Source organism: Phycomyces blakesleeanus (assembly GCF_001638985.1).
Source record: "Phycomyces blakesleeanus NRRL 1555(-) unplaced genomic scaffold PHYBLscaffold_10, whole genome shotgun sequence".
Classification (NCBI taxonomy): Eukaryota; Fungi; Mucoromycota; class Mucoromycetes; order Mucorales; family Phycomycetaceae; genus Phycomyces; species Phycomyces blakesleeanus.
This window is the reverse complement of record NW_017265143.1, coordinates 289,607-359,648: the sequence shown is the minus strand read 5'-3', so window position 1 is coordinate 359,648 and position 70,042 is coordinate 289,607. Positions and strand designations below refer to the sequence as shown.

At 34.4% G+C, this 70,042-nt stretch overlaps 14 protein-coding genes across 14 annotated transcripts in view; 7 read left to right on the top strand and 7 right to left on the bottom strand.

Moving 5' to 3' along the window:
- Window positions 1-1,028, bottom strand: part of PHYBLDRAFT_77787 (hypothetical protein) — a 2,359-nt gene extending 1,331 nt beyond the window's left edge. The window contains exon 1 of the mRNA XM_018443297.1: window positions 1-1,028. This exon is cut by the window's left edge and continues 1,331 nt beyond it. Coding sequence (XP_018291721.1) covers window positions 1-999 — 999 coding nt within the window. The 5' untranslated portion in view covers window positions 1,000-1,028.
- A 3,877-nt stretch (window positions 1,029-4,905) lies between these two features.
- Window positions 4,906-8,825, bottom strand: PHYBLDRAFT_186881 (hypothetical protein; the record flags this gene model as incomplete). Its single annotated transcript, XM_018439296.1, has 13 exons — window positions 8,706-8,825; window positions 8,514-8,607; window positions 8,324-8,444; window positions 8,106-8,228; window positions 7,953-8,014; window positions 7,706-7,878; window positions 7,573-7,636; window positions 7,173-7,488; window positions 7,025-7,105; window positions 6,545-6,571; window positions 5,841-5,913; window positions 5,426-5,717; window positions 4,906-5,098 (listed from the first exon to the last, which is right to left on the bottom strand). Exons 2-13 carry the CDS (start codon window positions 8,591-8,593, stop codon window positions 4,906-4,908), a joined length of 1,605 nt encoding a protein of 534 aa, XP_018291720.1. The 5' UTR covers window positions 8,594-8,607; window positions 8,706-8,825.
- A 3,591-nt stretch (window positions 8,826-12,416) lies between these two features.
- PHYBLDRAFT_181313 (hypothetical protein) lies at window positions 12,417-14,188 on the bottom strand. The gene is made up of 2 exons (XM_018438451.1): window positions 13,525-14,188; window positions 12,417-13,352 (listed from the first exon to the last, which is right to left on the bottom strand). Exons 1-2 carry the CDS (start codon window positions 14,074-14,076, stop codon window positions 12,609-12,611), a joined length of 1,296 nt encoding a protein of 431 aa, XP_018291719.1. The 5' UTR covers window positions 14,077-14,188; the 3' UTR covers window positions 12,417-12,608.
- A 274-nt stretch (window positions 14,189-14,462) lies between these two features.
- Window positions 14,463-15,444, bottom strand: PHYBLDRAFT_124709 (hypothetical protein). The gene is made up of 2 exons (XM_018429004.1): window positions 14,987-15,444; window positions 14,463-14,892 (listed from the first exon to the last, which is right to left on the bottom strand). Exons 1-2 carry the CDS (start codon window positions 15,419-15,421, stop codon window positions 14,665-14,667), a joined length of 663 nt encoding a protein of 220 aa, XP_018291718.1. The 5' UTR covers window positions 15,422-15,444; the 3' UTR covers window positions 14,463-14,664.
- A 240-nt stretch (window positions 15,445-15,684) lies between these two features.
- PHYBLDRAFT_168113 (glycosyltransferase family 39 protein) lies at window positions 15,685-19,610 on the bottom strand (the record flags this gene model as incomplete). The annotated part of the gene is made up of 12 exons (XM_018435801.1): window positions 15,685-16,550; window positions 16,638-17,021; window positions 17,111-17,379; window positions 17,486-17,693; window positions 17,786-17,881; window positions 18,028-18,211; window positions 18,325-18,418; window positions 18,513-18,578; window positions 18,655-18,763; window positions 18,876-19,021; window positions 19,130-19,282; window positions 19,357-19,610. 12 exons carry the CDS (start codon window positions 19,608-19,610, stop codon window positions 15,685-15,687), a joined length of 2,829 nt encoding a protein of 942 aa, XP_018291717.1.
- A 2,888-nt stretch (window positions 19,611-22,498) lies between these two features.
- Window positions 22,499-23,779, top strand: PHYBLDRAFT_112383 (hypothetical protein; the record flags this gene model as incomplete). The annotated part of the gene is made up of 3 exons (XM_018428276.1): window positions 22,499-22,705; window positions 22,834-23,080; window positions 23,238-23,779. The coding sequence occupies 3 exons, from the start codon at window positions 22,499-22,501 to the stop codon at window positions 23,777-23,779; spliced, it is 996 nt and encodes a 331-aa protein (XP_018291716.1).
- A 1,716-nt stretch (window positions 23,780-25,495) lies between these two features.
- On the top strand, window positions 25,496-29,155 carry PHYBLDRAFT_112226 (hypothetical protein; the record flags this gene model as incomplete). The annotated part of the gene is made up of 11 exons (XM_018428268.1): window positions 25,496-25,842; window positions 26,375-26,517; window positions 26,990-27,195; window positions 27,477-27,550; window positions 27,660-27,727; window positions 27,799-27,968; window positions 28,200-28,252; window positions 28,309-28,393; window positions 28,493-28,563; window positions 28,643-28,752; window positions 29,031-29,155. The coding sequence occupies 11 exons, from the start codon at window positions 25,496-25,498 to the stop codon at window positions 29,153-29,155; spliced, it is 1,452 nt and encodes a 483-aa protein (XP_018291715.1).
- A 3,458-nt stretch (window positions 29,156-32,613) lies between these two features.
- On the top strand, window positions 32,614-32,967 carry PHYBLDRAFT_112151 (Homeodomain-like DNA binding domain-containing transcription factor; the record flags this gene model as incomplete). The annotated part of the gene is made up of 1 exon (XM_018428264.1): window positions 32,614-32,967. A coding segment is annotated over one exon (354 nt), but the record flags the coding sequence as incomplete, so codon positions are not given.
- Window positions 32,968-35,478: 2,511 nt separating this feature from the next.
- PHYBLDRAFT_177507 (hypothetical protein) lies at window positions 35,479-40,685 on the bottom strand (the record flags this gene model as incomplete). Its single annotated transcript, XM_018437897.1, has 17 exons — window positions 35,479-35,962; window positions 36,043-36,190; window positions 36,301-36,399; window positions 36,615-36,783; window positions 36,914-37,301; window positions 37,536-37,642; window positions 37,750-37,802; window positions 37,966-38,091; window positions 38,198-38,266; window positions 38,360-38,586; window positions 38,657-39,129; window positions 39,244-39,333; window positions 39,511-39,617; window positions 39,706-39,843; window positions 40,019-40,074; window positions 40,181-40,338; window positions 40,473-40,685. The coding sequence occupies 17 exons, from the start codon at window positions 40,683-40,685 to the stop codon at window positions 35,671-35,673; spliced, it is 2,913 nt and encodes a 970-aa protein (XP_018291713.1). The 3' UTR covers window positions 35,479-35,670.
- Window positions 40,686-48,420: 7,735 nt separating this feature from the next.
- Window positions 48,421-49,149, top strand: PHYBLDRAFT_64633 (hypothetical protein; the record flags this gene model as incomplete). The annotated part of the gene is made up of 2 exons (XM_018441328.1): window positions 48,421-48,700; window positions 49,070-49,149. The coding sequence occupies 2 exons, from the start codon at window positions 48,421-48,423 to the stop codon at window positions 49,147-49,149; spliced, it is 360 nt and encodes a 119-aa protein (XP_018291712.1).
- Window positions 49,150-50,458: 1,309 nt separating this feature from the next.
- Window positions 50,459-52,856, bottom strand: PHYBLDRAFT_181310 (CYP5206 protein). The gene is made up of 9 exons (XM_018438450.1): window positions 52,654-52,856; window positions 52,521-52,583; window positions 52,289-52,439; window positions 52,143-52,195; window positions 51,606-52,079; window positions 51,287-51,535; window positions 51,021-51,216; window positions 50,844-50,883; window positions 50,459-50,763 (listed from the first exon to the last, which is right to left on the bottom strand). The coding sequence occupies exons 1-9, from the start codon at window positions 52,841-52,843 to the stop codon at window positions 50,581-50,583; spliced, it is 1,599 nt and encodes a 532-aa protein (XP_018291711.1). The 5' UTR covers window positions 52,844-52,856; the 3' UTR covers window positions 50,459-50,580.
- Window positions 52,857-56,092: 3,236 nt separating this feature from the next.
- PHYBLDRAFT_133474 (hypothetical protein) lies at window positions 56,093-59,638 on the top strand (the record flags this gene model as incomplete). The annotated part of the gene is made up of 15 exons (XM_018429574.1): window positions 56,093-56,241; window positions 56,328-56,564; window positions 56,639-56,761; window positions 56,879-57,062; window positions 57,133-57,198; window positions 57,267-57,398; window positions 57,459-57,544; window positions 57,632-57,679; window positions 57,806-57,943; window positions 58,015-58,162; window positions 58,258-58,403; window positions 58,484-58,591; window positions 58,665-58,830; window positions 58,901-59,043; window positions 59,202-59,638. 15 exons carry the CDS (start codon window positions 56,093-56,095, stop codon window positions 59,434-59,436), a joined length of 2,109 nt encoding a protein of 702 aa, XP_018291710.1. The 3' UTR covers window positions 59,437-59,638.
- Window positions 59,639-61,936: 2,298 nt separating this feature from the next.
- PHYBLDRAFT_186875 (hypothetical protein) lies at window positions 61,937-64,355 on the top strand. The gene is made up of 4 exons (XM_018439295.1): window positions 61,937-62,467; window positions 62,562-62,801; window positions 62,917-63,177; window positions 63,418-64,355. Exons 1-4 carry the CDS (start codon window positions 62,047-62,049, stop codon window positions 63,912-63,914), a joined length of 1,419 nt encoding a protein of 472 aa, XP_018291709.1. The 5' UTR covers window positions 61,937-62,046; the 3' UTR covers window positions 63,915-64,355.
- Window positions 64,356-67,813: 3,458 nt separating this feature from the next.
- On the top strand, window positions 67,814-69,165 carry PHYBLDRAFT_64629 (hypothetical protein; the record flags this gene model as incomplete). The annotated part of the gene is made up of 5 exons (XM_018441327.1): window positions 67,814-67,904; window positions 68,256-68,316; window positions 68,359-68,360; window positions 68,552-68,646; window positions 68,767-69,165. The coding sequence occupies 5 exons, from the start codon at window positions 67,814-67,816 to the stop codon at window positions 69,163-69,165; spliced, it is 648 nt and encodes a 215-aa protein (XP_018291708.1).
- Between the last annotated feature and the right edge of the window lie 877 nt (window positions 69,166-70,042).

Below are 70,042 nucleotides of genomic sequence, written 5' to 3'. Positions count from 1 at the left end.
GTAGTACAGACAGTCGATGAAGAACTTTTCGACCAGCTCAGGTTTGTCAAAGTCCCAACGTACGTTGTAGTATAAGGACTTGAAGAAAACGCCAGCATGGGCCAGAGTTTGACGTATTGAGAGGTGCTCTGAGTCTGCTCTTGATCCATTGCCTTCAAAATAAGCGTGTTTGAGATTTGGAAAGATGGTTTTAACTTCGGAAACGAGTGCTCTGGCTTCTGACCGAGTTTCATAGGTTGCGCTTTCTTTTTCGATAGAATTGTTCCATGTGAGTGTGTGGATGTTGCGGTATTTAATAGAGAAGTAGTATATCCACTCAAACCGAATATTTTGGGCAGCGACTGTCAGCTTGGTAATTCTGGTGGGTAATACGATCGTTTTGAATAGTTTTATATCCTCTGCAGATATTTCTGTCAAGGGGATGTCTATGTGTAGCTCTTCGAGTTTGGGCAAAAGTTCATGTATGATCTCCATGTGTCTCCATGAATAGCCTTCAGAATTGTGACAGTAGCTTTCTGTCATCGTGAATTTCTTTAGTCCCGGGAAGAAAGATAGGATACTAAAGAGGTACTCGATGTCGTTGTTTGAGCCGAGTCTAGGTGCACTGATCTCAAACTCTTCCAATCCTTTCCAAAGCCCCCAATCTGCTTCTCTTCCAAAATCATTTCTAGTGAGAGTGTCGCCTTGGATGTGAAGATGGGTGAGGTTTTGAAAGGATCTTTGTAAGATATATAGTTGAACATCTTTTATGGATATGTACCATCCGCTATATAGTCTGCGTACAAGATGTCCATTCTTTTGGTATATTTTGTGGCGCGGATTAGATCTATCACAAATTTCGGCTATTTGAGAGTTACTTGTGAGGGTAATTTCTTTCCACAAGGAATCTTGAAATGGAGTTCGCCACGATTTGCAAACGATTGAGGCTTGAAGTTTGTCTCTGGTAATGAGGTTGTTTGCAATGTTGCCCAAGATTGATGAGGGTAATTTAGATGCCATGATGATGAGAATAATGTAAAAAACTTTCTCATTCTCTTTTTTTCATTTTTTTTTCCTTTTTTCTTTTTTTTCTTTTTTTTTTCATTAATTGCTAAAGTTTGAAGACGTAACTCAAAGGAGGGACAAATAGGCTAACAAAGGCAATATGGTGATCACACCTTTGCTTGACGGCTGCACAGCCTACAGTGAATTGGTATAAATAAAGCTATTTTGCAAAACTATATTTTATTAATGCTAAAGTACATATATACATATATATTATAAATATAAGAAATTTTTCTTTTTTTTTTCTTCTTATTCTTCTTTATTTGTTTCAATTATTTATACAATTAAACCTACGTGTTTCAAATATCACATAAATTTTAATTTTTAAACTTTATGTTTTGTCTTGGGTACATTATACATTATAGATAGACAGTGATCTTTACAGACAAAAGTCTTATACTATTATATGTCAAGATAATAAAAATATAATGGCTCTAAAAGCCACCAAACAAATGGACAATAGTATCAATACGAAAAAAAAAACATATAGATCTCCAGCTAATCTAGAAAATTACAAACACTTCTTCCCCTCTTCCTTTATGTATATGTATTTATATGTATTTATATTATATATTACTATATTTATTTATTTTCAACCCGCTTATCTACGGCTAATTTATATATTCTTATTATCTTGGCTTTTATTTTATTTTACATTAATTTTACATTAATTTTACACAAGTGAAACAGACCATCGTATCCTGCTTCCTTGTTCTTGTTCTTCTGTAAAAAAAACAATAAGGGATTCTGGAAGAAATCTCGGGTCAATGAGAGTGTGTAGAGTGGCTATTAAAGGAAGAGCAATATAAGATAGCATAATACTTATTCTTGATATCCAAATGTTATTACTAAGAAAGATGCTGTTAACATTTATTTTTATTCTGTTGTTTTATTATTTTTCTTATTTTATCTATGACGATCATGGTACAACCATCATTGTCAAAGTGGTGCCATAGTCGAGATGTTGAGTGTAATATATCTTTCCCTAGTACAAAGCACAATTTTACTGCTATTTATATGTAAGAAATAAACTAAACTGCGATCTGGATAGACATTCTTTATTATATCATAAAAGAAAAACTTTAATCCGAAAGGGTAAGACAACATATTTCTTTAATGCTTGTAATAAATTAATACATAAAACTTCTTTATCTACAAGGAAACTCATCTATGAACCTCTTTATACAATATACATAATAGATTTCCAAGCCAAAATAAGATGAAAAAGGAAAAAGGCATACAGGTAGTAAAAATTGAGCAAATTTTAATAAATTGAATAAAGCGAATAAAATAAGATCAATCCTGCTGTGTTCATTTAATCTACACAAAGCCATTCGATCTCAACAAATAAGAATAATTACAAAATTTTAAACTTGATTATATAAATAAAATATATAATATAATATAATATAATATAATATAATATAAGAGAGTAAGAGAGAAATGTCCGATTATACGGAAAGTTACTTTTTTATTTTATTTTGTAGTGAGCGCCAAGCATAGATATTTGGGCCGGGTCTATTGACGATTATGGCTATACTTATCCGCTACCTCCGAAATAAATCCTCATTTTGGGGGGGTACATTGGAAGGAACCGTTTGATTTATCTAATTACTTATTTATATTAGCCACATTTACACAGCAGCAAAATCAGTAGGTGGAATTCACATAATTATTCCTAACAAACGTGAATTCCCTTTTTATTTCCGTAATTCTGATTCTCTTCAAATGGTACACAAAGATTTTTAAAGATAAAATACAGCTCCTATCTTGAGTATTCAAGTGAATATGTAAAGAGAATAAAATGTAGTTTGGTCGCACACCCGAAACAACTAATCTAGCTGACCTTAATACAAGTCATTTCTATTGAAAAGGTATATGAATTCCAAGAAAAGAGTTATTTTGGCTCATAAAAATTAATTATGTTTAATAGCTGGTGCAATAATACGTAAGGTAGTTATAATTCAATCAACCCTTGTTTTTCTTGGAATTTTACAGAATATCACTCTCGTTTATTCATTCATAAATTCATTCATTTAGAGAAAATGACCTTTTTTTCTTCTTGGTTTATGTTTTGATAATCACGATAATTAATATTGCACTACAAATTAAAATATTTTTTCATATCTGAGCACAAATGGCAACAAGTGAAAGACAAAGAGAGAGAAGGATCGTACAGATGCCCGTGCATTTTCCATATAAAGTAACATAATTTGCAATATCTAAATTGGATTGTATTTGCAATATCTGTCAACATATTAAATATCCAAGAAAAACTATTCATCAAAGAATTTAATAATAGTTTGGCAATCAACAGTGAGTGCAAGTGTAAATGTTATTTAAGGAAATAGCAGCAGAATTACAAATTACAACTACAGTTGGAGAAAATATACGGCATCTTTATCCATATCCTTTATTACACATACATATATACTTGCGTGTTCAATTTTCAAAAGAGCAATAATAGTTTTAGGAAATTCATTACTTTCAAAAGCATCATTTAGTAAATATGCTTCACCCACAAAAATAAAGCTCGAAACTTATTCTCAAGAAATTTGTCTTGAAACAAGTATATGAAGCTGTCTACCAAAAATAAATACAGTAAAATCGCAACATGGTGATTTATTTTAGAGCCTTTTAGTTCGTTCTCTGCTAATTACTATTATTTGTTAATATAATGCTCATAATAATAATAATAAAAAAACCTAAGGCTACAATATACACATATATCAAATATTAAGCATATATATTCCCATATTTTGATTACAATGTACTTTATTTGTAAAATACGTTTTTCTTCTAAGAAGTATTGCCGTTGTTATTTCTGTTGTTGCTCATATGAAATATAGTAAAATTCAAATGCAAAAATAAAAAATCTATAAGAAAATATATATATACATAATTAAATGCTTTATTCTTACAAACATCACTACTGTTCTGATAATACTCTGTGCAAAAGAAACTATAGAGTCTGTCCATCATATAATGCGAATCATTTTTTGTGAATACACCAACCTTTTATTGACGGACATTTACAAATATCGTTTAAGATGTAAATATCAATATTGTCATTTTTCATCTCTCGATATCTTCATCAATATTGGTCTGCTGTTGGTCAAACAGACACTTAGCATCATCTCATTATTTAGTACACAACTTTACTTAATAAACAAAAACACAACCATTTGATTTTTTTAGGTGTATGTCCTGGGTAACTTTTGGAGCAAACACGCTTACGTGGTGTAAATATCGAAATTGCCATTTTTACATTTCTTGATATCTCCACGAATATTGGTCTGTTGCTAGTCAAATAAACACTAGAGATCATGGATCAATTTGCTCAACAATTTTACTTGGTAGCAAAAAAAAAACAAAAATATCCGATTTTTTTAGGTGAATACCCTGAGAGAACTTTTGGATCAAATATGCTTATATGGTGTAAATATTCAAAATCTTATTAGTAAATTGTTTTTTTTAGAGTGAAAAAATGAGATATTTTGTCTGGTATTTATGCAATCAATGTCAAACAACATCTGAATGATGGATCATAATGTACTCCACCAGGTTGCTTATATATAAAAAGTAGCTTGACTTAACCGATATAGAGTTATAGCTGAATTTCAAGATTTGATTTGCCATTTTGATCAAAATGCCCTTTTTTTATTACACTTTTCATTTCACCGGTAAATTCAATAATATTCAATGTGCATTTATATTATATAAACCAATTTAACTAACCTTTGAGCGATCCGAACACTATTATAACCTTCAATGAACACACAATACAATCTCGAAGCTCATAAAAAATAGACCTGTTTATTCGGACCATCGCATAAAACCCTTTTTATTTTTAAAATGCTTTTAAGTAATTATATTCTGAAGATCTGTGAATGTTATTACAGAAATATTAGATTCATTCAGTGTGTATATGTGTTCTCTTGGATCTTTGTGCTTTGAAGGTCTGCGAATGATTTCCATACGGTAACCTAAACCAAAGTGCTTTCCTGCAAAATATAATAAACCCCGACGTTCAAACAGCTTGGAGAGATCGAGGCTCAAGAAAGAAAATAACCATCAAGCGTGTAAAACAGATATGTTGACAGAGCGATTTCCTTCTAGAAGACTTTACTAAATCCTATAAAATAAAAGCAAGTCTTTTTAAGAGGCCTTTCTCTTGTGTTTTTCTGTATCTTGTATTGTTCAATATTAAAAAGTATACACACTTTTTAGTACCATATATAAGAATTAAGATATTATTCTTGTAATAGTCAAAACTCTTTTATATTTCTAAGAAATCAATCAGATATCGACTGTACATATATATACCAAGTACTTTCAAGACTTTAACAATTTTTAAACGCGTGTGCATTCTGGTTTTTACCCTAAAAACTCTTGCTTTCTATCATGAGTGGCTGTTAAAAGGATGCGCGAATCAACATTGGACGTCAGGCTGAATGAGAAAACTAGGGAATTGATCTTTAATGCGCAATGTTCTGGCAAACTCATTTCTGCAAAGATATGATGAGAGTTATATATAAGATAATGAGCTATTCGCATGAGCAGAATTGTAGTTTCTGATGGTAAATAAGGTTTCGCATCGTTGTCGCTCGTCTTTTTCTGTTTTTTGCGTCCTTTTTTGTTTACTTTTTGCTTTTTTTTCATAGTCTTTAGCTCTAGTAGTCACATGCATATGAAAATAGTCACGCATCTTTCCCCTTAATTTTTTTTTGAAGGGGCACACGTCAGCGATGAAAGGATGCAAGAGATGCGTAAAGTAGATGGAAGACTCCATTTACTTTGGTCCTCTTCACCGAAAAGGAACTCGTGAAACTCAACTCCGTTAAAGTAGTTCAAGTGACGATTGACGTTCTTTAAAAAAAAACTGTGTGTGTGTGTTAGGTACCACCACACTCGTCTGTAATATTTCTTTCTGGAATTGGTTTGAGTTTAATAAAGAAGTGCAGTATGATTGTACTGAAGTTCTGACGATATTCTATAGAGTTATAAATCTCAAGAGAAACGAGAGGTTTGTAACGAGTCTTAAGAGAAAGAAATAAAGGTGCGCCGGCTTATATCAGAGAAGAACTCTAAGACTTTGTGCATTGAGGATAAAAAAGTATGGGAATTGTATAATACAAATACACATATTTGGCCCAGTAAATTAATTGAAATAAAAGGGCCTGTGGTAGTTGCTGCATAAAACTCTGGATCCTTAATAGCACCCGTGTGTGGGTATATAGGAGATAACATTAATGTTGTGTTCTAGAGATACAAAGGTACCATCGAGTTTATAAGTACATGTATATAATGTACTGCTCAATCATATAAAATACTCTATATTCTTTTGATAGCACTTTCTACTGTAATTACGGAATCTGTCCCCGCATAATAAGAGTAATTTTTGGGGCACATCACTTTTACTGTCGGACATTTAACACGCTTCCTTAGATGGTAGAAATAGCGAAATTGCCATTTTTAAATCTATCGATATCTTCTTTACTTTTACATTTACAGGTTCTTTGAGATACTATCAAATAAAAGTACGATTTGTTTTAAGATCATAGCGCTGATGACAAACTCAAATCTCTACGCTTTTTTTAGCTACTTCATTCAACCATTTTATAAATTTATTCTCTGATTAAATATTTAACTAATCCGTACGTCCAAGATAATTAAAATTTTTAAAAAAATTATAATGAGCAGTAATGTTGAAAGTCTGAATCTTGGTATTACGTGAAGAATAGGGTAGCACATAAGATATATTAAAAAATGTATATGTATGCATAACAGAAGGTTGTCTATACATTATAGTTATTGTAAAACACTGTTATTTGCTTTACATATAGAAAAATACTGTTGCTGTAAATGTTAATAGAATAGTTCACGACACTGTAATATTACAACGTCTTTTAATAGCATAACATATAAAATAAAACAAAATAAAATAAACCAAAAACTATTTTTCTTGAAGCATCTTTACAAGCAGCTCTTTTTCTTCCATCTTTTGAAAAAGAGCTCTAAGGAACGGACCGTAGTCATGATCAAGACGAAGGTTATTAGCCTAGACAAAAAAAAACCACACACACGCAGTTAATAAAAAGGTTTTCTTTTTTACATGATAGACTTACCTCCTCCTTCTCTTTTTCTGCTTCTCCCATCTCCAAATCTTTTTCCAGATTACGTCTCTTTTCCTTGTGATTTTCTTGCCTGTTTCTTAAAAACCCAAGCATATTTCTTTTTATTTCAATTCTGTAATCTTCAACAAGTCTTGATCTTTTCCCCAAGACTTTTGAACGAAGATCCTGGGATCTTGATTCTTGTTCGGAAATTTCGTGATCATATGCTTCAACCAAGTCATTTAAGTCTGTAATTGATTCTCTCAAGGCCTTGAGTGGATCGGATATAACTGCCATCAGGTTATATGAAATTTGGCTTTCGCCCGTACTATTTTTTTAGATAGAAAAGAACACACACGCAGACACACGTATTAATATGACATCTAATTTTCACTAACATACACAAAATTACCTTCTCATTCGCTCTTGTAAGATTGGTTTGACTGTCTCATTCCAATTACTTAGAGTACATTTCACTAAACATAATGTACTTTATTAGCCACCACAAAGTAAATATAAAGTAAAAATAAAAAATAAAGGCTTACCGAGTTTAACAGGGGCTCTCTTCAGACCGTCTAATTCCCAAATATACCCGTTTTTGTAAATGTAGCTTACAAAATGAAAAATATCTTCATTGATATAGTCTCCATTCTCTTCATAATCGTTTTCTTTGGAAATACCCCTGGCAGAGGCTATTGCGGCTTCCTTGTCTTCTTCACTATCGAAATCGAACATGAGCCTTGAAGAACAAAAAACAACTCTTTTTTCATTCCTTATTTTCTTGTTTCTTACCATGCAAAGCTATTGTGTGTGTCGCGCAATAAAGGGTGGCTACCGATGGCTAAACCCGTATTCTATTATATATATACATTCATTCAGACGAGGAATAATAATAATAATAATATTTTTATGTAATATAATCTGCCCATCCTACTAAACACTTACCACTGGATCGAACCCTTTGGTAAAATTTTTAAACATAGTTAGTGTTTCACCAATATCAACTTCTTTATCACAGTTGAGTAAAACGCCCAAAAGAGCCAACGTGGCACAAGCATTTGTAATAACCTAAAAATAATGAATCCATGAATGAATGAAAATGGGTATTTAAAGCAGCGTAATAGAGAGATAGAAACATTTGTCAATTTTTAACGTGTACATACTTGGCAGGAATAAAAGACTTCCTCAGAATCAGAATCATGCGTAGAATGGTTATTAGGTAACGGTTCTTCTTGATAGGGCCATGCAAAAATAAACCCATGAACATTCTGTTGTTCTTCTGGACTAGAGAAATAAGAGAAATGTTAGTTTTGTGTGTTTGAGTAATAAATAAATTGTGGTCCATTAGCTTACCTTTTTGCGGTAAATATATTAGAGTCAATATCAAATACTTCTTGGACAACAATGTCATTTACACCATATTTGTTTATCATGGAGGTGAAAATGGCTGGTGTTGTCAGAGTTAATAAGTATATAAGTATATATAATGTTAAAATGGTTAATTTGAGATGAGCCCAACTTTCATTTTCTTATATTTATTTATACCTGGATCGGATTCAATAAGGCACCATGGTAAAATAGTATGGACTGAATTTTCAGTAGTAGAAGTGCTTGATCCATCTCGAGCACTTGACTCGGCTCTAGAGCTTGACACGGTTTGAGCACTTGACTCGACTTGAATATTTGACTCGAATTGAGTACTTGACTCAGCTTGAGTACTTAACTCGGCTTGAATACTTGACTCGGCTTGAGTACTTAGTTCAATTGGAGCATTTTTTTTAGCTGGAGCGCGTGGTTTAGTTGGAGCGCGTGGTTTAGTTGGAGCGCGTGGTTTAGTTGGAGCGCGTGGTTTAGCTGGAGCGCGTATTTTAGCTGGTGTACGTATTTTAGCTGTAGTATTTTTTTTAGCTGTAGTACTTTTTTTGGTTTTAGCTTTTGGTTCAACTTGAGCACCCAGTTCAGCTTGAAAACTTGGTTCAGTCTGTGAATTTGGTGCGGCTTCTGTACTTGGTTTAGTCTGTGTATTTGGTTCAGTCTGTGTATTTGGTTCAGGTTGAATACTTGATTCAGTTTGCATATATTGTTCAGTTTGTGTATTTGGTTCGACTCGAATACTTGGTTCAGATCCAGTGCGCAAATTAACTCGGGTGCGTAATTTAAATTTAGTTCGTAGTGCAAGATCAGCGTATGGTTTCGCTTTAACGCGTCGTTTAATTTTTGTTTTTGGCTGATCTTGAGTGTTTATTTCTAATTGATTAATTGACTCTAATGGAAGAGTTATTCCAGTGTTCTCAATTTGAGACGTTAGAGAAGGCGAAGCAGTTTGGACGGATGGCTCCGTATGTTCAATTGGGCCAGTTTGAGCTCTTTCGCTGTATGCATTTGAATCAGTATGCGCAGTTGGTTTAGTGTGTTCACTTGAATCAGTTTGAGTCATTCCGTTATACGTAGCTGATTCAGTGCATATATTTGGTTGAGTATGCGTAGTTGGTTCAGTACGGGTAGTTGATTCAGTACGAGTAACTGATTCAGTGTGTATTGCTGGTTCAGTATGGGTAGTTGGTTCCGTTTGTGTAATTGATTCAGTGTGCATTGTTGATTCAGCATGAGTAGTTGGTTCAGCATGAGTAGTTGGTTCAGCATGAGAAGCTAATTCAGCGTGAGTGGCTGGCTCAGTATGGATAGTTGGCTCAGTATGAGTACCGGATTCAGTATGGGTAGTTGGTTCAGTACGAGTAGCTAGTTCAGTATGGATAGTTGGCTCAGTATGGATAGTTGGCTCAGTATGGATAGTTGGCTCATTATGGATAGTTGGCTCAGTATGAGTACCAGATTCAGTATGGGTAGTTGGTTCAGTACGAGTAGCTAGTTCAGTATGGGTGATTGGTTCAATGTATGTAGCTGGTTCAGTATGAGTAGCTAGTTCAGTATGGGTAGTTGGTTCAATGCATGTAGCTGGTTCAGTATTACTGATTGGTTCAGTATGAATAGTTGGTTCGATATGACTAGTTGGTTCGATATGACTAGTTGGTTCGATATGACTAGTTGGTTCGATATGACTAGTTGGTTCGATATGACTAGTTGGTTCGATATGACTAGTTGGTTCGATATGACTAGTTGGCTCAATGTATGTAGCTGGTTCAGTATGAGCAGTTGGCTCGATATGATTAGATGGTTCAATGTATGCAGTTGGTTTCGTTTGTGTAGTTGATTCAGTGCGTATAGTTGGTTCAGCAAGCGTAGTTGGTTCAGCATGTGTATTTGGTTCAGCAAGCGTAGTTGGTTCAGCATGTGTATTTGGTTCAGCAAGCGTAGTTGGTTCAGCATGTGTATTTGGTTCAGCAAGCGTAGTTGGTTCAGCATGTGTAGTTGGTTCAGCATGGGCAATTGGTTCAGCATGTGTATTTGGTTCAGCAAGCGTAGTTGGTTCAGCATGTGTAGTTGGTTCAGCATGGGCAATTGGTTCAGCATGTGTAATTGGTTCAGAATGCGTAATTGGTTCCGTTTGTGTAGTTGGCTCGATGCGCGTATCTAGTTCAATGCATGTAGTTTGTTCAGTGTGTGTAGTTGGTTCCGTTTGTATATTCTGTTCTAACTGTACAATCGGGTCATCTTGGCTAATGGATTGATTGTATGGTGTGGATCCAGCGCGTATAATTGGCTCAATGTGTGTATTTGATTCAGAAAATGCGTGTATATTAAGATCAGGTTGTAAAGTTTCGATTGAAACTATCGAATCAGTGTCTGTAATATTAATGGTGTGATCAGAAAGGTCCGTGTCCATAAATATATTTTCGTTGATGATATCGATAGAGTGAGGAGAGTTGTTCGAATCCTCAGACATGACAAGTGTTTTGATTTCGATTTACTTTATAGGATGACAACAAAAGATTAATTAATTTATGTTGCTGATTGTCTTAATCTATTACTACCACTACCACTACAACTACAACTACAACTACTATTAATATAAATACCAGTATTTTGTTTTTATTTTGTTTTATTTTTTTTTAAAAAAAAAGGCTAAAGAGAGAGAGAGGGAGAGAAAGCTATATGAAGCCTGATAGAAAAGATTAATGTGAATTTATGAATATTTGATATATTGTATTACGATACCTTTGTTGGGACTATACAATTCATTATATACATGTTGGGTTTCAACTAATTCAAAATTCATTATGGAATAATCTTTGTGAGCTGTATAAGCCATAGTATTTTGGAAAATGAAGAAAGGTTAAAGAGTATAATGATAACTGATGTAATGGTACTACAATTTCATATTTATATATATATATATATATATATATATATACGTATATTATAATCTTAAATAAGGAACCTAATAAATATATCCAGATATACATACATTGGAATGCTTTTTGTCAAGTTCGACTGTCAAGGCTTAAATATACCTTTTAATAAATATAAGGAAAATATGCTAAAAAGCTATATTTTTAGACCATTGAAATAATTACTTTGGAACACATGAAAGGATACATAGATTGGATGACTGATAAGCTATTTTCAATGATGCTTTGGCATAGAAAAATAAATATCATCCTTGTTTTGATTGGCATTGCAACAGTATCTAAGCATATAGTACCTTTTAAGGTGCTTAGCTGGCCTCGATTTGCAGTCATAATATATCAACCTTATTTACTGGATGCGTTTGTCTTTTTTTTTTATATTTGATCTTCCAATGCAGCAATTCTTTTCTCTCTCTTTTCAAAACCATGTTCAGGAACATACGCAGCCTGTTTCGAAAACAAAGAAAGGATACCATTTAAGTATCGCACATGGGTTTTACTGCGATTTCTTTATTCAGTAATAAAAGCAACAATTGAGCTCAATTCAATTGAGCAGTTTTGGTCTGCCTGGAAGAGCAAGTTAAAGAGAGAGGGAGAGATAAGTTGGTGGATGAAGAGACAATGAACCAGCTGGATAAAATATGCTTGTAATCAGATACGCATTAGGGACAGAAAAGAATTTGTCGAGAACTCGGCTGAGAGAATAGAGAGCTGTTTGGAGCCCAAGAATCTGTAGCATTAAACTAATCAAAGTTTAAAAAAAGTTCAATACTTTCTTGTACTTTGTTCACTTTAGAATTTTGATGGATATTTATTTATTTTTTGTGTACAGAGCATTAGTGAAAAGCAGTGTATAAGCTGTAACACAGTTAGAAGGAGGTCTCTATTGGTGTAACTTTTGGTATAACACCCTTGAACTTTATCAAATAGCTAGAATATGAGCATTATTGAGTGAGTATGAGCGAGTGGGTAAGTTAGTCTTTATTGGTATATGGTGATTGCATAGATTACATGGGTTCTATCGACCAGTTTAAAACATATAGACAATGAATAGAATGCATGTCGTTTTTCTATCTATCTCTTTCTCTCTTTCTCTGTTTGTTTGTTTCTTCCTTTATACATTACATTACATTACATTACATTACTTTCCATCCACAATATCTTTTACCATACTCAAGATATCAGTCCCACTATAGCCTAACAGTTGAGCAGCTCCAACTAATGCTCTTAAGCTCTTCATCAAAAGCCCTCTACCAGCTTCTTGTTTTGTAGAATCCAATGCACTAGCTGTCGACTGTCCTTCTTCGCGTGTAGTTTCTACTGCACCAGAACTAGGAGTTTCTGGGTAAGCACCCGGAACACCAGTCTGTCCCCATGCATCTTGTTGTTGTTGGTTGCGGTTATATAAGGCTTGTGTACGACTCACTACTTTTGGCAAAGGGTTTATTTGGGTGAGTGGTTGAAGAACATTGCGCCGGGTGGTTCCACTCTGGTCAGATGGGAGCGAGGTCTGGAGAATATGGGTAAGTTCAGCTAGAGCGTTGGTGTGGGCATCCATCAGATTGGGCATGCTGGGGACAGTAAAAAGCGGGTTGTATGATTGATCGTACTCCTCCTCCATTTCTTGCTTTTCTTGCTCAGAGGTCTGCCCACCGAGACCAAGACCAGGTTCCTTAAGATTCTTGCCTTCATCGATTCCTGGAGTCAATGTTCCTGGGTTCTTGCTCCACCTGGTGAAGAACTCGTCTTCAGAGTCATCGTCAGAATCTGAATTGCATTCAGAGTCGACCTTCTTTTTTGTGTTTTTGGTATCACTTGGCTCGTTTTCTTCAGAGGACCAATCGCCCCAATAATCTTCGGGTGCTTCTCGGGTGCTAGTCACACTCTGCCAAAATAAAATAAAAAATGAAAAATTAAATGTTAATCTCAATAGCTTATCTAATATAAGAAATGTCTTTCCCACGAAACAAAACAAAAGAACAAAATCACAATATTATATAATGCTCTATATATAGATATATATATTGATTTGAAATAAATACACCTCTATCTCTTACCTCTGGGGTTGCAGTCATCTTGGTGCGCTTTTGAGTTACCATCATCAAAAATATCCGTTCTGCTTCCTCTGCAGTCTCTGACCAGGTCAAGACAACCTCCTTCCATTCTTCATCCGAAAACTCCTTGGTATTGTGATATTTAAGCTCCGACGTATCCTCATTTCCGTCTTCAAGGGCCAATACGACTACATAATGCTTTGTTCCGCGCGACAAGAACTCTACCATCGCATGCATGGTTTCAGGATCGAGACGTTTGTAGTATACTGGGTTCTGGAAGAGAGCATCCTGATAGTCGTTGTCTGACTGGCCGCCTGTGCCATCCCACATTGTCTCGATAATCTCTGGACACGAGTCTTCTTGCCACTGAACGGCCGTGCTCCAGGACTTGAGGTCATTGGTGTTAGTTGGGTGGAGATACTGGATACGCTGGCGAAGTAGCTTGGTGGCTATTGGGAGCAGGTTGGCGAAACAGTGCTGCTGGCGACACTCTAGAGCTGTATAGGCCAAAGAACGGGCAATATTATCATTGGCAAGGTCATCAATAGCTTCCATGGTTTATCTTCTTGAGTATGAACGTGTACGTGTTGGTATATCTGTGTTTAATGAAAAAGCAAAAACAAAAATTGAAGATTTACAAACAGAAAGAAGAAGAAGAAGAAGAAGAGAAAGAGAAAATAAAGTGGATCAAAAAAAAATAAAAAGAAAAATCCCACCACATCCAACTTACCCACTACGCTAAGCTATGAACCGGAGTTTTGGATTTTATATTTATTCTTTTAAGGGCCAAACTCCTCTCATCAGCCCATTTACCTGGATAGAATGATTTGTATTAAGAGCCTTTTTTTTTTAATTCTTTTTTAAAGTTGTGGAACCCAGTTGGTTGAAGATGCTTTGATTGAATTCTGAATTGATCTTCTTAGATGGTAATTTTTATTTTTATTATTATTATTTATTATTTATTATTGCTTTTAAACCTCTAATAGATTAGGTTTTTGTTTCAATTAATACATGTGTGAATATACGAATGTCTTATATATACATATACAGATAGATAGACACAATATATTTTACAGATTTAGACTAGAATATTAAAAGTTAAATAGATTGTACCCATAGCTTCTTCTTCTTCTTCTTGTATATCTAGATCTTGCCCTGGAGCAATTCACCAACAACAGATTTGCCGTAGAGGCGGAAGGTGTTGTAGAAGGAGACAAAGTCAACAGTTGAGAAAATTGTGTCGAACATGCCAAAGGGAAGCATGAGAGGGATCCAGCCGCGTGCATACTCGAGGGCCCAGGCGTGTTCGGGAATTCTGTACTGTTGAGCATCACCGCGAGCAAGATGGTGCATCTCTCCGGGCAAAAAGACCTGATTTATATGTATTGATATAGATATAAAATAAAAGATTAATAAGTATATATATATATATATATGTGTGTGTGTGTGTATACTTTATACATACCTCACGCTTCAAAGCACCGGCATTGTAAGCCCACTGTTCACCCTCCAAGATAATAAAGTAATCATCGGCCATGAAACGACCGGTGTGGCCTTCGGTGCCAACGGGAGTGCCAAACAAAATGATATACTCGGTAAGGGAGGCATGGAGAATCCACATAGAGCCCATAGCACCACCAGCGTTGTTAAACACCCACTCTTCCTTCAATTGGATATGTCCGGGGTATACTTCTTCAAGATCCTTGGCAATGTTGTTCATCATCAAGCGGGTGTCATTAGAGTACAAAGCAATGTTATGCTGGGCAACCTCTTGGAGCTTGTGCTGATCAAAGATATAGAATTTCTCCTTGACCTGGTCAAAGCCAAAGAACAAGGCCAACAACAGAGTCAAGACAAAGAGAAGGTTCTTAGTACAAGAACCATGGAATTGACAGGTCATGATGAAGATGATGAGGACTAGTGCGAAAAATAAAGTTGGGCTCTATTTTTTTTATGTATGTATTAAATAGTAAAAAAAAAATTATATCTATATATAAATTAAAGTGTATAATAATAATAATAGGGTAGTAAATGTTGAGAGGACAAGTCACAACTGTCTGTTCTTCTGCCCGACCCTCCTTACGAGTGGGAGGAGGTAAAAAGGATGTATCAACAGGGGTAAGAAAACATAAAATGGAAGTTTTGTGTGCCTGGATCGCTCATTTAATTCTTAATTTCAACCTCTTGGACTTGTTCTTTTACTTCTTGAGCATGTGATTCTTTTGTTGCTTCTGCCTTTGCCTTTGCCTTTGCTTCTGCTTGTACTTCTGCCACTGAAGCTTTCCCTGAATCTTCGGCTGGGTTTTTGGTTCCTTTCTCAGCTTCTGCCTTGAGTGCTTCCTTGGCTGCCTTCTCTGTCTCAACTTTCTTCTTTTCATTTTGCTTCTTTATTTCTGCCTCTACCCGCGCAAGTCCCGCCTTGTTAATCTTGTCCGCCCATTCATCATTTTGCTCTTGAGTGTATCCAACAGTCTGTGTAGCCCGATGGTAGCGCTGAACTCCAGTCGCCTGCTCTGCTTCCTGGGTATATCTTTGGCTCCGGAGCTCATGAATCGATTTGTCCGCATCGAATTCTTCGCCAAGGACATAATCAAATGGATACCTTTGGCCAGGTACATCCACCAACACGACGCGTTTCTGAGTTGAATCACTGTCGATCTCCGACCCAATCTGTGTCATACTAGGAAAACGCAGACAATCTAGTGATTTGAGTCCTGAAGCCCTGCAATCATCCTGCGTCCACGGGGTGGTTCCATAGGCAAGCGGTGACAGAGACAAGAAACTGTGAGCTGCGAGTCCAAACACGGCAAGAAAAACCAAAAGCCTTGCTCGGCCCAGCCGATTGGTAAGGCTTTCAATATTCAACACAGTTGCGCCAATACAAAGATAGATACAAGGAAGAAGATCAGCCATGTTTTGAGTATGAGATGGCAATAAACTCAATCCAATGGTGTACAAAATGGATCCAGCCAAAAAGTATTCAAGAGAATTGCCGTGAACAACGTCCCGATGATCATTAGATTCATGTACTAAATTACTAGAGCTATTAGTAAAAAAAATCCTCCAACGAATATACTTATATTACGAAATGATTTAATAATGTTTTTTTTCCTCACCAGACCACATAGTTCCTTCGTTGGAAGACCAGTTGGAAGCGGACCACTGAATCTGACGCTTTTGGGCAAAGCACTTGAATCCAAGTAAGATCCCGTACGCTACAAAATTAAATAGAACCAATCGTTGGATGACAAGGTTGAAAATCATATAGACAGATCGACCAGAAAGTTCATCCCAGATAAGAGTATTTCTGGCTCGTAACAGATAACCGAGAGGCGTAGACCGTTGACTGCCTCCATTTTTACTTTTGGCAGCCTCTGCCAAAGGAACAGTCGCAAGACGATCGTGCATCACATTGGGGAAGTTGGCCATAATGTCATGTACTTCATTCAATTTCTCGAAAAAACTTGGGACGCTGTAAGAGATCTTGGGTTTCCCTTCCACTGTAATGTAATCAAAGAATATAAGGTTAAAATAAAATCAATTTTTTTTTTAAAAAAAAGAATATATATATATATATTGGTTTGCTTACATCCTTCATGGTAAACAGCCTCAATTACAAATGTACTCAATGCTTTGCTAGCCGAAGACATGCACGATACCTCTTGTTGGTTTAGAGCAGGAGCAGGCAAGGCAATATTGTGACTCATCAGATAACATCCTCGGCTATGTAGTAACCGAAGACGACTAGAAAGAGCCTTGATAGGAGTCTTGTCACTTGGATCAATCTTGTCGTCCTTGTTAAGTACACGAGCCCACCAAGAATCGTTATTATCACGAAGATGACGATCACCGTAAGCGCTATATAGAAAGAATAAAGATAAAAAGGATATTAATCACAAACTGTATATAAAGATATATATACATACACAAACACACACACACATATATATATAGAAGAACTTACGTGACTTCATGATGTTCCTTCTTACTACTCATGGGAGGACGATGATTATGTGAGTGCAACTTGCGCTTGCTAACAAAATGCTCTAAGCGAATGTGGTCGTTGGTTTTCACGGTCTCAAAAGGCTGCGAGCTGTTCCACAGTTCAGTTCCCTTTTGAATTATCCAAATATTGTTGATGTCGGTAAATGGATAAAGAGACACAATTTGTTCTAAGCACATACACACACATTTGTAAGAGAATTGGTATTACTATTACTATTACTATCGTCTTCCCCATTTGTTTTTCTATTTAGGTACTTACGAGTACTTCCGGTAGCATAACGAGCATTGTGGGAATTTAAATAACCGCCTGCCGTACCAACATGCTTCAATACAACTCTGGATCCATATGGAATTTCTAAATTATATACATACAGACACACAAGCATTTAAAAGAGAGAGAGAGAGAGAGATAAATTGAGCGAATGAATAGGGTAGGAAATAATAAGAAAAGATACATAGACACACAAACTAATATAATTATAACAATTAATGGTGAATTACCTTGATATGTTCCTTTAAAATGATTTCCTTCAAGTGAATATTTTAGCTTTGAACTGATCAATAGATCATGGTCTCCAGCATTGGGAACTAATTGAAAGTGTATGTAAAAAACACCAAGATAAACAGCAACAGGCAAGGCACCAATAGATACTACGCGAGAAGACAAATGGCGAAGAATCTGAGACTGATATACATAATAGTACATACACAATAAATTAATTAAAAATACATTGTACTTGGCAAAGATCCAAGTGTCATATTGTCTCTTATTAGCATTATTGATATAATGTTTGTTACCATTGCTTTGTTCTTCTCTGACAGCATCTTCCATGTATCCCTGACTGTAGCTGCCCATATGATGACAAATCCACAAATTCCCTGCCATTTTGTACTATTATTTTACAAGAAAGAAAAACGAACAAACAAACAAACAAAAATAAGAGTAAATTCCAATAAATTGATTTTGCTTCTATATAGTTATATACCTCATTGCACAGCCAATAAGTAGGCCTGTCAGAGATTGCCAAGTCCAAGAAGTTTTTGTAGAATCTCTACAAAGAAAAATGAAAAAAAAAATCAATCAATCAATCAATCAATCAATATACAAGTTTTTGTTTTGGTATGTACCTTTGTTGGATCTTGTAGACATATGCCCATGAAAGCATAGATGCAGCAGTCAATGCATAAACAAGACCCTCGGATGAGAAGAACTGTGACTGAGTTACCATTCCATTCTCTTTATGCACATTTATACATATAAAATTGTGAATGTGTGTGAGTATGAGAGAGTTGCTATTCACTGGAATATATACATATACATATGTATGCTGTTGCTGTTGCTGTATTACCAATTGCCAAAAGCCCTGCTACCAGTATAGCTGCGAGTTGTGAGTGACCCAATAATCTAATTGTTGTGTATCCCATTGGGATCATCATAACACCGAGTATGCTAGCGAAGGTTCTCAATGGCTGTGCTGGGAAATCTCCAAAGGATCTTTATATATATATATAATTTAGAGCAATGTCATCGTCGTCGTCGTTGTCGTTGCTGCTATTCTACTTTACTTTTACTTTTGCCCGTAGTTTGTTGAAAGTAACTTACTGTCCATCAAATAACAAATTCGCATTTCCAGTGTATCCAGCCAACTGGGCAAGTTTTGTGTAGAGTAGACCAGCGAGTGGGGGAGAAGTGCCAATGAAAAACTTGCTTTGGATATACCAATCAATTTGGTTCACGATCTCGAGTTCGCTCAAACTAAATAAAAAGAAACAAACGAATTAAAGAAAAATGAATAGTATTTCTTTTCTTGTGTGTATGTATATATGTACCTAATTGGTTGTGTGGGATTCAAGGTCCATACCCGAACAGAGGCAGCTAATATGGTAACCATGACTAGTTGAATGTAGTCTTGTACAGTAAACCCGGTCTGGTTGTCCATATTAGCATGTTGCTTCTTTAATTTGGAATCGTAATCGTCTTGCATGTCTTCATGACCATACTGGTAGAGTGGGATAGGAGAATTGTGATCATTGTGATTTTTATCCGACTTTGATGCTGCTCGTCTGTAACGTAGCGAGAACATTGTTTTAGTAAAGAAAGATAGAAAAGAAAGATAAAAAGGCGAAGATGGCTATTGCTATTGCTATTGCTATGGCTATGAGTATGAGTATGAGTATGTAGATAAAGATGAAGATAAAGATGAGATAATATGAAGAAAGAGAAAGAGATACTATGGATTTGTTTATGCGATTTTATTATTATAACTACAATTGTACCTCTTATCATCTTCAAGTATATTCCATATCTTGAAGAGACTATTTGTTTCGGTAGAGGTCCAATAAAACCCAAAGTAGATGTCGCTTCTTGTTTGAAAACTCGCTTACCCCTTGAAGTATCTAGACATAAAGTATAGATAGATAGATATTATAATACGGTACAATAAGGGGAGAGAAAGAGAGAAAATAAGAAAGGGATGGATTGTAAGCATGGCGTCTGTGCTCTCTAACCTTCATTCCAGTTTACTTATTTGGACTGTCGTATAAAAATAGGAAATATCTTGGAAATATTAATATCAGTTCAGTATAAAAATTTAAGCTTTGGGTTTCTTGTGTAGATCATTTAACCTAGACTAGATTAAGTCCACAGAATACATACAGAAATATACAAAAATTATCAATTATTTTCAGTCTTATCGTTGCTCTTCTCTTTGCTTTGTTTTCTCTACTTATTTGTGAATGCTCATTCTTTGAAGAGATAGAAACCCGACCCCCTTTTAGATTTCATTTTCACAAAACATCTGGGAGGATCTTCTTTAGTGGACGCAAGTTTAAGAGCTAAGAAATGCGATTATTACAGAACCAACTGGTTCTTTATGTGCAATCTTTTCTTTACTTTAATAAATGTATAGCATATAACATATGCATATCTAGTTAAAATAGACTGAGCCCGATACCAAAGAGCCACTGTTATTTGTACCAGTTAAATGTTTTTCTTTTCTTGCATGTGTAGTTGATAATTTCATTTTCTCTTATGTATTTAATAAATAGATAAAGAGCACCAAGGTATTACTTGTGTATATGGAAGAATCATAAGAAAAGAAGAGAGAATAGTAATAAAAGTTTACATTCCAACGGTTTTCAAGATCTACAATATAGCCTAGAGCAAATGTATGTTTGAGAATGCCATTGTGCTTTTAAATGTACATTTCCAGCAAAGTAAATAGGCTGTGATATTCTCGATGTTTCTATTACACTGTTGTGCTAAATAAATGGCACTAAAGAAATATGTATACTACATATATATATATAAGAGCTTGTCATTAAATAAAAAAAAGGGGGTGGGCAAGAGAATATATGTTTATGATAATAATATTATTCTATATTAAAAAGGGTGGCCTGTTTCTTCATAAGAAATAAAGGAGGGTATTCTAGACAGCAATATTTGATAGGATATATAGTATATCGAGTCTTAATTTCTTTAAATTGAAAAACGGTTAATCAAGAGATTCAATAGAGTTTGCCTTGTACCTATATATAAATAAATATATATATATATAACACTCAAATGCAAAAAAAAGAAGGCTTTTCTAGACTTCTTTATTCTTGTTGTCGTGCTACTATAGAGCCTCAGCTATCACATTCGATTACTTTTGTGAGACAAGACTATCAAATCAAAACCTCGTGCAAATAAATGGATACATAAATAAATAAAATACGGCATAAAAAAATTGGGCTTGGCAGTACGCATGCTTTCTGAATGAATGATTTTTTGTTAAAAACAAAAAACAAAAAAACAAACAAAAGACTTGATTTTATGAGTATATTCCCAGCTAGTACCTTTTACAGCATTGGCTTTTTCTTTTATGCCACCAATTCTTAAATAAATATACTTATGTGTGTGTTTCAGGATGTACGTGATTTTGCAATTGTGTCCTAAGCCTGGTCTATCTCCGATCTTTTTTTTTTCTTTTTCTTAAAGAAAATTTTCTTCTTCAGATTATGTTGTATGTCTTGGCCAATGTGTTGATTTTAGATGGAGCAAGAAAATTAATAGGTGTAGTGTCTTTCCTCAGAAAACAAGCAAATGAATAAAAAGGAAAAAGAGTCTATTGGTAGTAAAGACACTGACCAAAAATATACAGCAACAATGTACGATTTCACCAGTAAGCAAATCGACCTTTTCTCCTTATTGTTACTCTTTCCTTTTTCCTTTTTGTTATAATTTAAAAGACCGCGCATTACATGTACGACACAAATCCAAATATATATATATATGTCTTTTACTTTACTTTATAAGCCTGACTGTACAGAAAACATGAGTAGAAAAATAAAAAAATAAACAATAGTGAAATGTTAAAGCCACCTTTATTTTCTATCATATTCTCTTCTAATTGGAGAGGCTTTTTTAGTAGGAACAGTAAGAATACTCTGGCTTTGTTTTATTTTCATTTCTGTACGTTAAAAATCAGGTCAAGAAAAAGATCAATTTGATCTACACAAATGGCTTGAGGTTTCTTGTCCAAAGAAAACATTTGTCAGGAACCAAATACGGTCATTTCTATACATCTTGCTTACTTACAAGGCACATCATACTTTGACTGTAGAGAACTATATGATAAATGGCCTTTGTATTTAAAATATTAATAATAATAATTTTATTTCATCTGTCGTACAGACCTACATTTTATTTAATACTAAATTATATTATATTATATTATATTATAATTTATATAGAAAGCATGTATATATATATATATATCTCGTACCATCGGAAATCCAAAAAAAGAAAGAGAAAAAAAAAAGAAAAAAAAAAAGACATTTGAATATATTATACACTATATAATATACTATACTATACTATACTACACCACACCACACTACACTAGCTGCTCTCATACACACCTTACGCACTACACAGATCTCCACACGCATTTTACTTTATAAATAATTAAGCGAACATTTCCATAATACCATGTCGACAATCACAAGAAGAAGAGTTGGAGGGTCATCCAACCAAGATGACTCAACTCAAGAACCAAATGCATCTACAAATCCTCGCGATTCTCCAGTGACAGAAAAGAAGATTGCATTTGACCCCCGAGAAGTCAACGAATCAAAATCAACACCAAAACTTACATTGATGGAAGAAGTTCTCTTACTTGGACTCAAAGACAAACAGGTTCGATTCTTTTATTGTATTACTTTTATTTTATTTGTTGGATGATGATTCAATGACGAATTGACATTTTTTTTCTTTCTTTCTTTCTTTATTTTAAAATAATAATAATAATTTAATTTAATTCTCAGGGCTACCTTTCATTTTGGAACGATAGCATCAGTTATGCATTGAGAGGATGCATTGTGATGGAACTTGCATTCAGAGGAAGGATAGCAATGGTCAAGGATCCCAACAGAAGAAAATACCAACTAGCAGATAGATATATCGAAGTCATTGATGATAAACTTACAGGAGAGGTTTTGCTCGACGAAGCTTTGAAAATGATGAAGACTAGCGAGAAGATGAGTGTGGCAAGCTGGATTGATTTGATGAGTGGTAAGTTTGTTTTCTTTGACAAGCATATATACATTTTTTTCTCTTTCTTTCTTTCTTTATTTGTGCATGTGTATTAGTAGAGATGTGTAAGAGAAAGAGAGACTTTGTGTTAATGTGCCTGTGAAAATAAACTAAATACATGTGCAATATATCGTAGGTGAGACTTGGAATGTGATGAAGATTGGTTATCAATTGAAACAAGTCAGAGAAAGATTGGCCAAGGGATTGGTAGACAAGGGCGTCCTACGAACAGAGAAACGCAACTTCCTGTTGTTCGATATGGCTACCCACCCGATCACTGACACGGCAATTAAGGAAGAGGTTATCAAGCGTGTCTGTACGATGCTAATCACTCGTGTGACAGCCTCGTCGATTGACGCCCAGTCAGATATTCCCCACTGTTACCTCCGAACGGTCAGTATGATCTGTGCGGCTTATGCGGCCAATGTGCTCGAGAATGCCCTTCTCTACCTCCAACACGACTTGCGGGAACAGGCATTCAACCGGGTAGATGAATTGATGAACGATTACTCTACATGGCCGTTTGCCGGAGAAGGAGCCAAGATGAATATTGGAGCCGGAAAAGAACTGTCGATTGAAATCATTGCTGCCGTACTCAATGTACTCACAAAGATGGATGCCATTGTAAGTATAGATATTCTTTTTTTTAAAATAATAATAATAATAATGAATGAATAATTACTGTGGTTTACTGTAATTTATGATAACCAAATGCTAACTTTTTTCTTCTTCTATTTTCTTGTACGTCTTTGTAGCTATAATAGTGATATTTGTATAAAAGCCCATAACATTCTCCCGACAAGTCTACACACCACCTCTATCCACCCCCCACTTGCCCTTACTCACTCAATAACTCACTCACCCAATAACCCAATAACCAAATAACCCACACAAACACAAATATTTCTTACTATTTCATCACACAAAAAGGAAAACAGACATGGAATACATACTTACATACTTACATACATACATATATATATACATACATACATACATACATATATACATATATACATAATTGCATACTTACATAATACATGCGTGCATAATTATCTGTGATCAGATTGAGTGGTGAATACAGATAATACCAATTATACTACTCCAAAAGAAAATAAGAAAAAAAACCGCCAAAAGAAGATTGGATCTTGTAGATCGTTTTCGATCTTGAACCTCTTCCTTCCTTAACTCACATTCTTACCTTCGAAATAAAGGGAAAGAATATGAACAACAAGGTACAAAGTAAGAAAAGAAAGGGTCATTTTATTTTATTTAGATATGTATAAAAAAGGAGAAAGAGGGGAAAGTTCAAACTATATGCACACCTACATACAAAGGTGTATAAAAGAGAAAGGTGTATTTATGTAGGTATGTGTATGTGTATGTATCTGTGTACCTCTATATACAATAAAAGAGGTTCACCCGTCTTTTATGGCTTCTTTTTTTTTGTATTCTGTTTGATGAAATCACGAATCAGATAAAATAAACCAATAGTGCTATTCGATATTTACCTATTACTCTAGTGTCAGCTTGTACTTATTTAACGAAATGACGGTTGATTTCAGAGTATATTGTGTAATAAAATCTCTCTTGGTTTACATTTACTTTCCTATTCAAAATGGTCAATTGCTTTGGACATGTTATAGTCTCAAAAAGAGAATATAAAATACTTTATTTAGAATATAGTTGTAATATCTATTACCGGGTTTCCCTCTCTTTTGATCATGCATCTCTTACTGAGTATCCGTGTCCGTATCCGTGTCCGTATCCGTGTCTGTATCCGTTACCCGCATCTATATTAGTATCTGTCTTTTTCCCTTGCATAAAAATCACACCATCTATCACCACCACCACCACCACCACCACAACTACTATTACCACAACAGCAACTCTTTCCTCCATAACCCCACAACCCCACTATCCCTTTTTCTTCCTTTCACTTCCCTTGCGTTTTGTACCACAAAATCACTTTATGCGTATTAAACCATAAGCAATAAAAGGGTAAGTGTGTTTGTGTGCCTATGAGGCCAAAACAATTAGAGGAGTTTATCCGTATTTGACTTCAGGGTCTTTCTTTCTCTCTCTTAAAAAAAAAGTGAAAATCCAACAGTCACAGCCACTGACAATTTTTTGCATTTCGACACTTTATTCAAACCAATATCATAGTCCTGTCCCCCTTTCATCTATTATTATTATTATTTTAATAATAATAGCCAACCCCTTTATACTCCCCTCTCTCTCTCTTTATCTTTATCTTTATCTTTACATTACTTTACTTTACACTAAACCCCTAAAAAAATCCTTATCCCTTTCTCTCCTTCTACACACAAAATATATACACACACGCGCATATAGATATAGATATATATATAGATATATTTCGTTTTTATTACAATGTCGACTGCCAAAGGACCTGCCACGTTTGCTGATGACGGAAGTTCTGTCATTGAACGTGCTATTGAAACAGAAAGTGTCAAACACAATAATCTCGAGACGCTTTATGAGATAGATCGCACTGTCGATCGAATCGTCAATGGAAACTACAAGAGAATTGCTCTTCAATTTCCGGATGAATTGCTAGCCGATGCAACCGCAGTATCATCGATCCTTCAACAAAAGACAGGCAAGAGTTTCTTTATTCTTGCCGATACTTCTTATGGAAGCTGTTGTGTGGATGAAGTCGCAGCTGAGCATTGCAACGCTGATCTGATTGTTCACTATGGCCGATCCTGTCTCTCTCCGTAAAGACATTTCGTTCCAAACCAACCAACCAACCAACCAAACAAACCAAATAATAGAAGAAACAGAAGAAGATGCGCACTCCACACTCTCTCGCATGTGTTTATACGTATTAATTGGAGAATATAGATTTTTTTAAAAGAAAAAACCACATAGATACATACGTACACTGATATATATGCATAAACACACACACACACACACACATACACATACACATACACATACGCATACATACGGACACACACACACATACACATTCATGTGTAAGTGAAGAAGCGTGTAAGGGAAGAAGTATGTAAGCATGTAAGCATGTAAGTATGTAGTTGTGTAAGTGTGTAAGTGTGTAAGTGTGTGAGTGTGTGTGAGAGTGAGTGAGTGAGTGTGTATCTTCAATATATATATATATACAAATGAAAGAAAGAAAGAAAGCGAAAAGAACAGATATTGATTTATATATATACACATACTCTCTCTCTCTATATATATATATTTTATGTATTTATATATACATATGTATTATTATTGCACCAGAACATCGCATTTACCTGTCCTGTATGTATTTGGTCAACAATCAGTGGATATCGACCATTGTATCAAGGAATTTGAAACATTATTTCCTGACAAGAATACACCTGTTATTGTGATGTGCGATGTGGAATACTCTTATGATGTTGGTAAGATCCCACAGTCAACACACATATACACAATCATATACACACACACACACACATAAAATAAATACATACATACATACCTTTTAATAAGAATAATACTTCTTTATCTCTCTTTGCTATCATTATCATTATTGCAAGCATACAAATTATTTATATATGCAAAACATATATAATATTTTTTTTATAAAACAATTTATATATGTAATAAATATACTTCTTATTTATTTTTTTATATAATATTTATGTATATGTATATATCACTGTTATTGTATAGATCAATTGACCTCTCGGCTGCAAAAGTCTTACACGAATATCATTCCTACAAAGATCCAGAAAGAATCAAAACTTCAGTCCACACTCGAGGACCATCAACCCAAACTCGAGGATAAATCGACCGGAATCATCAAGACCAAGGGTTGCGGTGGAAAAGACAAAAAAGAGGGATGTACATGTGATTGTAAATCTGATTTAGAAGACACGCTCAAAGAGGCCGATGGTAGCTGTGGATCGTCCAAACCACGCTTGATTACTACCGAGGAATTGAGTGCTGAGAAGACCAAGGGAGGAAGATATTACACTTTACCCAAAGATCTGCCCATCGAATCATGTTCGATCTTTTTTGTCGGAAGCGAGAGTTTGACATTAACCAATATCTTGATGGTTCACAACAAATGTCAGGTAAGTTCTGGTTCTGGTTCTGGTTCTGGTTCTGGTTCTGGTTCTGGTTCTGGTTTTGGTTTTGTTGTGCTTTGCCTTAATATATATATTTACATATAAAAGGTTGGAGTAGATAAAGATAGCTAGAGAGAGAGAAAGAAAAAGGAGGGGTTTGGGAAGAAGTGGAAGGGGGACAAAAGAGGAGGGAAGATCAGGGGATTCTTTTTCTTTTCTTTTTTGCTTTGCTTTACAATACTAACAATAAATTTAAATTAAATTAAATTAAATTAAACTTCTTGTAGTTGTACACTTATGATCCCAAGACTAAAGAAGCTAGAAAGGAAACAGTCCAAGTGAACAGGATGCTAATGAAGAGGTTATTGTTTATTTTTGCTTTGTATTCTTTTGTCTTGAAATAGAATAGAGCAGTTTGACACAACTGTACTATTAATTACTAATACTATTTATCATTATTGTCATTATAGATACGTCTTGGTTCAAAAGGCCAAGGATGCTAATACTATTGGTATCGTTGTTGGTACTCTTGGTGTTGGTTAGTATTTCTGCCTTTAATTTTTATATATATATATGTATTAACAAATTGTGCCTATATGTGTTAAATAGCTTCTTATATGAATATCATCGAACATATCAAAAAGCTGGTTTCGATCTCTGGCAGAAAATCATATCTATTTGTGATGGGTAAACTTAATGTAGCCAAGATGGCTAATTTTATGGAGGTTGATTGTTATGTGCTGGTTGCCTGTCCCGAAAATAGTTTGATTGATTCAAAGGTAATTTTTTTTTCTTGATCCTGTTTTTTTTTCATTAATTCTACACACCAACACCAAAATTTACACCTAACACCGAGGGTGAAACAAATCAAAAGAGTATATGATTATTTATATAAGAAGAGGAGAAGGTGGAGAAGGAAGGGGGTGGAGGGAGACAGAAGGAAGCAAGGAGGGAAAGACAGTTTTCATTTATTGTTATTATACTAACCATGCCTTTGACTTGTCCCAAAGGAATTTTACCGCCCAATCGTAACCCCCTTTGAACTTGAGATTGCACTGGCAAAGTAAGCCAAATTTTTATTTTGCTTTGCTTTATTTTATTAACATTTGATGTGCACAGGTCAAAGGAGTGGACAGGAGATTATATCACTGATTTTTCAAAGTTACTTCCCAGTCTCCGCACAGATGACTTTACATATGACAAGGTAAAATGTCATTTACTTTTATCCACTTGCTCACCACTGTTATTATTACTATTGAAATCTTATAATGTATTATAAAAATATTATTATTAATAATAATAGGAAGATGAAGACGGCTCAAGTGATGAAGAAGAACACTTTTCGTTGATTACTGGACAATACAAGACTCGTCCGTTCAACAAGAACACCAACAAACAAGGTACTTTCTCTCATGTTATTATTTGTGATTACTTTTTGATAATTAACAAAGAGACGACGTAACAATTCTATAGATTTAGATACACCATTGACTAGTAAATTGACTGATCTTACACTTCGAAGCAAAGATACTAGTATATCTATGTTGTTGAACAGTACAGCAGGTAATGCCTTTTCTTTTTATTCTCTAAAACAACTATAAAGAATATTTGTATATTTGCTTTTATTATTATTGCTGTTGTTGTTGTTGTTGTTGTGTGTGTGTGTGGGGAAGAAGCCGTGTTAAAGTACAAAGAAAGGAAGAAAGGAATTATATATATATGTATATGTATATGTATAAGTACATAGAAACATAGTGACATAAAAGAGAAACAAAGATAGACAAAATGACTAACTAATCTGAAATACGCTTGGTTTACTCGAAATGATCACACAAATGCAGGAGAGTACCTGAAGAATCGATCTTACAGGGGTCTTGAACCCAATATCGGACAGGATGAGGCTGGAAGTGTGCAGGAAGGACGTTCGGGTATTGCCAGAGGATATGCTGATGAAAAAGACCTCTAAAATAAGAGATCGTCTACCATGCCAAGATGCCTTTTATGTCCTTTTTTACTTTATTTTTTATTGTGGCGAGAGAAATCAGGTTGGGTTGAACAAAAAGTCAAGAATGTCACCAACCTATCTTTGTCCTATACAATTTCTTTTCTCTCTCTCTCCTTCTTCTTCTTATACTTTTTATACTTCTTCTATTATCGATATTTCTTTATGAGAGTTATTATCACTATTATCTTTCTATCTACCGAAATATAAAAATAAAATGAAATGAAATATAAAAATATGATGTATAAAAAAAAAGAAGAAAGTTTTTATTACTTAGTATTTCAAGTGCTTGGTTGTATTTAAAATGTGTATTGTAAAGTATAAATAATTCTTTACAAAAGAGTTTTTTTTTTAAAAAAAAAAAGAGAGAGAGAGATTTAAAGGAAGGCAGGCAGGCAGGCAGGTAAATAGACAAGCAGGCAGGCAGGCAGGCAGAAATACAGACAAGTAGGTAGGTAAGTAAGTAGACAGATAGACAGGAAGGAAGGGGAAAGGAAAGGGGGTTGGAAAGAGTGAAGCTTTTTTTTAGCAAGGAGATCGGAAGAATGAAGCCATATGTTCAGGTTGACAGGTGGGAAATAAATTATCTATGATTTCTTTGAATTGAACTTTTTTTTTTTATATACAATATACAATATACAATATATATATATATATAATAAAAGTAAAGCAAATCAAGCAGACATAGATAAGTAAGTGAACTAGCTAAAGGGACTTGTATTTTTGTACTGTTGGCTATTGACATTTGGCTTGTGATTTTTGGTTTTTGGTTTTTGGGTGTTACATTTTGGAATTTTGCATTTTGCATTTTGAATTTTGAATTTTGAATTTTGATTTTTGAATTTTGATTTTTGATTTTTTTTTTGGCTTTTGGTTAATGCTCAATTGAAAGGTACACGTACTGTTGCAAACCAAATATAATAAATTCTACAATCGTCATAGAGAGAAAAGGTAAGCGGGTTGTGCTCGTGCGTCTGTAGGAGCAATTGAAAGTTGAAGCAATTGAAATAAATAAATAAAAAGCAAGGGCCACAGGGAGATGAAAAAAAAAAGAAAAAAAAGGAAAGGAAAGAGATAATAGGCAAGATGTGATCGCCGACAAGATGTGTGGGTGTGGGTGTGCGTGTTTGTATGTATAGGATTATAATAATAATCTGCTATCTGTAAAAAAAAGATACATATATATATAAATGATTCTTTACTTTTCAACCCTGCACTTTCCCTCTCTATATACCCCCCCTTACTTTCTCTCCGCTTCCTCCTTTGATGAGAGAGACCTCTTGATATATCCATTTTGAGCGGGCTTCTCGTGTACAAACATAGTAAACTAATAAAAAATATAATATAATATAAAGTATACCGTTACTATAGCAACTAATATTACTAGCACGACTATTTTTATTACTATTACAAGACTTGAGGGATGTCCTTTTCGTTTCACAAAGAAGTACAACAAGTCTAAATTAGTTTCTTGACATTTTACCAAATATTTTCACTTTTTTTCCTTTTATAAAACAATAAAGAAATAAAGAACCCAAAGCTCTTGATTGTTGCTATTGAAATCGATATTTCTTTATTGCTGTTGTTGTTGTTGTTGTTGTTGTTGTTGTTGTTGTTGTTGCTATTGTTATTGTTATTATTTTGACTCGGTTGAAACCATCCATGAAAACAAGGTTAAAGAGTTTCTTTTTGTTCGATCGTCAACTGGCGCGCATAAGATGCATGCCAAAGGGAAACAAGAAAGAAAAAGAAAGGAAAAAAAACAGGGAAAAGGACTGTGCCTGTTTCCCTCTCTTCTTCTTTCCTTACCTTCTCTATCTCTTTATGTGTGTACGTATGTACGTATGTACGTATGTACGTATGTATGTATGTATGTATGTATGTATGTATGTACGTATGTATGTATGTATAACATACTGACTATTTGCATGTATATGTATCTGTCTTATTGTGTCTATATATGTCTGTAGCTCTTTACGCATACATATACATATACATACTCTAGTTTCTTTTATATATATGTATGTACATAAAATATTGCCCCTGTTTACCTCTTTGCATCGTTGTCATTGTCTCTATAGATTGAGTTGATGTTTAATGAGCTTTCTTGATCCAGCAACAACAGCAATAAAAAAAACCACGACAGAAACATAGGAAATAATAATTTCCAATTTAAAATATCGTATTGATAATATATAAATAAATATGGGTGTGTGGTTTGATTTATGCTCTCCAATAAATTACCACAGGTGTATCTCTACACATTGCAATAATTTAATACACAGTAGAAATACTGCTACCAAAATACATATGAAGAAAAGAAAAGAAAAGAAAAAGGTCTCCTGTACGGGCTTGATGTTTCGACCGACCCGCTTAGTCCTATCCCGTATTCTATTCCACACATAATTATTTGTCTATCTTTACTTGTAACAAAAAAAAAGACAAAAAAGAGAAGAAATCTATGGATATACTTCCCCTATATTTCTCCAAAAGGGTTTCCTTTCCCTCTTTCCTACCCGCTGTTTTGCTCGTGTACAATCCCAGCTCCCCTTTGCAGACATGATAATAAATCAAATAATAGTAATAGTAATAATAACAATGCACGGATCTAGTATGATTTTTATGATTTTAAAATAAGAATAGTTAATTCAATTCAATTCAATTCAATTCATAAATATACATAAGAAAATTTGTTTCAAAATATCAGAATACAATACAACACAAGATATATCTTTCTTCTAGTCTTTTAAAACATTTAAAAATAAAATAAAATAAAGAGCATTCCACACTTGTCTTGATCTTTATATTCACAAGCCAAATAAGTCAAAGACAAGAAAAAAAATACATGGGCAAAATATCAACAACAACAGGTACGACAACGAAAGCAACAGCAACGGTAAAGACGACTATTATAATGATAATGATGAGTAAAAAAAAAATCCTTGTAAAAAAAAAAAAAAAAAAAAAAAAAGAAAACCCTTCTTTACTAACCCCTTTGACCATTGGAATTTTCCCTCGTCCTCCCCTTTAGTTTTCTTTATTTCTCATTTCCTCAGGTTGACTCTGTCATTGAATTATATATATATATTATATATAAGATCTATAGCCCTTTAGATTATATATATATATATATATGTTCCTTTCGATGCTATATAAACTAAACCAAAGTTTGAAATCCAACTCAAAACACCAACTCTTTCTCTCTTACTCTTACTCTTGCTCTCTCCTACTACATCTCTCTCTCTCTCTCTCTCTCTTTTTACTTATCTACCTATCTATCTATACCTTACTCTATATCATTAGAGATAGATTCCAATATATAGTCATTTAAACAAACATCTATTACATCCACAACACACTACTTTACATTATCTACTTCTTTTCATTTCGCATCTTTCTCTTTCAGTATGACAACAGATCCAATGCACTCATTTGAGCAATCATTCAATATCACATCGGACCTCAATGATCCCAATCCAATCTTCTATACCTCACCCAGCTGTGCAGATCTCGATCCAAATTACCTTCTCGAGGCCTTTCATCAATTCCCCCACGGCGACTTCCGACCCACATTCTACAATCCATTCGAGATCAAGCATCGTCGTCGTACATCCAGAGCCCAACTCAAGGTCCTCGAGAAATCCTTTGCCGAAAACCCAAAGCCTAATGCAACCGTCCGTCGCATCTTGGCCCAAAAATTAGACATGACTCCGCGTGGTGTCCAGATCTGGTTCCAGAACCGTAGAGCAAAGGCAAAATTGCAACGTCGCAAGTCGTCCTCTTCATCATCCTCGTCTTCTGGAATGGATCCTCAAGATGACGGCCTCTACGGTAGCCATCACCACCACCACCACCATAGCCACCACAGTCATAGCCTCGACGGCAGTATTGGAGGAGACAGTCCTAATATGCACAGTCCTCTGAGCCACTCTGACCACCACAGTGAAATGGACCACTCGGTCTTGTTCTCTCAGTTCTTTGCAAATGTTCAGCCCCACCAACTCGGCTGTGAGGGAAAATCGGCATTCACAAGTTACTTGCCTCCATCAATCTGTCATCAGAAGCAAACTCATTCGCTTGATGATTCTCTTGTAAGCCATCGAGCATTTGATTGGTCGACTGTTCCCTGGCACTCTCAAGGCAACCCAGATGTCCGATGTGTTGCCGCCGCCGCCGCTGCCGTTGCTGCCGCTGCCGCTGTCAGTGCCGCCGCCGCCAGTTCATCAATCGGTGCTTCAAACTCTACAGTCAGTTTACCAACCGCCGCCACTACCACTACCAGCACAACCAGTACACCCAACACAACCAACACAACCGCCACAAATACAGCCAATAATGTTTCTTCATGCTTCGATTCCTCAGCACTTCACCAATCCAACTGTGGAATTCAATCGCAGAACCAGCAGCTCCAGAATGACAATTGTTGGCTTTCGATGCCAATTCATCCTCTTACGGGAGCAATGAATGACATTTCATTGCAGTACCAGCAACAACAACAACAACAGCAGCAGCAGCAAAGACCTTTTCATCAGAGTTTGAGTGCAAGCCATGATGCATTTCTCCGTCGCAAATCGTGCCCAGCTCCTCAAATGTCTTTGTTGCCCACCTCTAGCTATTTACTTGATTTCAATGCTACATGGCCATCTACAAACAGTGCTATTAGCTTGGTATGTATAATTCTTCCTCTAAATTTTAAATTATAAATATAAATATAAATTTTAAATTATAAACTCTAAACTCTAAACTCTAAACTCTAAATTTTGATTCTATTGTATAGTGTAAAGAGCGAAGATTCTCTGAGCCAGATATGCATCATTTTTACAACCAATGTTCAGGGTCGATGAATATGGTAGAAGACGGTATTAGCTGCAGTGGAAGCAGTGGAAGCAGCACTGGCGAAAGTACCCCAGGAATGAAGCGCGACCTATCATTTGACGCAATGTGTTCTCCTCTCCCTGACCACACGCCAATGACAATGCCAATTGATTTCTATCAGATCCAACAAGACCTTTCTCTCGATTACCCATCCACGATCCAGCATAATCTGACTCCTCATCTTTCGCAGTCTTGCTCTGCCTCTACAATTTCTTCAAACACAGGATCACCGATCTCTCTTGGGTTCTATGAAAAGCCATTAATATCATCCGCATCGTCATCATCATCACCTTTACCTTCATCTTCTTGCTGCTTTGTTAATGGTTCAGCAACCCCACAATCATCATCTTCGTTGTCTTCAAGCTCTTCTGTGACAAATGCTTTGCTTGGTGCGGCCTTGATCTAATATAAAATTCCGATATTTATTTTTTTCTTGAAAAATAATAATAATACTTGAAAACAATATATATAAATATATATATATATATATATACATTCACATTCACATTCACATAATACACTCAAGCACATACTCAAGCACATACACAAAATCGCATACAATCGCACACAAATACTCAGGCACAGACTCATACTCAGGCACAGACATAAACACAGACACAGACACATAATTACCAGAAAACGACAGTAGTAAACGATACTCAATTACTATCTTTACGCTTCTCTTCTTCTCTCCTCTTCTTTTTATTGTTCGTCTTATTCTCACCTCTTTCTTCAAACCCCATTTCTGATTTCAAGTCATTTATGAACACTTCATACTTTTCAATTTTTTTCTAAAAAAAAAGATTATATTTATATTCTTCTTTATATGCCAAAACACACACACAAACGAAATTACATACACAAAAAATTACATACATACATACATACATACATACATACATACGTATTATATATATTTATATATTTATTTATTAGTACTTCTTTTCCCTTTCATTTTTTCATGATTCAAATTTCAAATTTATTTCCTATTTTTCATTCTTATTTATATATTCACTTTGAAACATCATTATTATTATTATTATTATTATTATTATTTTATTTATCATTTTTTATGCTATTTTTTTCCTATCTTTCATTTCATTTTATTTAATTTAATTTAATTTAATTAATTAATTAATTATATATATATAAAGCCTTGGAGATTATTCTTGAGATAATTATCACCTTGTAATTCCCTTTATTTATTTATATATATATTTATTTATTTATCTGTTTATTTACATAATAACATCTATAATATTTATAATAATTATGATAATTATCAAGATTTGCATGCACTTCTTTTTTATATAAATAAATAAATCAATAAATAAATATCTATATATCTATACGTATATTTATGTAATGTAATATATGTAATGTATGTATACATTGAATGATTGGTAGAACATGGAAATAAAGGGCTTGAATTTATGTATAGTGATGTTAAGACAAAACATGTGCATTCATAATAATAATATTATTATTATTATGATTATTGTATATACAAGTATTATACAGATCCAATTATATTTCTATCTATATGTATGTAAAATTTATTTATTTATTTATTTATATATAATTTTTTTTTAGTCTTTAATAATTTAGTTTGCTTTTGCCTTCTTTGCTGCCCTGTCACTTTCAATAGCTCTCTTTTGTGCAGCTGTGGTGGGAAGTGCACTCACACCCTCGACGTAGGGTTCGATCAACTTCATGTTCATCTTTTGTCTCATGCCATTTTCATCACCTTCAATAGAAATCTCGACCTTGACAGTACCAAACATCTTGATAACCACGTCGCCAGGAGCATCCAAGCTGTTGTTCTCCTCATTATAAACGAATGGAGAAGATCCACCGGATACCTTTGTAGTATATACAATACCTTCAATACCATACCTTTTTAATTTTGTAAAGAGAAAAAGAAAACATAGGTGTTAGTTTAACAAAGAAAAGAAAGAGAGAAAGAGAAAACTTACTTTGGTACAAGTACAATAAATCCATTCTTCAAGACACGTACTACACGACCTTCTTCAACCTGAATCTTGTTTCTAAAGAACATGTTTGTGTAAAGTTCGACTGAGCTACGACCAGCCTGTTGTGCCATGCGATGTCGATGATTGAGACCTACAAGCATACAATATTATTAGTATTATTGTGTGTATATGTATGTATACATGCATGTATGCAAGTATTTGCTTTCTTTCTTTTTTTTAAAAAGAAAAAAATTACATTACCATCACATAGATCCTTCATTTTGGCCTTGTCAATAAGTTCTTGTCCATAGACAGCATCGGAATCAATGCATGCTTGCAACAAACGATGTACGACCACATCTAATATCAAAATCAAGGGTTACATGTTTAATTTCAAGCAAAGAGAGATTATATATATAGAAAATCAAGGCTTCATTCTACAACCATAGATAGTATAATTGTACACTATACTACACTACACTACACTACACTACACTACACTACACTACACTACACTACACTACACTACACTACACTACACTATATTATTACACTTTACTGAAATACAAACATACCAGAGTAACGACGAATAGGAGATGTAAAATGAGTGTAAATAGGTGATGCCAGACCATAATGTCTAAAGTCAGCTTCTGACTCTGTTCCTGAACAAAAGTATTGTGCTTGCATCATGCAACGTGTCGTCATGATGCGTACTAGTTTGTTAAAGTAAGGATCTTCAGGTAACTAAAAAACCAAAACCAAAAGTGTTTGTTTTATAGTTGAGTCAAATAGTAATAATGATCATTATAGCAAATGTTGTACACATAATGTACATACAAAATAAAGAATAAAAAAAAAGATCGACTCAACTTACTACTGCCTTGTCAAGAGAATCAGCAAGTGACTTCGAACTGTCGACTTCGAGAGTGACACCGACTTCAGAAAGAGCTTTGCGAAGGGTGTCAAAGTTGCTGATTGGAGGGGCAGCGTGCTTACGCAGCAAGGCAGAACTGGGGAACTTTGAGTAGATCTTCTCGGCAACCGAGATATTGGCCAACAACATGAATTCCTCCACAAGTGCATTAGTCTCCTTGAGTTCCTTCATTTCTACATCTACAGGATCCTGAGAATCATTCTCAAGATTGAATCGGACTTCAGGGCTCGAGAGTGTCAAGGCACCGCGGTCCAGGCGCTTCTGACGCAGCTTTTTTGCCATTGAGTTCATAACACGAATTCCCTTTGTAATATCATCCTGCATACGACTAAGAAAAATGATAATGTTAATATGTGGATTGTGTGATAGCAAATAACAAATTACAGTTGAGCAGGTGTTTTGGTGGAGCGTAAAGATGCCTTTGTTTTGGTAATGGTGTGGAGGGGAGAGAAGGAGAGGGAGGGGGTGAAAGGACAAGGGATAAAGAGCAATAAAGAGAGAGATAGAGAGAGGGAGAATAATAATAATAATAATAATAATAATAATAAAGGGTATGTCTTACTCGTCATCAATACGGTTCTGAGCTTCTTCGTAAGTGAAAGAGTGTTTGGATCGAATGATACTCTTTGTGAAATCTACATTGATAATATCTGCGTTTTCATTCACTTCCTACAAGTATTCATTAGTGTCAGTATTTATATGAATATACACATGTACCTATGTATATTGTCGTATTATTTTTTTTGTCTTGTGTACTAATTTAAAAAAAAACTTACCCAAATACAAGAAAATGCTAAACGTTCAACATTGGATCTCAATGAACAGAGATCTATTGTTCAAATAATAAAATAGAAATAAATAGTAGAGTATGAGTATTTTTATGTTATGTTATGTTATGTTATGTTATATTTAATAGTGTTGTAGAATATAATAATTAATTACATTCAAACAACAATAGCAGCAGTAACGGCAATGCCAACAATAAAACTTACTTGTTCCCAAAAGTCCGGGAAGCATGTCAATACGTTTGTCTACAAGGTACACACTGGTACCACGCGAAGCAGCTTCATCATCCATTGCCTGTCCATTCTTTACAAAATATGTAACATCAGCAATATCTAATGATAACAAATTTTGTATGAGTGTGTATATATAAATGTTTTTCATTAATTAATTATAGTTAATCAAGTTAATTGACTATCACTGTTATTCTAGTTTACTTACGGACACCAACTTCATAGTTTCCGTTGGGGAGTTCTCGAACATGAAGAGCATCATCAATATCAGTACATCCTATAGAGTTATAAAGTAAGTATATGATCAAGTAAATCGCAAGATAAAATATCTTGATTGTATTTCAAATATAATCCACACATATATATTTACCTGGGGGATCAATACTGCAAATATTCAGATCACGAAGATCACGTCTGTTTTCGTCGCGAACATGCTTTTCAGTCACAACCCAGTCTTCACCCTCGTCAGGAAGATCCTCGAGTACACGCTTGGAGAACTCAAGATAAGGTACGTCGTGTTCCAATAACAAAACCTCAGTTTCTGTCTCTCTATCTCCGGATGATCCCAATGTCTTTACAAAGTGACCAGTTGGATACCTATATAAAAATATGATATGCATTAATAAATATAATATAATATAATATAATATTATTGTTATATACTTGCATGTTGTTTGCAGCCCAAGAATCAATAGAGACCACAATACGGTTACCCAACAGCGTGTGTGCTTGAGAAGTACGAATTCTGATTGTAGGTATCCGGCGATCAATTGGCCGGAACACGACAGTTTCTGCAGAATTTGAGCCAGGCTTGGTGTGAACAGATTTCTTGACGATATATCCACAATAAGGTCTCCACTTCTTTCTAATCAAACCAACAACCTTTGCTGTCGGTTCACCTTCACCTTCGCTGTCTACATCCATTGCGTCTTTCTTTTTAATCGCCTCCACATCTTCTTCTCCCTGCATCTTTTCTTCGTCTTCTTCGTCTTCCACAACAACCGATGCGTGTTTTTTCCATTCACTCTTTGGCAGCAATTGGACAGCCACAATATCACCTTGGATACTGCGGTTCATGTTCTTACGTCCGATGATATAAATTGTACGGGTTTCGCCTTCGATATTACCCATAATTGTAGCCTATATTACGGTGTTTTGTAGTAAGAGGAGTAATAGAATATAATTAATATCATTAATTTGTTTGTTTTTTTTTATAAAAAAAAGATATACATATATATTAATATATTTGCTTACTTCAAGAATATTGTGTTGACTGATATTTAGGTTTCCTTGAATAAAGGTTCCCTTTTTGATACCATTGGTAATTTGTGGGCTTGACAAGTGCTAAAATATATATATATATACAGATAGAGAGAATTTAGTTCCACACAAACATACGTATATATATATATATGTAATACTAGAGAAAATAACCAACCAATTAACCAATTAACTAACTAAATGACTAACTGACTATCCAATCAATTAATTGATAAAAAGAAAAGGTGGTTTTGTACAAACCTCATCATAGACAATCTTGTCGTCCTTATCTTTGGCAGACTCATTGGATGTAGACAACATATCCAACAGTTCAGGTACATCCTGTAAAGTCTTGACATAATCTCTTACTATAATATATAGATAGAAATGTCAAAAATAAAAGAAAGATTAGTAAATAACTTTTAAAATAAATAAAAGTACTGTTATTTTCCTTACCAGAGATAGCCTTGATTCCAGTAGCAGCAGCCTTTTCACGATTAGCACGGTCATCACTAAGCATGACTGCTTCGATGGGGTGGCCTGGAGCACATCTTTTCAAGTGATCAGAGTACCACTTTGTAGAAACACGGATAGCTTTTAATGATCAAAAAGGAAAGATAGAATAATATAAGATAAAGTATAATAGAAAAGCAGGCAAGGAAATTGATTTATTATTAGATTATGTAAAATATCAATATTTGAAACAATTGATTATATAAGAAGAAGAAAAAAAATCCTTGGACACATATGATTATAATGATATATTTACCTCTGTCATTTCTATCGTTTGGTGACTCATCCTTAAGTTTTTCGACATAGGTATCACTAATGATTAATGTGAGTAAAGATTATATATTTATATACATCTAGAAGGTTAATTGATTAATTACATATCTATATATTTATATATAAAAGAAAGAAGAAGCTGTACCGGTGATGTTCATTTGCAAACATGTAAAAACGCTTGTTTTTATCAGCCAAGATACTAGTAACTCGGTTGTAGACTGGCAAACTAAGGTGACGGAGTTCTTCTTTGACAGTCTGGAGGACAACGACATTCTTGATCGATGGATGCTCCATAATGTCAAGCTATCATATACAAACACACATAATACACACACGAATAAATAAATAGATACATATTTGTAATTTGTATATCGTTCTTTTTATTTTTATTTATTTTTTTAAAAAAAATAGTAATAGATTAATTAGAGGATATTTACTTGGTTCATAAACACATTGGTATCTGGAATGAGGTAATGTGCTTTGATCGTGCTTGTTGAACGTGGTTCAGGAGATAATACTGGTTGCGTTTGTTCACATTCGGAACAGGCAGCCGAAGAACAGCTAATGTCGTCACGAAGGTAATGTTCTTTGACGACCTTTACAACATTACCCTTGCGAGTACGTTTAACAAAAGACTTTGATCGTAACATGGATTGTCGATTATACTAAAATAATAATAAGAAGAACAAAGTGAAAGAATGAGTAAATATATCTTGGATAATTTATATAATATAATATAATTTATATACATATATACATATATATACATATAAAAATTACATACTCACTCACTCACTCACTCACTCACTCACTCACTCACTCACTCTTACTTACTTACACACAGTAGTCTATTAATTAAATATAGCTTAAAAAATTAAAAAAACAAAATTGCATAGTCACTTTTTTTCTTTCTTTTTTTGGAACTTAAAATAAGAAACTAAATAAATCTTTTTATATAGATACATAATATATACAAATTAGTGTGTCTATGTGTGTGAGGGTGGCTATTTAGTTGGATATTTAAATGCCGATTTCATTTGTGGGTGGGAATCCTTCTTACTGGTTTTAAGTCTATTTCTTACTTCCTTACCCCCCCCCCTCTCTCTATATCTCTATACATCTTTATATCTTTCATTATCACTGCACTGGATTTCCACTGCATTTGAATCCACACTCTTTCCTACCAAATTTTCCCCCTTCCCCCCCCCATCTATCTCTTACCTCTATATCTGCCTCTCAACTTCTCCAATATACACACATATACGCTCGCACAAAAAAAAACCTTCTTTTTTTCTTCTTTTCTTAATTGAAATTGACCATTAAATTGCTCGCTTTTCTAAAATAGAAAAAAAATTATATAATTATTTTATTTTTATTTTTTATTTTTTATTTTATTTATTTTATTTTATTTATTTTTAAAATATTTGTCTACAAGCACACAAAAAACAACAACACAACACGCACTACCTACTAAAACACCTTTTTTTTATAATTAAAAAAAAAATAACACACACCAGCCAACCAACCACACCTCTCTTTTACACATTATTTTTTTCATTTTGTATTTTCATACCAAACCAACCAACCCTCTCCTCTCCTCTCCTCTCACCTATTCTTGTCACGTTCCTTACAAACGCGACTTCACTACCTTATAGATCATTTCTTGCGGTAAATGCCACTCTTGAACAACAAACGTGTAGCTCCCATAGCACCAACATCCTACGACCCAAAGAAGAAAAGAAAGGAAGTTTGGTACCTACGGTTTACGAATGAAGTCTTTACAAGTTACGAGTATCCTTTTTTTTAAAAAATAATAATATATATATATATTATGCTGCACACACATACACATACACACACTTGCAGACAGACAGTAAAGAAATATAAACTTTCTTTCTTTATTGTACATTGGGCATCAAACATTGAAAATCATTACACAGGACACAATTTATTATTACCTTAAACTTCTTATTCTTTTCTTTCTTTTTCTTTAAAAAAAATTATTGAATTATTACAACAACAACAAATGTATACATAGATCATACATCAATCGACTAGCTCTTTACCAACAACCGATCTGGGAATGTGAAGCCACTGGGCGTCAAAACCTCACTTATGAACAAGCATTAGAAAGTGAAAGTGGAGATGACAATCGGGCAGAATTCAGGTTTTGCATTACTCTTCGGAAACACATGCTTGATCGGGTTCAGTTCCGTAAGTTTATTTTCTTACTGTTTCTATACGATGACGATGACGATTGCAATTACAATTATAATTACAATTATTTATCTATTTTGCTTAATAAAAATATATGTGATTTTTATGTGATTTTGTATATTCATTGTATTAATGTTTGTATACACAAATTTATATGTATATATCTGTATATAGAAACCATTCGATTGGATGCTTTGGTAGAAGATATCTACAATTACTTTAAAACACATTTCGAAGTTGGTGAAGTTGTTCATTGGGCTTTAGGAGAAGACATGTAAGTTAAAACCTTTTTCTTATTATTATATATTCAAAATAATAGTAATAATAATAAAGTACATCTTGATAAATATTTATTCATTTACGTATTCCTAATTATCAATTGTAGCTACCTTGCGAAAATCATTGAGAAGATTTCGAATGAATCCAGTATAGAGTCTCTCGCCAATCAAAAATCTATCAAACCAAATAACCAAACCATTAGACGTCAATCAGATAATAACATCAACAGCAAGCACAGCATCCACAGCATTAACAACAACAGTAAAATAAAGACCAAAACCAAGAGCAAACCAAGACCCAAATCCAAATCCAACATCAACATCAGCAACAGCAACAGCAACAGCATCAATAATAATAACAATCACAGTAATAGTAATAATAATAGTAATAGTAATTCGACAACTGAATCAGAAGATGATGGAATTCCTCGCCAACCAAATGGACGCCTTCGATTCCCTGATGCTTTTCTCCATCCAGAAGAATCACAGTCGACAATTGATGAAGACGAAATTATGATTGACGATCAAAGCGAACCTGAAACCCTGCAACAAATACCACAACCACAACCACAACCACAACTACAATCACAATCACAATCACAATCACCATCACCGTCACCATCACCTCCACTTCCACCGCCACCATCTCTTCAATATAGAATTCAATTAGTCAACCAAGACGAAGAACCAATTGAAAATTTCTTCCGTCTAGTTGATTCAGATGAGATAAAGTAATATATAGATTTAAATTATTTTACTATTATTTTTTCAAGATAATATTTAAAATATATATATATATATATTATATTATATTTGATTTTGTAGGAGAGATCAACGTTCATTTTGTCGCCCAGTCATCCAAAGATTCATTCGAGAATGCACTCACAAAGACAGTTACCTTGGCGCACCATGGCTTATAAAGGTAGCAAAAGATAATAATATTTTATTTTTTATTTTATTTTTAAAGAAGAAGAAGAAGAAGAAAATACCTTTTATTCCTTGTTTTACTCAACCTAAAAGGAACCTGGTCTTTTCTATTCATATATGTCTATATATACACACACACACACACACTCTCTCTCTCTCTCTCTCTCGAAAATACATACACATATATACACTACATACATTCATAAAAAACGCACACAAAAACGCACGTGTCTGTGTAATATATACATATATATGTGTGTGTTTATAACAACAATAATAATCATATAATTATAATTTCCTGGGTAACCTACGCAAACACACGCACACATATAAATCAATTGATAAATTTCCAAATGAATCAATATATATATATATATATATATACATTTTTTTTCTGTGATAGCCAAACGTTGCAAACCACTACAAACTCGACACATCGTTGCCATCTCATCTTCAAGAAGCCCAAGACCTCGTCTACGCCAAGATCCGAAAGAGAAAGGCTGCAAAAACCACAGACGAAAAGGAAGCCGAGAAGAGAGCCCGCAAAGAAGACACGCTGTTGCAAAAGGCACGGATCAAAGAAGAAAAAGATCGTCAGCGTGAAGAGAGACGCAAGCAGGCAGCTGTCAAATACCCGGTCGAGGATCTCGACCTACCAATCTATCGCAAAGATCCGAATCTCAATTGGGTTCTTGTCGACATGACACCCACAAACCTTAAAAATGAAGAAAATGATGGATTATACGGCCACCAGCAGCAGCAGCAGCAACAACAACAACAAATAAAAAGGATCCCTTACCCAAGCGGAGGAAGACCCGCGCGCCCAATCCCTCGCATTGAATCAGTCTTGCCAACCGAATTTATCGAACAATCCTTGATTCTCTGGAGCTTCCTCAATGTCTTCTCAGACCCTCTCCAGTTATCGCCCTTTAGTGTAGATGACTTTGAACGTGCCTTGATCCAATCCAATTCTGTAAAATCAACCGTCATGATCGAATGTAACGCATGCTTGCTCAATGTAATCATTCGTGAACGAAAGGAAGATATTGCAAATGAAATTGCCAGTGGTGAGGCTGTTGAAGATTATCTCGAGGCGCTTGAGGACGAAGAAAACGAAAGTGAAGAAGACGATCATCAAAAACAAACCAACCCCAAACCCAAGGGAAATGACAGAGACAAGTACGACAACGAAGAAGACGATGATAATAACGAAGACGATGAAAATGAAGATGATGACTACGATGATAGTAATGGTAATAAGAGTAATAAAAGTAAAAAAGTAAAAGGTGAATCAACAAAAGGTGACAGTCGGAAGGGTGACGCTGGAAAACCAACTGCATTTTCACGTCTACGAAGACAACAAGTGGAACGTGGATGGCGGGATCCTGAGCAACTCAAGATCGGCCAGGGATGGGATAAAAAGGAGATTCGCCAAACCAATGAGCGCAAGGGATGGGAGTCTGTTCTGATTGGCTGTCTCAATGAGATTGCCACTCCAGACATGATCCCTCAACTTGATCAAATTCTGCGACACCTGGTACCCCGCAACAATTCGACAGCATCCGAACGTGAGAAACAGTATCCTTCCCTAAGCATCAAGCACAAATTGACAGTCCTTAAATTCTTGGTGGATGTTGTGAATGAGTCTACCTTGATAAAGTAAGCCTTTATATTATAATTATTATTATCTTAAAAAAAAACTCGTTAAGAAAAGAAAGAGAAAAAGAATAGATGAATAGAATATAAAACTGATCTCTAACCATCTATTCTATATATTAATTAGAGAATATATGGAAGAATGTCAAGAGCAATTGACTGAATTCAGGAGACAAAAGGTTGAAATGAACAAAGAAGTCAAGTTATTGTGAGTATACAAAATGTTGGTTATCTGTTGTGTATTTTACGTATTTAATTCTTTACTCAATACATACATACACATACACACAAAATAGAGCATTTCGACGTGCAGAACTCGATCGCCGAGACCAAGCAGACAAAGAAGAGCAGGAATCTTCAGACGATGATGATGACGATGGCGAATCCAATTCTGAAAATAGCGAGTCTGGAGATGACTTTGACAGTAATTCTGATGAAGAAGGTTCAGGTGAATCTGCAGATAGTGACACGTAAGTTGCAAGAATATTAGAATTATATATATATTGTATGTGGTCTAATTTAATAACTTTAAAAACATCAGACCTTCTCAAGGTCCCAAAAAGCGCGCAAGGAGACATTTGTCAAGGCAAGAAAAGCTTAAACAAAAGCAGAAAAAGCGGGCAGAGATGGAGGCACTGCGTAAAAAGCAATATGAAAAACAGCGGGAAGCAACCAAGGCAAGGAACCAAGAGTTGCGATTAAAAGCTGAAGAAAGAAGGAAGCTAGATGAAGAAGAAAAGGCGCTGCATAAAAAGGTATGGTAATTTATATATATATATATTAAAAGCAAAGCAAAATAAAATAAGAGATAATGAGAGAAAATATTCACATCTATATCTACATCCACATTTTGATACAGGAGGAACAATTGGAAAAAGACATGCGCAAATACATGACACTGAGAATTCGCCCATTGGGACGAGATAGGTTCTACAACCAATATATTTATCTAGACAACGTGGGTACTAGCAATACCTACGGATCCGGGCGCCTCTATGTCCAGAGCCCAACGTTTGTTGATATTCAGATAATGATGGAGCGTGACGTGCGCACAGATTTACCTGAGCAGCCCTGGGGAAGAGGTGGTGGTCAGTGGTTCATACTTGAACTGATGAAAGCCCAGGGATTTGAGCAAGAGAGAGAATGGCTTGAGAAACAAATGGAGACTTTAAAAAACCAAGAGATCGATCCGAGTACCCTGACAAGTAGCTGGTGGAAATACTATTCTGAACCAGAAGAAGTAAGCTAAAACAAACTGTTGTATACTTTTAATAGCAATATTCATATTCATATTTTTATGTGATTGATTTTAAATCTAGATCCAGCAGCTTTTGTCTTGGTTGAATCCAAAGGGTTCTCGGGAATACAAACTTAAGAATGAGCTTGTGAAACAACAGGCTTACATTATTGAATCCATGCAAAAACGAACACAGGTAAATATAAAGATATACGTACATACATAAATACATACATATAACATAATATACTGTTTCAATTTTCTTTTCTTTTTTTTCAAAATTCCCAAAATAATAATGATTCTTTTCATTAATATAATATTTGTAGGCACTTTTAAAACTTGAGAATGGCGCAAAACGTAATGCAAAAGGCAAATCGTCTTCAGGCTTGTACTCTTGGTTGTCAAGTAATAACAAAAGCGTAAAGTAGCCAAGCAAACAAGAAAAGAGATATAAAGAAAAGGATAATAATAAGCTTCTTTGCTTCTATACTTCTTTGGTTCATATTTCTCTTTTAACTCTTTATATATCTTTTTTCTTTTCCAACATTATCATTTGCATCGTTCTCTCTCTCTCTTTATATTATTATACATACACAAACAAGGATGATATTTTTTTAACAAAAAAAATGGAAGATTCAGCTTGTTTTTTATTTCATTATTTTTTTTCCTTGGTTTTATTTCTCTCATACGTTTATTTATGTGTGTCTATTTACCAGTTTAGAGCAAATGATTTTTAAACAGGTTGAAACACTTTCAGAGATATCTTTTTAGTAAATAATTCAAACATGACAAGACGTACAAGATGTACAAGATGTACAAGACTTTTCTATATCAATCTAGAATAACTGTTTGTCTTTTCTTGGTAGACATTTGTTCTCTCAAAATCTTTATAGCTAGGCTAAGAGTATATAAGTTTTTGCTCAAACGTGTGTCTAAAGAGGTATCAAAATATTATAATAATAACATTTAAATTGGTTGAACATTTTTGTTTAGAAATGACATCTATAAAGCCAATTACATTATAATTAAACAAAAAATAATTTGTTCTTGGTAAATACCGATAGTTTATTATTGTTTATGAACAGAGTTGATGCGGTGGCAATTATATAAATGCTCTAAAACAAGTTCTGGCATTTTATCAAAATATGTAACTATGGATACACTTTTAATGCGACCTAAGAATAAAAGTAGAACAATACTCTAAAATCATATATAACTTGTATTTAAGAACTGTAATATAAAAACGACCTGTGCATATTTGGCGAGCTATTCTGATACAGGATATTGAAAGATGTATTTTGCAACTGTCAATACTTATTTACACTTATTTGATTTCAAATGATCTTTTGCACCGTGAATATGATTGTGCTTGTATGTATGTATGTATATTCAATAGCGAACGGAAAGTACCAAGTAGTCACTGATATTCAACGTACAAAAAGGCTCGTAGATAATGATTCTTGTTCCATAAATACATTCAAATTGACTTATCTGTGCACAGTCTGTGTAAACACAATGAGGACCTTACTTGAGTATTTAATCTAGATGACTTTTCTATTTCTCTTCTAAACACGCATGCCTATATGTCTTCTCATCTCTCATTTCTCTTCGTTTTTTTTTTTTGTTTTTTCTCTCTTTCTCTCTTTTTCTTTCTCTCATTCCAATGCATCCTCTTTAAAATCTCCATCGGATTAGCCAAATTCAATACTATACAATTCACGGAAACAGCATCATCAAACATTATTCTACAATTTATATACTTTATAGACAAAAACAGCATCTAAAGTTAAACACGGTTAAAAGTACCACGTTATAATATACAAATATTATTTTATTTCTTTTTAGATTTATTCAGTTGGATTAAATTTCTCTTATAAATGAGCTTTCCTAATTACAACATTGAGCTCTTCAAGCAAGCAAAAAAAAAGTTTAAAAGCGTGTTTTTTTTATTGGAGACGATACTAGTTAAAAATGACTTTATTTATTTGTTTAAAGCTATATATAAAGAAACTATTTGATTTGATTGAATTTCACTTAATGTTCCTTTACAAGAGTAAAAGAATAAAAAGCATGACACCAAGTTCTTTGTCCCCGCATTACGCGGCTCAATCTCCTTCAGGACGTAAACCTGACTTGGTAGCGAAGGAGGTGCTGGAATGGTGGCAAACCAACGGAAAGCACCCGTTCATCCAGCCCCACATCTCGTCACCGAGTAATGTGGGTGCGAACTCGCCAGAGAACTTACCACTAGGTGATAAGGTCCAGCTCATTCGACTACCAGTAGCTTCACCGTCAGCCGTTAAAGAGTTCAGTCAGGTTTGCAGTGAAGAGCCAGCACATCTCACCACAGGTTAGACCTCCCTCCCCCCAGCATCATGATTCCACATTGGCGATGCGATGTACACAGTAGTCTTTCCAAAAGAAAAGAGACCATGCCCCACGACTTCTCAGAATTAACTGAGCTGGCGAGTAACAACTTTCACTTTCCGATGCTTGTAGCATGGAAGAATCTCCCTGCAACGGCCGCAAGAGACGCCTCACTATGAAACCGGGACTGTTGTTGCTCAAGGAGAAAACAAACGACACGCGTTGGAGGGGTTCTATATGTAACAAAAAAGTTTTCATCTGCGATTTAAGATTAGGACTGCGCTTTTTGTCAGTCCTAGATGTCCACGTCAGAGCAAACGTGATATAGCTGTATGTTTCTTTTTTTACTAAGTTTGTGTAACTGTTCTACGACAGAAGGAGCAGCTAATAATATTTACTCAAAGTACTTATGAAAGCGGTTTTGCAAAATAAAGCAAAGAAGCAACGAAGTAATAAAGTGTTTGATCTTGATCGGTGTAGTAATAACTCTAAAGGTTGAGTACAAGTTTCAATAACGGCGATTTGTAGGTTACTCTAAGCTGGTCTGTGCGCTTTTTGTTCAAAGGTAGAAAAAAGAATTATATTTTATTTTGCTTGCACAAGTATACCGAAAAAAAGGCCCGTCGGCTACTAGGATATAAGTCCATACGTTTTGCGCCAATATTAAGCAATAAGTAAAAGAAGAGCAGAATGTAAAGCAGAAAGTATACGTGCATATTGCCTGGATCTCATCACAGCATGTGGCGGGATTTTGAATTTCAGGATGAGCTTTATTGAAATGAAGTTATACCAATAGTTTAAAATTAAGATGATTTCCCAAGGGAATGTAAGTTATGGTTATTATATATTTGGTGATTATGGTGTGAAGCATGACACATATTCTCGACTTTTTCTTTGTAAGAAATCTAGATACTAACAATAGATGTATATTAATAAAAAAGTGAAAGCAATTAGCAAATAAATACTACTAAAGAAATCGAATTTTATACTTTTTATAGGTGTAAATGCCACTGACAAACCAGCTGTTCCAGGCTATGTAGTATAATTTAAATCTCCCATAAAATAGTCTAACTATACATTCAGCTTACTCAATACCAATGTTGTCTCGGTTATAAATAAGTTTGAGTAATTGTCAAAGATGTTTTTGGTTCTACAGCAACAATGGTCTTAGGCTTCATTTGGATATAGAGTTAAGATTGGGCTGGTGATATTACCTATAGATAAGTAAAGCGATTATTTTAACGAATGTCATATTTTACAAAGAGAAATACCATAAAATATAATATTATTTGTGCAGTTTACCCCAGGCACGAGGTTGTACAGAAGTGAAAAATAAACTAAAAACAAAGGTAGGAAAGGGAGGAGGAGGATAACGAAGAAGTAATATCACAAGAGGTTTTCGAAATAGTAAAATAATTAGATTTGAAATATCTACCTTTCTTCATTTGATGCAATAGTTCTTTTTCACATGCCTGTGTATCAATGTCATCCCAAAAACAAATGTCGGCATATTACTATACAATAACTAGACTTTTATATGGATATTCTATTTCTTAACAATGTATTTTGATATATATATATATATAAAAGTAATTATATTGTCCTATCTTGTATTTTTTTTATAGTGTTTAATGGTAGTAATTAATTTATGCAAGCAAAGTATAAGCCGTCTCTCAGGTATTCTTTAGTAGTCCATATGAAATGATAGGAGACATTAATTTGTTAACCTTGTTTAGTATGTATGTATATATGTATGCATGTATTTATTTATATATATGGATATGTATATAGGTATAATGATATAAAAGTATATCCTACAACCTTGAGGGCATTATTAATTCAATATATCTGTGCCGAATGCTATTAGAATAAGGCTTCACTTCGAGGAACAAAACGCATCTTGTATGGTACTGGTGAGGAAGTAATACCGTGGTCAATAAATGCATCAATGTCCACTATAATTGGTTTTCCATCTACATCAAGAGGAGGCTCCATGTTGCATCTGTGAAATATTCTTGTCATATTATAAAACATCTCTGTCTCGGCCTATTATGTAAAAAGTAAAGTAAACATATTTATACAGGGTGGTTATTTAAAGAGTCGATTTATTATATAGAAGAATATACTACATAAGAACTTGCCATGTAAATTCCAGGACACAACCGTCTAAAGGAATCATCATGAGAGAACAAGACATGTTAGAACAAAAAAAAAGGGTCCAAATTATCCAGACAACTTTCCCCCACTTTAATTTCTATTTAATCTAAATTTTATTAATTTCTTAACTAAAAGTTCGATTTTACCTCCCCCAGCCAAAGTTGTACTGGTCGCGTTTCTTAATAGATCCACTTGCCAAAGTTGCCATACTCTCAGGATAGCTCAAGAAGCGTTCAGGAATAAACTCTTCAGGTCGGGCATACCGTAATGGGTTTGTGTGCATTGCGTCCATGCTTCCGATAAGTATGGAATTTTTGGGAACATGGTATCCGCGCAAGTCAACTTGATAGAATTGCATGTTATAGATAATAAGTATTCTTTTGATCTTTGTTTGCAGTCTTTACTGCCTTACTATCTTCACTGGCTTCATGTGGAACACCGAATTCAGTGATCGGGCGGAGTCTCAAGCCTTCCTTTTGAGTTGCGGCAAGGTATGGGAAGCTTTCTCGATCAGAGTACATTGGCAGCCGTCCATTCTTTGCAACAAAGTCATCAATCTCTGCCTGAATTTTTCTTTGAATGTCTGGGCGGTTGGCTATAATTGCCAATAGCCATGTTGTTGTCAGAGCCGTTGTATCTGTACCTGCAACAATAATATCACCTAAACACAAAACCAATAATATTAATAAAGATATCTATCTAATAAAAAGAAGAAGAAAAAAGAAACTTACTCAAGAGTACCAGGATATCTTGATGTTCTAATCCATACTTGGCCTTATCTTCGTGAAGTGACTTCACAAAGCAATCCTTGTCACCATTGATTCCTTTTTCCATCAGTTTTGAAAACACTTCGTCTCTGTTTTTTTTTACAAAATCGATTTGTTTCTTTTTGGTTCCAGAGATATAAGCCGCCAGTGACAAGATGGGCAAGAAAGACCCTACATCTCCAGAGACACCGCCGTATATTTCGTGCTGGTGAATGTAGTGAACCATGGATCTGAAATCTGGATCATCGGATGACTCAGTCCGCAATCCAAAGCAGACAGTCATGATAACATTGTAGGAAACCAAATAAAGCCCATCTGACGGAGACACGGATCCATGCTTTGCAGTGTCTTCCAGGAGCGACTTTGTCAACTTGTCAGCCTCTTCGATCATATCTTGACCAAGAGGATCCACAGACTTTGGGGCCAACAGAGCCATGGCTAGATATAAATTATGAGCACAGTGGGAGCTAATGCTACTACTATTACTACTACTTTATTTACCTGCTGATCTAGATCTATGCCACTTCTTTGAGGTTACTGTAAAGGTAAGGCCGCTTTATGATTATTTTCAGAAAAAATAATGATTGTTTATTAGAGTATGTTCACAGTAGCATTAATGACATATATAAAATTAGAGTTTTAAATACCATCCTCCAGCAGAGTATATGTCTCTGAGGTATCCATGTGCAGGACGTGAGGACGCGAGACTTCCGCGAGTAAAAAATAGCTCGTGAGCAAGATAAGGATCACTGACCATAATCCATGTTTGTGCACCCATTCTAAGCTTAAATATAGGACCTATTGGTAGATTGTTATTTTTGTTATTTTTATATATATATATATTAGTGTACTGAAAAATGAGTTATTCAATATACTTACCAAGCTCGTTGTGCCATTTAGTAACTTGTTTTCCTGGCCGATTTCCCAATGATATCAAATGGCCTATAATTATGGTTTTTTTTTAGTTAAAAGCTTTTTTTGGAGTTATCCAATTGTGACTTTGTAGACTCACCAATAAAAGGGTATTTTTCCTTTGGCTCTGGTATTTCTTTCAAGTTCTTTAGGTTGGGATCCTTTGTTTCAGAGAATGAATAAAAGGCAGTTGCAGTCAATGTGGCAGCAACAGCAGCTGTGGCAGCGGCTGCGACAACCGCCAAATTGATGTTCTCGTTGCGCAAAGATGATAGTGAAAAATCAGGCATGTTATTTGAAGTTACAAGAAACTTAAGTCAAGAACAAGTTAAAGAATAAAAAAAAGGAAAATGCTCACGATCTTGTTTATTTTATACTTTCTTTGAAAGCCTACAACCAAAATAGGAAGAAGAAGAAGAGAAAAACTTTGTACATATATATGCATAAAAACTTACAGCCCACAGACATTCACAGACACACACACACAAATCTATTTACTGACTTTACAATGAAGGTACAAGATGTACTAACTGGTTTACGTTTCCTATCGACTTTAAATCTCAGGTATCACTTGGGCAAGAACAAGATTCGCCTTAAAAATATAGCACATTGACGCCAAATATCCATTTTAACTTTGTATACCGACTTTCTTTTTGTTTTGGACTTGTTTTAATTAATACAAAGAGTACAGAGCTTGGCAAGTAATATATACATATATATATGCTTGTATGCTTGTAAGTATGTGAGTTATATATGTATATATTAAGTAACTTGCGCAGGATACGCTGAATATATAGCCGAATAGTCGATTATTGAATTATAGGAAAAAATAAAATAAATAATCTTATTGTTACAGAAAATAATAATAGCGCTTTTATTTTTTGTTACTTGATTTTATCTTGTACAAAGAAAAAGGAAGAAGAGTACAAGATGTGTACACCATGGCTACACACAAGCATTTAAGATCCAGGTTTCGCCCTCCATTCTCTCTATTGTCTTACCAGACCCTAGCCTCTTTTGTATGTGTGTGTGTGCATGTACATTAAAGTATAAATTAATATATCTATATCCGAGAAAGCAATGGTAACGGGCTCAGACTAATCTTAAAAATGCACAAATGTGATTTGTTCTTTTTTTTTAAAGTATATATGTATATATACTTAAGTTGGTCAGTTGTAGCAAGTCAGTGAATATTCTGGAATAAAAAGAGTAAGGCCAAAGGGTTCATATCTGTGCAATACATGTGCGGTTTTTATTCATGCAATATAAAACTTAAACAGAGTTCTTTAAATAGGAAACCATTATTGTTGTTGTACCAAGCCCAACCAAAAAGAAGATGTTCTGAATTATTAGAGTCTCTTCCAAAAGTCTGTCTGTACAATAACGTTTTCTAAATCTTATGGACTGTTAACAGTTCTTTATTTTTATGTTCTATGCAAGTACTATATGTATATCAATGTACCATTCTCACCATTTACATACATGTTTTTTTTTAGAAATTATTATAGCATACCATATCATCAGACTAAGGATGTAATTTACCATGCATTATGACAACCAAGGCTTTCAAATTGATCCAAAGCTTTATATGTAAAAATCAAGAAGACAAGAAGACAAGAAAAAGAGCGTGCTATTTGTTTGTTTGTTTGATTGATGCTTGACCTTTGTGACAGTGATTGGATTCAATTGACAATTTACAATTTACAAGAGCAATTGAGACTTTCTTGTGATAAAATTAACTCAGCTCAACTCAACTCAATTGACAGAAGAAAATGCGAATGAATTAAAGACAGAGAGCAAAAGAATAATTATATATATATATATATGTGTGTGTGTGTGTGTGTGTGTGTGTGCCTGTATTTTCTTTAAAGATAAGAAAAATAATAGAAAGTAAAACTTTATAAGCTATCAATTCAAGCTGTCATTTTACCTTGGCCATTTCACTAAAATTTTCTTTCTTCCTTTCAAACTTTATAACAAGCACATACTCTTTACCACTAAATAAATAAATAAATAAATAAAATTATTATTATTATTTTTATTTATATAACTCTTATTTTATTCTCTTTTCTTTTTGGCTGAAATCTATATATTTATATAAGACAGTGCAAATGTAAGCACAAACTAAAGAAGAATTCTAATCCAAATTACAATCTCTTAATGAATGCTTTACCTAGTCAACTAAAGCAATGTCTACCAGAAAACCCAAAAACACTTTAGGAAAAGGTAATTTCAATACATGATCCTCATTAAAGTATCACACACATCCACATGCACAAAATACATGTATAAAGAAAAGCACAACATTAAGCACAGCATGTATTTTTGTATTATTTCTACTTCTTATACTACTCCTTATGCTTGCTATAGTGAGCAAAACAAAAAGTGACGCGTGAGTATATCATTATTATCATTATCAATGTTACTTTATCACTGTATAAAAAAAATTCTTGATTTATTTATTTTTGACAGTTTATTTATCTATCTTTGTTGATTTGATTTGATTTGGTTTGGTTTCATTTTTCTTTCGTAAAGCACCGGTGGTCTATCTACAGAGTTAGGTCCTGCAGCTGGTTTACGAAAATCCCGTAAAGTAGCAACTACTAAAGAAGTCTCAAGTGAGCCGTAAGCAACCTTTTTTTTCCCTTCTTCTTATTGGGATAAAATATTAGTAAAAAAAAACATATGAGTAACATCTATAACTCTCCTCTGTCAATGGTGCTCTTTATATTCATACGTACAAAAACCATGAAAACCACAACAACAACAACTGCTTAGAAAAAATGCTGCGCCGAAACAACGTACCCTGTTTGATCATTTTGGAAAGAAAAATAATGATCCTAAACCCGTACCTACACCTGCTCCTACACCTGCGCCTGCCCAGGACATTAAAAAAGAAAAAACATCTACTTTACCTACCCGCCAACCAGCATCAGAAGTTCCTGAGCCGGAGGCTATGGACATAGTACAAGAAGATGAAGATGAAGAACAACAACCAGTCAAAAAACAAAAGGCCACCAGAAAGCGAAAACAGATTATTGAGGATGACGATGATGATGATTTTGAAGATAACGAAAATCACAAAGATGAGGATGAAGATGAGGATGAATATGAGGATGAATATAAAGAGGAAGAAATTGTTGTACCCAAGAAGAAGACAAGAAATTCAGTTAAATTCCCAAGCATTAAAAAAGAACAGGAAAAGGTTACTGCAGCCCCAAAACAAAAGACAACACCAAAGGCTAGCCGAAAGAGAAATGAAAAGGAAGACGATGATGATGACGATTTCTTGGATGATGGTGATGATGATACTGCTGCTCCTAAGCAGAAAAAGGCTAAGAAAACACCCGCAAAAGTTAAAGAGGAAACAGAGCCTCCTGCAAAGAAGTCTGGGTAAGTAAGAAAAAAAAAACTAGATTTTATTTAAAAATAAAAGAAATCCAATCTAATCTAATAAGTACATATAAATATCAATACTTTTCCTTTTCCTTTTTTTATTTATGTGATATTTACAATATATATATAGTTTTTTTAATATGATGCGACGAGAGCAACCAAAGGCATTGGGTACTCGGGAAGTACCAGAAGCTCGGCCCAATTGTTTTGAAGGCTACACATTTGTACTGACTGGAGAACTAGAGTCCTTGACTCGTAATGATACTGGAGATATTATCAAGCGATATGGAGGGTAAGTTTAGTAAATATATGCATGTGTTTTTATTTTCTTTACTTAACAATAATGATAATAATAATAATTACTTTGTATTATATCAGTCGAGTTACTGGTAGTGTCAGTGGAAGAACAACTTTCCTGGTTATGGGACGCGATTTTGGACCTTCGAAGGCTGAAAAGGCCAAGAGTCTCGGGGTCACTATTCTTGATGAAGATGCCTTTTACAATCTTCTCAAAACAGAAGGCGCAAAGGGAAATTATGGTAATGGACCCAATCCACAGCCCACAGCATCTCAGTCAAAAGGAAAGGACAAAGCCACATCATCAAGCTCTAGAATGTAAGTAAATCAAATAGTGATAATAATAATTTATCATTTTATTAATGTGTATGTATGGGTGCAATCATCTTTAGGGAACCTATTCCTTCCAATGAAACTAATGATCTCTGGACTGTTAAATATCGCCCAAGAGCTATAAAGGATATATTGGGTAACAAGACACAGATTCTAAACATTACCAAGTGGCTCAAGGAATGGTAAAGTGTTTTCATATATCTTTAAAAAAATAGATGAAAGGCCAAAGAAAGATTTAGCTTTCAAGAAGAGTTGATTAACTATTATCACGGCTATCGAATGTGTGTTTCATTGTTTAGGCAAGAAAATAAATCAAAAGGCTTTCCTATCAAGGATTCTGGCTGGTCAGGTTATCGAGCCATTCTTATCAGTGGACCACCTGGTATCGGAAAGACTACGGCTGCGCATGTGATTGCAGAAGAATGTGGCTACCATCCACTCGAGTTTAATGCCAGTGATGCCAGAAGTAAGAAGATGTTGGAAGTAAGTATTAGTATTATTAAGCATTATTATTAGTATTATTATTTTCTCATTTGTTTGCTTATTTTTATAGGACCAAATTACAGAAACAGTAAAGAACCACTCTGTAACAGAGTATTACCATTCTAATAACGCAAAGGTAAATCAAGAAAGAAAAACAAGCACCTTTATTTATAAAATAATAATTATTGATTGATATTACTATAGACAAAAGCAGCACCAAAAACATTACCAGGATCTGGTAAAAAAATTGCCATTATTATGGACGAAGTTGATGGTATGTCTGCTGGTGATCGTGGTGGAGCAGTCGAACTGGCATCTCTTATCAAAAAGACAAAGGTAAAAATAACAAGGTTAACTAATATATATATGCAAACCATTAAAACTCTTATTTTCTAGGTTCCTATTATTTGCATTTGTAATGATGACAGATCAGCCAAAGTACAACCTTTGCTGCGTGTCTGCTGTGATGCCAAGTTTAGACGGTAAACTGCTGATGATAATAATAATATAATCATTAGACTAAAAAAGAAAAAAAAATAACAAGAATCTCACGCATACAAAAACTATAGTACACCTGCTACAAGCATAAGAAACAGAATTACAGAGATTGCAACAAAGTAAAGTATACACCATAATTTTACACAGTTAACCAATATGTTTCAAAATGTTTCAAACTTTTTTCCCTTTATATATATATATATAATACTAACGGTACGCTTCTTTTTTCTGAAAAATATTATTAGAGAGGGATTAAATATCTCTCCAAATGCAATTGATGCTCTTGTAGCATCTACTCGGAATGATATTCGACAAATCATCAATATCCTGTCCACATATCGCCTAGGAAAACAAGATATGGATTATGATCAAGCTAAAGCAGTGTAAGTTTGATTTATTATTTTTTAAAAAGAAAAGCAAAAGGAGAAACTTTGATACTTACTTATATTTGTAGTGGAAAAAGCAACGAAAAATATTCTCAGATGGGATTGTTTGATATCCCTCCTGCTCTCTTGTCAGCCTCTAATTGGAGAAGTACTTCCCTACAAGAAAAGTCGAATGTGTACTTTCATGATTACAACCTTGCCCATCTCATGATTTTTGTAAGTTTAAATTTGATACATGTAATATAATATAATATAATTCATTCATTCATTTATTTATTTATCTTTTTTTTCTCTAAAAAAAAACTATAAAGGAAAACTATCTTAAAGCCAAACCCGAAAAGGTAATGGCTTTAAATAACCCTGGATCCGAAGAAGAGCAGAAGCTACTGCTAGGACTACTTGCAAAGGCTTCTGAGGCCATGTCAGAAGGTGATGTGGTTGATGCAGTAATTCATGGGTAAGTAAAATTTGATGTGCTTTATGTGCACTGATTCCTATACACATGCGTACAAATATTGATGTTCTTGTGTACAATAGATCTACTCAGAATTATTCTCTTATGCCAATCCATTCAATTGCTTCCTGTGTACGACCTGCTTCTTTTATGAGAGGATCTTTGATGGGAGGTCGATTGGAATTTCCAAAGTAAGAACATCAAATTATTATTTTTAAAAAATAATAATAATATTGACCATATATATATATCGATTTTTACTAGATGGTTGGGACAAAACTCCAAGGCTTTAAAGAGTTACAGAAATCTAAAGGAGCTTCAGATGCGTATTAATTCAACTGGCTTGGCTGACAGAGGAGAAATACGGGAGAATTATATTCCTATACTTACAGACCGTATTTTTACTGCTCTGAAAGACGTAAGTATTTTTGTTTTTGTTTTGTTGGAATTTTTATGATTTATTTTTTCATATTATTATTGTTTATTATGGGTTTCTTTAGGAGGATTTTGAAAAAGCTTCAGATTTGATGGATAAATATCATTTGGATCGTGAATGCCTTGACATGTTGAACGAATTGTCACTGAGTAAAAAGAAGCCTTTTGCAACAATCACACCAAAGATTAAAACAAATTTCAACAAATAGTAAGTTTGTTAACTATATATCAAAATAAGCCTGATTATGATTATGATAATGATAATGATAATGATAATGATAATGGTAATGGTAATTTGGCTAATATCTAATGTTTTTTTTTCTTTCTTTCTTTCTTTCTTTCTTTATATAAACACAAAAATTATAGCTACAATTCTACATCTCATCCAATTCTTTTCCAGGCTACTGGTGCACCTATCAAAAAGGTGTACAAACAAGAAGAGATTGGTGAACAGTCAGAGACATTGTTTGGAGAGGAAGAAGATGAAGGTGAAGTACTCACTTTTGGTGACGATGTTTCTGAAGAAGAGGAACCTGAGGTGTCTGTAAAAAAGGATAAGTTTATCAAGGCCAGTAAACTCAAGGCCAAGTCTAAAAAATAGCATAATTAATATAAATATAAATACAAATACTCTTTCTTTCTTTCTTTCTTTTTTTTGGTTTTCTTTTGGTTTTATATTAATGTTGATTTTATGTATTTAAGCTTCTTATATATGTATTTTGCTAAATAAGAATTATGCTTTGTTATTTTTTGCTCTGATTTCAGTCAATAAAGAAATTAACAACTGTAAAGAGTTTATATATATATGTGTGTGCGTGTGTGCGTTTGTATGCAGGTATTGTTCAGCTTAAAAAAAAAGAGGTTTATTGAAAAGAAGATCCTTTAGTTATGTATTTAATATTTTGTGTGTATAGTGTTTGTAGTTATATAGTGTGGTACAATGATTATTATAATATATTACTTATATAATTGGTCTGTGCCACGTGATCTAGACCGGATAAGTAACTCCCTTATCCCACAATACAGGTGTACAACCAGGTCTATTTCTTGGCATATATACATTATTCTTATTGTTCGGTTAAAGTACATGTTCCGGTATTCATATGTCAATATATCTAATAAAAGAAGAAGGGTATAAAGTGCAATATAGATATCGCTATTGCATTAAGGCAAGAATTATTTCTTATTCTTCTTACATTACAAACACAATATACAAGATATACAGGCACATAGCTAAATTATGTCCCTACCATGTTGTGTAAATATATTCTTGGGAACTAAGGTGGACCCTAATCTCTTTTTAATATCTTTCTTTTAAAATAAAAGTCAGTATCCTCCCCTTCTTGCCACGCGAACAAATACATGTCCTGTTCCCATGGCAAAAGAAAAATTATGTATGTAGCATTAAGTCCTATGTACTTATTTAGAAAGAAAAAGGAAAAGGTCTATCAATAGCATATTCTGCTATCAAATTAAAGGTTAAACCATAGGTCAATTTCTATAAGTCTTTTCTTTTTTTTATTCCTCTCTTTATGTCTTTTGAATTCACCATGTCTCTTCGCGCACACAGATATAATAAAATAAAATAAAATAGAAAGTAAAGTTCAAGTCCAACGATTGTTTCAATTTCAATTTGTGTCCGTTGAGAATCTTGTGCTACATACAAGTAGCTTGCCAGCTAGCTAAATAAAGCATTCTACCATATTTCTGTCATTTGCTCACACACAAAATGTCTAAACGTCTCAAACGATTGATGCTTAGAATCTACAGAGTGGGAATAATGACGTACATAATACACATTGGCCATAAAGCAAATGTATGTATATGTATATAATATAGGATAAAATCATATTATTATCGGTATCGTTATCATCACCACTACCATTAAAATTACAATTACCATTGTTATTACTGTTACTGCCACTGCTACTGCTAGTTATTATTATCAAATTATCAGGACATATTTGCTTGGTACTCAGTGTATATCAAGCCACCAATTTATCTCTTTCTCTCTATCTCTCTTTTTTTTAAAAATTGTTTTTTTTATTTTATTTTAGCTTACGGTCGGTCCGCCTAACAAACATGGATAATCCGGTCCATTTATTCTCTATGTATTTTTTGCTTGGGCCGAAGCTTATCCGTGTCTTGCTATTTTTTTTATTTTTTATATCTTGTACACTTGTTAAACTACTGAATATATAATATAAATAAGTTTTAATTGAAATAAAATATATATATAAAACTATCTCTAAGCAACGTACCCAGAAAAGTCAATTCTTTATGATTTACAAAGACTAAACCAGAATATACTATTATAATTATTACATTCAAGAAAGAAAAACCTCAGATAGCTATGTATTGACATCTGGACCTGTTCAGAGTTGAGATGAAAGCGGAGGTGTGGATAGTAAACTCGTTGACATTGATATATTGTTAGAAAATATAACATGCCATACAACCATGGGTGGATGGCAAAATAATCATAATAATATACAATACAATGCAATGCAATGCAATAAAACAGAGAGAATAATATGTCAATCCCGATTGATATCAATGGAGCAGCCACCATAATATTCTCACACATTGACTTGGTTTGATCAATTGATTGGCTGATTGGTTGATTGGTTGATTGACAAAAAGAAAAGACAAAAGACACTAGAAATCAATCACTCATTTAATTATTATTATTTTTAAAAAAAAAACAGCGAAGAGAAAAGAAGCTATTTCATTATAGTCCATTGAAATGATGTATGATAGTCTCTTGAGACAAAACTAAACTGTATATGTAAAGGTCCATTTGAATACAAGAAGTATGTATCTATCTAAAGAACAAATAAAAAGAACATAGGATCTAAGATCGGTACAACCTAAGCTTTGGATAGTAAAGCAAGTGAAAGTAGTGCAGAAAAAGAACATATCCAGAAAGAGCTTAATTGTACAACAATTGAAGCTATCTATACACAATTGTCTGTTATTTATTTTTCTTCTTTTGCTTTCATTGGCCGATTCGCAGGTGCATACAGATATATATATATATATAATACCCATAAAATCTCATTAGCGTCTCTTTCTCTCTTTCTCTTTCCTTCTCTTTATCTTGCTTATTCACTCATTCAGTCGTTAATTCACTCGATATCTTACATTTATATATATTTTTATTACTAGTATTATTCTCTCTTTATTGATTTATTAACCTCCCCATAATCTCATGTCTGTCGATAATATAAACGTCAGTCTATCCAGACTGGCACTCGCTAAAGCAATCAAGACACCCGACGCTGGTGAAGACGAAAGCGAACCATGGACCAATAGTGTGATTTTCCATCAATCCCACATTGATTCAAACATGAGAAATACTATCCTAGGCGGTCCTCAGAAACACAGACCCCATCCTGATCGTGCGAGAAGTAATCAACAGCAATATCAGCAACAACAACACCATCAACAACAATATCAACAAAATCAAAATCAACAATATCGCTCTCAATATAATAATCGAAATGATCCTCGCAAGAACAGCCCAGTGCCTCGTGTGACAAGACCTCCTCAGGAACCAATATCGGCACGTCAAAGCGGCATGTCCGCCATGCCTCACGACAACAGCCGACGACCACTTCCCACAATCACAGGTAAATATATACACATGTTTGTGTGTGTTTAGGTATGCGTATTATTATTAAAAGATAAGCTTTTAATTTTATTAAATTAATTAAATTGATCAAGGAAAAGGTCGTTCCTATGTACCCAGCGATGATGAAGAGGATGACGATGAAAGTGTAGAAGAAAGTGAAGATGATGAAGATGAAGATAGCAACAAGAAATCCAACAAGGTTGTCAAGAAACCAATCCAGTCACAGATTCACTCAAAATCTAGACTCAAAAATGCACTTCCTGCAGTCAGTGACGACGACGAAGAAGAAGACGAAGAAGAAGAAAAGGAAGAAACAGATGATGATGAACATGGTAAGTACAACACGTGCTTGATAAAAGTGGCAAAACACCGGTTGGCTGGATTGGATGGGTCGATGTTTTAGGCACATATAAATATTATATCTGACACGTTCTTATGTTACTATAGACAACGTGCGCCCTTCTAGCCGGACAAACACACCCCAGCTTCCGATCATCCAATTACAATCTCACCCCACAGATGCAAGGAGTACAACAACCAGTCATTCGTCCTCCTACTTTGACAAGCCTACTTCATCTGATTATTGGCAAAAGACTCTTGCAGAAGCAGATGACATTAGCAGCGTTCCCTCGGTTGATCGATCAGCCTCACCTGCTCATAGTAGCAGCCAAGGATCTGGTGGCCATGATGGAGACGAAGAGCCTAGAGGTTCACCCATACATCAATATGCAAAATCGGCTCATCGCATGACAGCACAGACAGCCGATGCCATCTATTATCAACAGCAACAGCAGCAACAGATCAAATTGAATCAAATGGCTCAGATTCAACAATACCAACAATATCAATCATACCAGCAACAGCAACAACAACAACAATTACAATTACAGCAACTACCACCACCAATATATCCTAATTTCCAACAATCGAGACGGTTATCTACTCAAGACCTTCTTCAACAATCTTCTTTCGGTCGACCCACAAATCGTCGCAGTGTGTCAAGCAATAATCTCTTGCAAGAACAGCATGATGCGGCTGCTGGTATTAGCAGTAGTGCTAGACGCTCGAGAAAACCAGAACCTGTTGTCAGCAACAGTCGATCCAGTCGTATTCTTGGCTCTAGTGGTGATGCTCGCAAGAGTCGTACACTTGCTGCCCCTCAGCGTTCTACAGGTTATGACCCAACTGACTCTCGTAGTACTGATGCTCGTAGACGATCTCAAATGTTGCAGAATGCACCAATGCCTGTGGCCAGCATGTCTACACCGATGCTCAATTCTTATTCGATGATGCCACCTCTTCACCAATCTCAAATGTATTCTCCTAATATGATGATGCCTGTGATGATGGGAAATCCCATGCAGATGCCAATGATGAAACACAGCAACAGCTCTAATGCAAGAAGAACAAGTGTAGCATGGCAAAACAATACTTGGGGGAATTAGAAAGAAAAAAGACAGGCTATTAAGCTATTAATATATATATATATATAATGAACAGCTTATATCTCCCCTTCCTGCCTTTAAAGAAAACCAAAACCAAAAGAAAAGGGGAGCGATAGAGATAAATAATGGTGCCACCCATCCGTTATTGCTGACAAACAACCACCTACAAAAGCCTATACACATTATAACCTTTACTTCCCCTTCACACACGTATATACAGAGATAGATGGATAGATTAAGAAAGAAAGAAATGACCTCTTATTATTAATCTTATTATTATTTGTATTTTTCTTCTTATTCTTGGGTTGCACTCATTTGATTCTTTTCTTTAATTCAATTCCTTTATATAATATTATATATATTCTGCTCATATACTTATTATCAAAGTGGCTTAACTATGTGTGAGCAATCAAGTCCAATATAAAACAACGCCACTTTCCCAAAAAGCACGCTGCTCTTTTGGTCATATCTTATAGTGAGCTTTGTTTTGTTTTTATTTTTGTTAAAAAGATATATTATAATAATACTGATGTACACTTTTGATATTTGAAATCAAAAAACATCTAAAAGTACTTTCACCAACAAGAGTGCAGTAAAAGTAAAATAGAAATATAAAGCATAGTAATTTTACCAACCCTAGCTATTTACTTTTCTGTATATAATGTTTATAATACCAAAAATTTTCTGAAAATATTAAAAAACCCACAACTTTTATAAAGCGGGAAATAAATGCATATATCAAGGGTTTTGGGACATTTATTTTAATCGACAAGTGCTTGCACCTCTGTCACATATTAAAATTGGAACGATACAGAGAAGATTAGCATGGCCCCTGCACAAGGATGACACTAAACTTCTGAGATGGAACGCTCTACGGAGCATATTTTTTTTTGTTTTGTCACCACTTGATATTATTTTTATTTATTTTATTTTTTATGTCAAATCTTGAAATTACTTATAGAATGGTACCATACTGAGGAGCATGTCATTTTTACTTTTTAATGCGCAATATCTGCAAACATACCTCAAAGTTCAATCCTTAGCCCTCATCTCCATTCAATATATATATATACTTCAACTTCTTGTTACATTTCCATACAATTGCACCATCTCTTTTATCCACTCATGTACAATAAAATCTTGCTCCCCCTGGTGTCCATAGCTTTTATTATGCAGTTCCATTAACACCCATTATCACTCTCCTTTTCACTAGAGATGTGGCAACCTTTTTTTTGCTCAGCTTTAGACGCGTAGCTCATATTCAACCTGAGCTATATAACACTTCTAGCCACTTTGGCTACAGTTTGAAGGCCTTATAAATGTGCCTTCATATATACCTACATTTCACATTCTCTGCATTATGATGATTCCTGTTTTTGATGAGATTCATATACTTGGGGTTTTCCCTTTCACGAATAAAGGATTTTTTCTCTTTGCGCGGAACCGTTTATTGTTTCTCATTATTATCATTATGGAATCCTTGTAACTATGGCTATTCTTAATAGAGTTGGAGCGTGTTGGTCTGACTTCTCTCTACTTTTGAGCTTACAACTATATAGAACCTACATTAATTTGTCCTAAATTTGAATGTGGTCTTGCTATTTCTCGTCCGATTCAAAAGGATTTTGCACATTTTGAGAACGAAAGAAGAAGAAACCAGCAAAAGTATATAGATTGATAAGTTGATAGACATGTAATCTCTTCAACAACTTCTCTCAAACACGTCAAATCGCAAACCGGAGAGGAAAGGGGGAGGGGAAGGGGGCTTAAAAGACCATGATTCTCTTCAGTTTTACTAGCTTCTTCTCCTCTGTTCCACAGACTCTCAAAGTCTATACCACTAATGGATCCACATACGTTGTTTTAGGGTGCACCTTAAGTGACGTCCGGGAAACTCATTTCGAGCACGTATTTCATGATGTATCCTTTATCACCAATATAGTTGCAGCTTTTGTCACTCTGAGCGTTAGGCAGCATTAGATAGAAATATCTTTAGTTACTACAATATAATTTTTTTATTCATATTAATTATATTTCTTCTGGTTACTTTCTCTCGCTCTTCTTAATCTCCATTAACCTTGCCCGAATTTTGGATAATACCTGACTTTCGACTACCATCATTTTCTCTTTCGTTCCATGGTTAGTCCAATTGAAGCCCCACAGTCACCTTCCTATTGTCTTTCACATTAAGTGTTTTCTTGTCCTTCTTTTTTTTATTGCAGATAAAGTATAGCTTGATATTATCTTAATAACGCTCTGGGCTAGATGGCTACAAAACCTGCCTGTTCGTACGGTGTGAATAATCTTTTTGGATATACATTGTAATGTCCAACATTTAAAGACATCATTTAAGAGTTTAAATATCGATATTGTCATTTTTACATTTATCGGTATCTCCATCGATATTGTGATGTTAGTCCGGAGGACTAACCGAACAGGAACAGAGAAGTGCTGTAATCATCTTATATTTTATTGAGCGAAAAGTAATTCTGAAACATTTTTTCAAGAAATTAATATAAAAGAGTGCAATGATTCAAAGTATTGTACCTCGATCATAAGCGAGCAGGTCAAAATGGGTAAGGAAGGGAGGGTGACTTCTCTGTTCCTGTTCGGACCCGATTGACTCACTTAATTGTCCCGAGAAACTTGTTTCGACAGGACGATTTATATACTTTAATCTAAACCAAAGTGCTTTCCTGCAAAATATAATAAACCCCGACGTTCAAACAGCTTGGAGAGATCGAGGCTCAAGAAAGAAAATGGCTATCAAGCGTGTAAAATAGATATGTTGACAGCGTGATTTTCTTCTAAAAGCCTTTACTAAATCATATAAAATAAAAGCAACCCTTTTTAAAAGACCTTTCAAAAGACCTTTCTCTTGTGTTTTTCTGTATCTTGTATTGTTCAATATTAAAAAGTATACACACTTTTTAGTACCATATATAAGAATTAAGATATTATTCTTGTAATAGTCAAAACTCTTTTATATTTCTAAGAAATCAATCAGATATCGACTGTACATATATATACCAAGTACTTTCAAGACTTTAACAATTTTTAAACGCGTGTGCATTCTGGTTTTTACCCTAAAAACTCTTGCTTTCTATCATGAGTGGCTGTTAAAAGGATGCGCAAATCAACATTGGACGTCAGGCTGAATGAGAAAACTAGGGAATTGATCTTTAATGCGCAATGTTCTGACAAACTCATTTCTGCAAAGACATGATGAGAGTTATATATAAGCTAATGAGCTATTCGCATGAGCAGAATTGTAGTTTCTGATGGTAAATAAGGTTTCGCATCGTTGTCGCTCGTCTTTTTCTGTTTTTTGCGTCCTTTTTTGTTTACTTTTTGCTTTTTTTTTCATCGTCTTTAGCTCTAGTAGTCACATGCATATGAAAAGAGTCACACCTCTTTCCCCTTAATTTTTTTTGAAGGGGCACACGTCAGCGATGAAAGGATGCAAGAGATGCGTAAAGTAGATGGAAGACTCCATTTACTTTGGTCCTCTTCACCGAAAAGAAACTCGTGAAACTCAACTCCGTTAAAGTAGTTCAAGTGACGATTGACGTTCTTTCAAAAAAAAAAAATTGTCAAAAAACCCGATAGCAATTATGTACTTTTATTCCAAGCTGGTCTGTGTGATACTTATACAAGGGCAATAAATCAGTGAATTAGACACACACAAAGTGTTCAACAATTATTTGTTAAATAGCTGGCTCTCAAAGAGTGACAGTGAGAGGGAAACATCGTCTCTTATTCCTTATAAAAAGAAAAAAAGAGACTACTTTTGACTTATGACAATATATGCCTATGCTTGCAACCTAAAGTTAATATTTGTTATAATGGAGTATAACAATGATTTCATAAAATCGAGACAATATAATATAAATGAATAAATGGAAATTACCGTATTTTGTTTTGGTTTGTTTGTTTCTAGAAGCTCTTATTCCTGGGTAATATTTGGCTACCGAGTGAAAATATATAATTGTAAGGCTTGTGAATAGAAAGCAGACTACTAATGATATATGGAAGACCGAATGATATATTACTGTATCATTAGTAATATTCTTTGAGAGAGTTTAGGAATATTAATTCTTATCAGATGATAGTCTAAAGCATTTGCAGTACAAGTGGTATTGGTATACAGTCTCGATTGAAAATATTTATATTTATATTTATATTATTCTGTTTATGCTCTAGTTCTTAATTACATGCCCTACAAGAACGACTCTATTTTACTTTGCTTCTTTTATATAATGTGCGCTATTGAATATGTCCAAATAGACAGAAAAAAAGCTTCAAATTAAATAAAGAACTCTTTTTATGTAATTGTAACAGCTTTGATACGACAACTCAAAGTTAGAGAGAGAAAAACGGTTGTATTGTGCATGCCGGCCTGGTAATAGATATTTTTATATTAATATTTAATTTACATATAAAGTAGTAAGCTTGGCAGATACCAAAGACTCGGAACCTATAAATCAAGATCTTCATAGAGAATAATTAAGGTGACGTGAATCAATTAATACAGGAGACAAGTGTGTCTTTGATTTTCGATTCTCGATAGGGGGAAATTATGGATTACAGATCATGGATCATTGATTATTATTTTTGGCTGTGGTTTTGTGGATCAGGATTTTTGGCTGTATTTTCCGATAGATGCCAAACATCAGATACGATGGCCCCTTGTCTTTGTCCTAAAAATGGCAATAAAGTGAAGAAGAAGCATGTAAATCTCCACTGATACCCAAAGAGCACGGGCCTTTTGAAATAGTATATAAAGGTTTGACATTTTTGCACTTCTTTCCTTTTTATTACATATTCTCTCAACCACATCTTACCTACCAAGCCTTTCTTTACCTTTACACCTCATAACCCACACTCTACAATGCAGATCCTCTCTATCCAAAAGCGTATCATCTCAAAGTGCCAGCGCCGCCAATCCTCAACTACCAACACAGCTAGCCGTGTCTCCACATTTACATCATCAATGGGACAATGTATCAAAGGGCTCGCTTCAGTCAAGAAAGCTTTTAGCTGCAAAAAAGTCCAAACTACAGCCGCACCTTCTTTGATCTCATCTTCATCGACGATCTCTAATGACTCCTATCTTTCTGACCTTTCTGATGACGAGCACTTTTCAAAATCTTGCCCAGTATCTGAAAAATCTATGGCCCTGGATTCACTTATCTTTGATCATCCTTCAGTCACAGTCCGCATTAGTCCAGCTGCCTATCGCTCATCTTAAATCGATCTTGATTTCAACACCCTGTATATACACCCTGTAAAACACAAAAAATTGTATAATAGTCAAGTTCATCAAACAAAAGCATTCCATTTTCCTTGTACATACATCCTTATAAAAAAAGACTATCGCAACATATAAAGCTCTCTAGAGAAAAACTCTTAAAATAAAATACAATAAAAAAAAGAGCCACAAACACTTTTGCAGTGGTTCTTTTTGTTTCAACTACCAATAAATACATTTATCTTATTGAATACCTCTTAAAACATGTCTATTGTTCTCAATTGTTTGCATCAGTCTGTATAGCTGAGCATTGAATTTATGTAAGCTTTACAAATCCAAAGCTACTTTATATAAATTACCCTTATTTTTTACAATATGAAATGTATGTGTATGTCCATTTAACCCCCTCTCCTTTGACTCCTTGGTTTTGGTATTAATTCTGTAAAGATAACACGAGAGTATGATTTGAATATATATATAATACGAATTTATAAGAAGCTTGTAGACACTCTCTTCATTAGCAGTCTCTTTCTCTATCAATCAAAAGATCATCCTTTGCTTGTAAAATTGAATAAAATTATACCTTTTTTTTTAGAGAAAAAGAACAGAAACCACAAGAGACCAAGCCATACTCAAGCCCTTGGTTTTATGTTCTTGTACATAATTAATTGAATCAATATGATATATATGTTTCCTTCTTTTTTAATAGTCTCGTGCACTGTGCTGGCTTATTTATTTATTTTATTTGTATAAAGTCATATAAGGCCACTCAATAACGGCCAACAACTTATTGGTTTTTTGGGAAAACACTTTAGGTGGAAGACATTTAGTTTCTATTTCTAAAGTAAAATTGAATCAAAAGAATTAAAGGAATAAT

Excerpts from the sequence above, each read along its gene's own strand:
- PHYBLDRAFT_181313 (XM_018438451.1), bottom strand. The coding sequence starts at position 14,076 with ATGGAAGCTATTGATGACCTTGCCAATGATAATATTGCCCGTTCTTTG. Across the intron at positions 13,353-13,524 it reads AGATGACTGCAACCCCAGAG|AGTGTGACTAGCACCCGAGA; the intron begins GTAAGAGATAGA and ends TTATTTTGGCAG.
- PHYBLDRAFT_124709 (XM_018429004.1), bottom strand. The coding sequence starts at position 15,421 with ATGACCTGTCAATTCCATGGTTCTTGTACTAAGAACCTTCTCTTTGTC. Across the intron at positions 14,893-14,986 it reads CCGGTGCTTTGAAGCGTGAG|GTCTTTTTGCCCGGAGAGAT; the intron begins GTATGTATAAAG and ends CATATAAATCAG.
- PHYBLDRAFT_181310 (XM_018438450.1), bottom strand. The coding sequence starts at position 52,843 with ATGCCTGATTTTTCACTATCATCTTTGCGCAACGAGAACATCAATTTG. Across the intron at positions 52,584-52,653 it reads GGAAAAATACCCTTTTATTG|GCCATTTGATATCATTGGGA; the intron begins GTGAGTCTACAA and ends CCATAATTATAG. Across the intron at positions 52,196-52,288 it reads ATATACTCTGCTGGAGGATG|CGGCCTTACCTTTACAGTAA; the intron begins GTATTTAAAACT and ends ATAATCATAAAG.
- PHYBLDRAFT_186875 (XM_018439295.1), top strand. The coding sequence starts at position 62,047 with ATGTCTGTCGATAATATAAACGTCAGTCTATCCAGACTGGCACTCGCT. Across the intron at positions 62,468-62,561 it reads ACCACTTCCCACAATCACAG|GAAAAGGTCGTTCCTATGTA; the intron begins GTAAATATATAC and ends AAATTGATCAAG. Across the intron at positions 62,802-62,916 it reads AACAGATGATGATGAACATG|ACAACGTGCGCCCTTCTAGC; the intron begins GTAAGTACAACA and ends ATGTTACTATAG.